General features: G+C 44.9%; 1 protein-coding gene across 1 annotated transcript; it reads left to right on the forward strand.

Moving 5' to 3' along the window:
- The first annotated feature begins 3,883 nt into the window (after positions 1-3,883).
- Positions 3,884-58,617, forward strand: ABHD17C (abhydrolase domain containing 17C, depalmitoylase). Its single transcript, XM_005889745.3, has 3 exons — positions 3,884-4,598; positions 52,420-52,599; positions 57,157-58,617. Exons 1-3 carry the CDS (start codon positions 4,009-4,011, stop codon positions 57,374-57,376), a joined length of 990 nt encoding a protein of 329 aa, XP_005889807.2. The 5' UTR covers positions 3,884-4,008; the 3' UTR covers positions 57,377-58,617.
- The last annotated feature ends 2,331 nt before the right edge of the window (positions 58,618-60,948 follow it).

A 60,948-nucleotide genomic window follows, 5' to 3' on the forward strand; every position in this document is an offset into this window, starting at 1 on the left:
CAGAGCATTCAGTCCTAAATTTAAAGAAAGAAAAAATAAAACAGGGCACTCTATTTTTTCTTTCCCCCTCTAATTTGGTTATGTTGTTCAGCTTGTGGGATCTTAGTTCCTTGATCAGGGATTGAACCTGGGCCCTGCAGTGAAAGCGCCAAGTCCTAACTACTGGACCACCAGGGAATTCCCAGGGGTTGATGTATCTTCGATCTCTCTTTAACTTCCAATGAAACAACCATATCCAGTTTTGAAGCATAAATATCCTCTGATGGTCAGTGAAAAATGCTGTCACAAGTGGGGTGATCTTGAGCAACTCAGAATCAGGCAGACTGATTTGGAAGAAAACGTCAATGTGCAAAAAGCCAATATTAATAATAGAGACCAGTGCATTTAACTACTTGGAATACTGTTCCGTTTACTGACCCAGAATGGCTTAGCAGGATGCAGAGTTATTCTGTGTAGCAAATCGTTCAGTGAGCTTGTTGAGGGCAGGAGGAGCTGTCTTAGCCACCTCTGCATTCCGCAGATTGACTCAGTGACCAACTCATGGTAAGTACTTAGTAACTATGTCTGCTGACCCAGACTCGAAGTTTTACCGTTCTCTCTTCCTCTAAAATGCAGGAAGAGCCACATGGATATTCTTTAAGATCAAAGTGATCAGTCAGTAATCCCTGACCTTTGAAAATATATTTGCAAATATATAGGGCAAATTTATTCTTCCTGGGCTGCATGTTGAAGTTCTGCAACCAGTATGCCAAGACAGGCTGCCACCTTTGTAGTGGGTGTGAGAGGTGTGGCAGAAATATTAAACTCTCCCTCCTGGGGAGGGGCATTGTGTTGAGGGGCTACATAAATTTGACTATGACTAGAAGAGGCATGAGGTGAGAAAGTTTGGGGAGCTCTATTCTACAGCATACACAAACACTGGTTTGGGGTAAAACTTCACCAAGTGTGAATAACTTAAAAATAAACTTCAGATACATAGTCTGAACAGTCTTCGTCAACCAGATTTTCTTTAGCTAACTTTTTGGATAGCTCAAAAACATCTAAAAATCACTTTTGTGAAGACAGTCTTTTGAAGCCAGGTCCGAAAGGTTACTGGAATCAGTATGGGCAAATTCATTTAAAAGAGGGTCTCAATTTAATATTCCCACAAACTTGAACCAACATACTGTCCAGGGAAATAAACACTATTTGAATCCACCTCTGTGTAATCTTCTAAGAGGATGAAAATAAAAACCAGGCTTTTATTATTTATTGGTATTACACTGCATGACGCTCCACAAATCCTTTAGGAATATAAATAAACAAATATTTTTCCTTTTGGCTGGGCAGCAAGTAGGATCTTAGTTCCCCAACCAGGGATTGACCCTGCACCCCTTGCATTGGAAGCACAGAGTCTTAACCACTGGACCACTAGGAAAGTCCTCCAAATTCTATTCTAATCTTGGAAAGATTAGGGAGTGACACACTTGGCTAATCATCTTAACTTCCCACAGAAATATCACCACTGAATCAGGTGATGGTTCAAATCAGCAAATGGTTCAAAACCATTTCCTTGGCTTTTGGAGTTTTGGTTTGTTCTCTCTCTCTCTTTTAAAAAATTCACAGGGAAAGTGTTCTGAATCTTCTGCCAATACTCTAATTAAATTGTAAGGTGTTTGAAAGCAGGGACTGTCTTCTCTTTATAGCTTCAGCCCAAAAGTTCTAACATCTTAGGTACTGTGAGCATAAGAAACATTACATCAATAGATGCTGAATACAAACAGTATTTCTGTATCGAGTAGCAAGTTATACACCTTTTTAAAAAGGGAAACCTAACCTCCAGAAGATAAAAATTTGGTTTTGGGGCCTTCCCTGGGGTCGCAGAGTCCGACACAACTGAGTGACAACAACTGGTGGTCCAGTGGTTAAGATTCCACGATTACAATGCAGGAGGCGTGGGTCCCATCCCTGATTGAGGAAGTAAATACCACATGCTTCAGCTAGCCAAATAAATTAAAAGAAAGAAAGAAAGAAAAAGGTTTTGGGTGAAAGGTCACCAAGTGTGAATAACTTTAAAATAGACTTCAAATATTTAATCTGAACAAGCTTTGCTAACCAAGTTTTCTTTAGCCAATTTCTTGGATAGTTTCAACAACATTTAAAATTTATTTTAGTGAACAAATAATCTTTTCAAACCTGGTCCTGAAGGTTACTGAAATCAAGATGGGCAAATTCATTTAGATGAGGGTGCTCAAAAATAACACCTTCCACAAAAGCCAGGAGGAAAGTTTAAATTCTCCTGGACATCTGTGAGTTAACACAAGAGACCCAGAGTGGTGATGCTGCCAATTTCCGTGTCTCTAGCTGCCCTGCTGGCAATCAGTAAGGGTATCTCCTGTCAATTCCTCAAAGGGAATTCAGCTGCCAAATCAGGAGGAAAAAGGAAGTTGTGGAAGGCTCTGTGAAATTGGCACCAGAGCCTACTCAGTTTCAAGGCACCGAGAGTAATATTTGAAAAAAAAAAAATCACTTAAAGGTGAGTGCCAAGATTACAAGGGATTTAAATCATTGTAAAATCTTTCCTGATTAAGACCATTAAAAGTACTGGATTCCAGAAACAAGTCTAGAGGAACTAGGGCTGTAAAGGACACCTAGTTAACACCAGAAAATCTACTGCCCTTGAGATGAGAAATGACAGTGGCAATGTAGTATAATACTAAATATACAGAGTGGCCCTGTTATAATAGCTGACTTCTATGGACACAGGATTTACTGAAGGCCCAGTCATGCCCCTAGGAAAGTAATACTGTGGCTGTAGTTTAGTTGGTAAGTTGTGTCTGACTCTTTGTGACCCTATGGACTGGGGCCCGCCAGGCTCCTCTGTCCATGAGATTCTCCAGGCACGAATACTGGGGTGGGGTGCCATTTCCTACTCCAGGGTATCTTCCCCACCCAAGGATCAAACCTGGGTCTCTGCACTAGCAGGCGAATCCTTTACCACTGAACCACCAGGGAAGGTCAGTGCTGTAGCTACATAGGCAGAAACAACTCCTGTAACAGGGAGATGCAGCGATCCATCGGCGCTCTGTCCTACACCACCAGTTCGCCTGATGGTCCTGAGACTTCGGGAAGAGCCAGCTCAGAAAGCACCAATGGACACAAAGAGCCAAGAATTTCAGGTTCAAGTCTCTTTCATTCGTTAATTCTTCAACAAATCCCCAAGAATCTCCACGCATGACAAAACTTGGATTTAGGGAAGAGAATTCCTGGGAGAGGTGAGAGAGAGGAAGAGTCGGATTCGGGAGTGTACCTGCTCCCCTTCAATTGTCCCCACCCTCCACCGTCCCCCGATCGGCCCACGTGCCCCCATGCCTAACCCGGAGCGCTCGGGTCTTGCTTCCCAGGGTGGCAAAGGTGCCAGCGTCCCCTCCCGGAACCCCTCTGGGGATCTGCCCACCTGCCCCTGCATACAGACCCTAAGCGGGGGCGCCCCCCTGCTCCGGGCGCCTGGGCGTCCCGGGGAGGAGGACGCGCTTCCCAGGCCAGAGCAGGTGCCCGCGCCCCCGCGCGCGGAGTCGAGGTAGGCGGCCGGGCAGCCCAGCCCAGACGCCGGCCCGGCCCGGGTCCCGGCGGGGGCGCGGGCCCGCGGTAACCCGGAAGAGGCGGCGGCGGCGGCGGCGGGCGTGCGGGAGCCGGGGGGCGGGGGCAGGGGTGGGGGCGGCGCGCTCCAGCCGGCATGGCCGCCGCCGCCGGCTTTGTGTGCCGCGCGCGGGCCCCGGATGCCCGAGCCTCTCCCGGCCCGCCGGGCCGTTGCTGACCCGCCCCGGCTCCCAGCGCCGCGCCCGCCGGGCCGGCCCCGCCTACCCCCTTGCGCCTCCCCGCCCCCTCCTCCAGCCGCCGGGCGGGCGGGCCGCAGCCGCCCTCCGCTCGCCCGCTCCTCGCCGCGCGCCCGCCCGCCCTCGCTCCCTAGCCGGCCTGCCTGCCTGCCTGCCGTGCCGGCGGCGGCGGCGGCGCGCTCCAGCCGCCCCGATGCCCGAGCCAGGCCCCAGGATGAACGGCTTCTCGCTGGGCGAACTGTGCTGGCTCTTCTGCTGCCCGCCCTGCCCGAGCCGCATCGCCGCCAAGCTGGCCTTCCTGCCGCCCGAGCCCACCTACACGGTGCTGGCGCCGGAGCAGCGCGGCCCCGGCGCGCCCGCTCCGGCCTCGGCCGCTTCCACCTCCTCCGCCTCCGCCGCGGCCCAGCCGGCGCCGCAGCAGCCCGAGGAGGGGGGCGCGGGGCCCGGCGCGTGCAGCCTGCACCTGAGCGAGCGCGCCGACTGGCAGTACTCGCAGCGCGAGCTGGACGCCGTCGAGGTCTTCTTCTCGCGCACCGCCCGGGACAACCGGCTAGGCTGCATGTTCGTGCGCTGCGCGCCCTCCAGCCGCTACACGCTGCTCTTCTCGCACGGCAACGCGGTGGACCTGGGCCAGATGTGCAGCTTCTACATCGGCCTGGGCTCGCGCATCAACTGCAACATCTTCTCCTACGACTACTCCGGCTACGGCGTCAGCTCCGGCAAGCCCTCCGAGAAGAACCTCTACGCCGACATCGACGCCGCGTGGCAGGCGCTGCGCACCCGGTGAGCCCGGCGAGGATCGCCAGGCCTGGCCGGCCGCTGCGAGGGGGCCGGGCTGGCATCCCCTGGGGGCCTCTGGGGCAGCCTGAGGGGAGAGGGACCCTCTTTCGGGGGGCTGTGGGCGAACAGAGATTTCCTTCCCCCCACGCACACACACACCCCTCCGCGGCCGTGGTGGCTTCTCTTTTCTTTTCCATCCCTGGCTTTCTTTCACTCCCTTCAAGAACCCCGCCAGCCCTCTGGTTCCTGGAGAGTTCAGATTCGCAGGGTTTTGCCTGCTTTGGCATGCCTGGGTGCCCCCGATCTCCCCGGCTGGGTCTTTTGTGGTTCTGGGCACCACAAGTGGCAGTGTGGGCATGCTTAAATACGGGGCAGAGACAACTTGGTTCGCGTTGAGTTTGTGTGAGCCGGCGGCCAGAGGCTGGAGGGCCTCAGGGTGAAGTGACCTTGGGCAAGGCGCATGAGCTCGAACCTCTTGTTTCCTTCCTTGTAAAGTCAGGGGGCGCGGCGGGAGGGCTTCCAAAATACGTTCCGGTTGTAAAGTGCTCAGCGGGGCCACGTCTGGGCGGCCTTGGAGGGAGCTGGAAGGTCGGGTGGTGTGAAGTTGGACTTCCGGGGCTGAGTAGCTGGCAAGGCGGTCAGGAAGTTTAGCTGGTGGTGGTGAGCCTGGCATCTTTATCAGAAACTTAGTTAAAAAAACAAAAACAAAAAACCCCAGGAGGAGTTCGAATCTTGTGCTTAAAGGGCTTGGGGAATCTCTTGACCTTGAATTAGCATTCACGGGAGGACTAGAAAGTGTTTACTGAGGGAGTCTTTTATGTGGGAGGCACAAATTGGGGGCTTGGTTTTGGGGCTAGACACGGTAAGACCAGCAAACCAAACTTGAGTTTTAGTCTCTAGTTACCCGAAAGTCGGGTAAGTGGGCAAGTCACGTCCACCTGTTTGTGCTCCAGTCTGGGTATCTGTGACTTCACCCCAGCCACCTAGTAGCAGGATGGTGAAAACACCTGAGGTCATGTTTTCTCTGACATCGGATTGCTTCAGATGAAAGAGCCCCCAGAATAGGTATAATTGGCACTGTTAAGCTACTGACAGGTGTCGTCTTTATCTAAAATGTGTTTGCCTGCCACTTGCAGACAGCCAACATTAGTGATTTTTGTCCTCATTCCTGTTCATGCATATGTTCATAAATTATTCTGTGCCTTTCTGGGAAAATGGCCTATCCAACAGGGAAATACTTAGGATTTCATACGTTGCTTATTCACATTCTTCTCCGCAAGTCTTGAAGGACTTTGTTTGGATGAAGCTTTTTGAAAGTGATTTAGGCTGAGGCTGTACAATTCTTGAGACCCCCATGGACTGTAGCCCACCAGGCACCTCTGTCCATGGGAGTCTCCAGGCAAGAATACTGGAGTGAGTGGGTAGCCATTTTCTTCTCCAGAGGATCTGCCTAATCCAGGGATTAAATCTTTGTCTCCTGCATTGGCAGGTGGATTCTTTACTGCTGAGCCACCAGGGAAGCCCCCGAGTCAGAATCTACAAGTAGTTAAAAAGTCACCTGTTTCAATAAAGAGTTTCACATACATATTTGTCACACACGATCGATCACTAGTAGCTGCTGTTGGTCAAGGTATTAAAATAAAGGGTTGGCATTAGATCTTCTTAAAGTGAAACATAATCCCACCTTGAGTAGGTTATTTGGTGAAATTTCTGTAGAATACTGTTCCTATATGTAAGTGTCTAGATTAGAATGAAATCTTTTTCAGACATGAGGCAAATCCTTTGCCCTGAATATGCAGGTGTGTCTGTGTTACAACATACAGGAGACATAATTATTTCCCGGAGACATGTGTCATATGTAATTTAATTATGGGCATGGCTTTGGGTAAGGTTAAATTTTGAATTGTGTGATGGGGTGGCGTTAGTGGTAAAGAACCTGCCTGCCAGTGCAGGAGACATAAGAGATGTAGGTTTAATCCCTGTGTCGCTGGAGGAGGGCATGGTAACCCACTCCAGTGTTCTTTGCTGGAGAATCCCATGGACAGAGGAGCCTGGTGGGCTATGGTCCATAGGGTCCCAAAGAATCGAACACAACTGAAGTAATTTAGTACACACAGCACAAAGCTGAGCACATAGCTCACCTTTGCTCGGAATTTATTTAGTTTTATGCCAGAACTCTCATCAAGGTTGATTTACTCACCTGTTAAATAGGTTAGAACTTAAAGGCTAAATGACAATCTTAGGATTTGAAGAAACCTTACACACCTTGTGCTTTTCAAACTTTTTTGATTGTGACCCCACAAGAAGGAACACGTTTTATGTTTTGCATCTAGATCAAGCACACATACACAGTCCAGTTCAGTCGCTCAGTCGTGTCTGACTCCTTGCGACCCCATGAATTGCAGCACGCCAGGTCTCCCTGTCCATCACCAACTCCCGGAGTTCACCCAAACTCTTGTCCATCAAGTCCGTGATGCCATCCAGCCATCTCATCCTCCGTCGTCCCCTTCTCCTCCTGCCCCCAATCCCTCCCAGCATCAGAGTCTTTTCCAATGAATCAACTCTTCGCATGAGGTGGCCAAAATATTGGAGTTTCAGCTTTAGCATCAGTCCTTCCAAAGAACACCCAGGACTGATCTCCTTCAGAATGGACTGGTTGGATTTCCTTGCAGTCCAAGGGACTCTCAAGAGTCTTCTCCAACACCACAGTTCAAAAGCATCAATTCTTCAGTGCTCTATATATTTGAAGCAAATGTCTCACAAAGCAGTAGTTTTGCCTGTGAGCACTACACATGTAGACTATGTTTTGTTTTCTTTTTTTTTAAGAAGCGGAAAAAGAATGCAGGCTGGGAAGGACTAAGTTAATTTACCTTCTCATTTATGGACACTGTCCTTATGCACCCTCATTTGACAGAGGCTCAAGGAAGATCGGGAAGGTCTCCTGATTGCTAGTTTAGGACTGTTTCCACATTACCATGCAGTCTGATTTATCACATTTTTCTGGAGGTGCATATACATGTCTCAGTTATTTTAATAGGCTAGGAGTTACTTGACTGTGAAGCTAAGCAATCCCTGAACAGCCTTTCCCCTTGGTCTGCTGTCTGTAGATTTCTGTTCTACTTTGCCTGGAAGATGCCCTCTTCTCCACCCGTTTATGACTCCGTTCGGGTCATGGCCCCGGCAGCAGTACCTCCCACCACATATACCCATTGTTCTATGGCTGATTAGCTCAGATCCCCTTTTCTTTCTTAAAATGTTATTTATTTAATTTTTGGCTGTGCTGGGTCTTCATTGCTATGTGGACTTTTCTCTAGTTGTGGTGAACAGGGCTACTCTAGTTGTGGTGCATGGGCTTCTCATTGTGACGGCTTCTCGTTGCAGCTCCTAGGCTCTAGAGTTGTGGCATGTGGGCTTAGTTGCTCCACGTCATGTGGGATCTTCCTGGATCAGAGATTGAACCAGTGTCTCCTGCATTGGCAGGCAGATTCTTCGTCAATGAGCCAGCAGGGAAGCCCCTCACGTCCCCTTTTCTACTCCCAGTCTTCATGCCTTCCTTGGGGAACTTTCTGTTTTCTGATCTGAGGAACCAGGCTGCTCAGAACTCTGATTGGAAAGCCAACCCCATCCTAAATCATTTCCATCTCTGCACTTAGGTTGTTCCCCTAGGAGGACTGTAAGGCCTTCTGGTGCTTGCCTGGCCTTTTGTGTGGGCCCTTTTCCTGTGCCCCTCGTTCTCCATCCCGACTGGATCCTGATTGGGTTCATGAGCGCCTGGTGTTCCTGTTCGTTCATCTGCACTAATCACATTGTGTTGCTGTTTCTTGTTGTTTAACTGCATCTCACTAAATTGGAAGTTCCCTGAGGGCAAGCACTTCCTGTCTTCTGTATTCCCAACAACAGGCAAAGTGCCTTAAGATAATAGGAACTCATTAAATATTTGTTTAGTGGTTTGCACATACGGGCACCCCATAAATAAATAGATTCAAATTTTCCTAATTTTTAAGTTGCATCTATTTTACCTCTAGGATCTCGTATCCATGGGCATAATCATAGGCAAAGAAAGAGGTTACAATGTATTGGCTCAAAACAAAAATTGTATTGGCTCAAGGTCTGATCCACTTTGCATCTACTATCTCTCATGCTTGCAGCCTTGAAGCGTCTCTGTTGGACAACAGAGTAACAGTAACCCTTTTGTATTTCTTTGCATCCTTTCTCCATGTTGATTGGCCAAAATGTTTGCTTGGGTTTTTCAAGATGTGGAAAAATCTGAACAAACTTTTTGGCCCACCCTCTCTGCATGCTCTAGCGATGGGTCCAGTCCTCGGTGGAGGACTTCAAACACAATCACTGCCTGGTGTTTCCATAGGTAAAGGTAGCACATCCCCTAAGTAAGTCGGCAAGTCATCTAAAGTAAGGGTTTGGGGAGGAAGTAAACTTGAAGGCAGGAAAGGTGGGTCATTGCTAGTTGGGCAAGAGGTGATTATTTTAAGCATTTGAAAAATGACTGAAACGTATGCAATTGAGAGGTTGGATTTGAAAGGAGGGTATAGACTGAGCTTAGAAGAAAGAAGCTGATGTCTTATAAGGTTCGACTGCTATAGCAAAGTACCGTGGAGTGAGTGGCTTAAAAGCAACACAAATTTGTCAGGGCTGGAGGCTGAAAGTCTTGAGATCAGGGTGTCAGCATGGTCAGGCTCTGGCAAGAACCCTGTTTTTTGGTTGCCAGCTTCTCGTTATGTCCTCACAAGGTGGAAGAGCCAAGGGAGTTTTCTTGGGCTGGTTTATAAGGACTTCCCTGGGGGCTCAGTGATGAAGAATCTGCCTGCAATGCAGGAGACCTGGGTTCGATCCCTGCCTGGGTCGAGAAGATCCCTGGAGAAGGGAATGGCAACCAACTCTAGTATTCTTGCTTGGAGAATTCCATGGACAGAGGAACCTGGCAGGCTACAGTCCATGGGTTCACAAAGAGTCAGACGCAACTGAGGGACTAACACTTTTACTTTTTGTAAGGGCACTGATCCCATTCATATGGGTTTCACCCTCAAGACCTAGTCACCCTTCAAAAGCCCCATGTCCCAAAACATCACCCTGTGGGTTAGATTTCAAGAGATAAATTTTGGGAGTGGGACACGTGTTTACATTCACACACACATAGATACTGTTCAGCCTATGGGCAGTTGGTATTGGAACAGTGAGAGAGACAGTGGAGAATCTAAGCATGGTAGAGGCCTTGAAGGTTGGGACATGTTTTACATTTGAGTTACTGATGCCCTTTACAAGCATGCTGTGTAGCCAAGCAATTGAGGGAGTGAATTGGAGTCACTTAGAAATATCTGTAGAAAGGACACTATGAAAATCATTGCAACCTTATTGGAGGGCAGTGTTGTAATTTGGGTTGGGGGGAAGGGGAGTGATTAATCTGTGCAGGAAAAGCTGCCTGTTGGTTAAGGTGGGATTAAGTAGGCGGATTAAGCCTCCTCAGCACACATCCTTTTTGGATGTGAGCAGCTTTAGGCTGCAGAATTGGGGCTTGTGATTCAAGAGGGAGTGAATCAAAATCAAGCTGATTTGAAGGTGTAAACCCAAACAAGCAAATAACTCAAGGAATGAGGTGTAAGTAAAGTGGGGAGAATTTTAGCTGAAACATTTTCATCTAGAGAAACAGGAAAGTAGGGGCATTTATGAGTCAATTTGTTGTTAGTGTTTACCATCACCATCTATAGAAGTTGCTTCATGCAAAAACTGTGGAGGAGAGAGGCATTTGGTAACATTGTCAGAGAAAGCAATGCTGAGAGAGGAAGGTAAATAAGAATTTTCAGGGAATTGCCTGTGGTTCAGTGGTTAGGACTCTGTGCTTTCACTGCAGGGGCCCAGGTTTCACCACTGGTCACGGAACTAAGATGTCACAAGCAGAGATGCTGGGGGAAAAAAGGACTTACAGTGTCTAGGTACAAAAGTATTAGTTGCTCAGTTGTGTCCTACTGTTTGCAACCCCATGGACCAGGCTCCACTGTCCATGGAATTCTCCAGGCAAGAATACTGGAGTGGGTTGCCATTCCCTTCTCCAGGGGATCTTCCTGACCCAGGGATCGAACTTGGGGCTCCTGCGTTACAGGTGGATTCTTTACGGTCTAAACTGTGACAAGTTACAAAAGACTATTTCCCTTCACTCATTCCTTCTCTCAACTAATGAGCCATTAACCATCAAACACACGTGTATTGATACTGTACTTGTACTGGCCACTAAGATAGTTTCCCTTGCCTATTGTTAATGTGAAACTTTCTTTTTTCTGTGAGACAGATTAGGTTTTAGAGAAACTTTAAATGTGTAGCCATGTGTTGCTCTTTTATAACTTTTCCCTTTGTGATTTAAAGGATCCATGTAATTGGAAAATCCCTGTCTTGGGAAGACTGTAATGGATACCATCAGGTAGTGGGCTCTTGAAACGCACCTGCTATTGGTTGTGGGTGTTGTTTACATTTATGAGTCAGGATGGATTTCTCCTGGGAAGAGCCAAACGGTGACTAGTTTCCCAAGCAGGTTAAAGTTAACGACCTAACTTCTTTGTTGTCAGTTTTCTCAGAGGGAGTTCTATGGTATGATGGAAGGAAGAATGCTCGTGTTTCTACCTTAGTTTCACTGATTAGGGACAGAGTAAAGAGAATGTTCTGTGAATGGTGTGATACGTGAATGCACAGTGATCTTCCTAGAATGGAAATAGAATAGCAGCTTGACATTCAAGGTAGTCAGTGTGCAAATATCCCACTAATAAGAATGTAATCTTAAGAGCAGACCTGTTGAAACTGACACAGGTGCAGTGTGTTTCTGTGGTTTGCTGTGGCTCCACTCCCCTCCTCCAGTGCTCTTGGACTGTACCTGCTTCTTCAATCCGCCCTCCCCGATCCGTCATTGCTGGGTTTCTCTCTAGCACAACCAGATTCTGAGCTGTCACCCTTTTCCCACTAAACCTCACTTTCCCATGGTTCTTTTTTTTTTCTAAAATATTTACTTATTTCTTTGGCTGTGCTGGGTTTTGGCTGTAGCATGCAGGATCTTTGTTGTAACCTGTGGGATCTTAGTTCCCTGACTAGGGATCAAACCCAGGCCTCCTGTATTGGGAACTCAGAGTCTTAGCCAGTGACCACCAGGGAATTCCCTCCGATGGTTCTATTTTTCGAGGGGTCTTACTTTCCTTTTGTGAGCCAAGTACCAAAGATCTGACAGGCGTTTTCAGTTTCTGTGTCAATGGTCAATTACTCCTTAATGGGCTTCCTCTTCTAAGCATACTTGTTTTTATTTAGGGCAATATTGGAGGCTCAATCTTATCTAAAATTCAGTCTGAAAACTCTACTGGTACAATGGAATATTGATGGAAAGCCTTCCCCACAACCCCCTTTTTTTCCCTTGAAGTCATTAGAGTGATACTATCCTGAGGTCACTTAGAGCAAATCCTTGACATCACTCCCAACCTTCTGCTACTGCCTGCCTTTCTGTCCCTCTCTCCAAATTAATAACTACTCAACTCATGAGGGCTTCCCAGGTAGCTCAGTGGTAAAGAACCTGCCTGCAGTGCAGGAGACCCAAGTTCAGTCCCTGGGCCAGGAAGATCCCCTGGAGAAGGAAATGTCAACCCACTCCAGTATTCTTGCCTGGGAAATCCTATGGACAGAGGAGCCTGGCAGGCTACACTCCATGGGGCCTCGAAGGAGTCAGACATGACTTAGCAACTAAACAACAACAACTACATATATTAATAACCCCGTATAAGACTCCAGAATCTGCCTTCAGGGATTGTACTGTTCATGGTGGTGGCAGACTTACTCTATCTATTAGATTTTGCTTAAACCAGTGTTGAGGCCATAATTCTGCTTCACTTTAAGAAGCCCTGGGTACAAGAATCTGAAGTCTCAACACAGCTGTACTTAGGATATCATTATTTGTGTATTAGAATGATTCCCCACCCCCCACTGCAGGATTGCTTTAAATAATAGGCTTGCTGATTCATAAAAGTTTTAATTTGCGAAAGTGAGATGAGCACAAAACCTTTTGAACTAGGGAAATTAGTTCTAATTCCAACAGTCCCTCTAACCCGTGTTGTCGCCTTGCACAGGGAGGCACCCCACACCCCTGTGTTTTACATTGCACTGTTTTCAAAACAAGGGAGGCGACTGTAGTAAGTTCCCTGCATATGAACCTTTAAGCTGGGAACTTTCAAAGATGCGAACATGCGTTCCATCACCCTCAGGCATGAATGACCTCTCAGCTTGTCCTCCGGCTCCTGTTGCTGATGACCCTTCAGCTCTACCATCTCCCACCTCCTCTCTGTCTCTCGATGCCAGCCCTTGTGTGCAGCTGTTGTACTCTACTCCTGTACCTCTCAAGGTACTGTACTACTGTAAGATTTAAATGTTTTATTTTGTGTGTTTTTGTGTGTATCATTGGTGTGAAGAGTATCATAAACCTATGACAGTACAGTACTATATAACCGATTGTGTTAGTTGGGTACCTAGGCTAACTTTGTTGGACTTATGAATGCTTTCCGGAAATGGAACTTGTTCATATGTAGGGGACATACTGTACATGTCTTCTGAGGTGCCTTCTTTAAGTAAGGCTGTGTTTCGTGATTTTTAAGGGAGCGTACCTAATGTTTCTGAATTTGCTTCTCTTGACTACACTGAGAAACATGATGGACTCTGTCTCTGCAGTGAATCTCAAGCCTGGCTGCATCTCAGCAGCCCTAGGTAGATATTTTTCGTGTGTGTATGTGTGTCTGTGTGTGTACATGTATAAAGGAACATGAATTCACATGTGTGTGCATATGTGTATGCTTGCATGCAGCCTCAGTTGAGTTGCACTCGCCTAGAGACTGTAGTTAAGGATTGGACTCTTTTCAACCCCATGGACTGTAGCCCACCAGGATCCTCTGTCCATGGGATTTCCCAAGCAAGAATACTGGAGGGATTGCAATTTCCTTCTTGAGATCTTATTGACCCAGGGATTGAACCTGGGTCTCCTGCATTGCAGGCAGATTCTTTGCTGTCCCAGCCACCACGGAAGCCCTCATTGGTTAAGACTTGGAGAAAAATGAATGCTAAGGAAGATTTTTTCATATACTTATATAGTTGGTTTTAGTCAAAGGTCTTTGGTGGCCAGGAATCCACTCATGTGGACCATGTGAGGACACACAGCCCCGCTTATACTTGCAGGATTCCTGAGCCTCTTGGGGACTGAAGCTGGGGGCTCGGAAGCCATCAAGACCCTGGATTCTCACCCTCTCAGCTTCCTCTTTCTGAGCTGGTGTCTCCCATCTCCTCTCTGCGTACCTGCTCCTTTCTACAACAAACCTCTTTATGCTCCTGATCGCTGCGTATCACCTCACCTGCCCCCCAACCCAGCTGTGCTTATTACCTTCCCTCTCCCCACTCATCTGCCCAGGAGCTGGCCTCCCTCTGGCTTCTAGACCCCTCCTTCCCATGCTTGACTCTCCTGTTGTACCCCAGGATGGTAAGGCTGGGGCTGAGGCTGTGTAAGTGGACAGGGCTCCTCCCTTGGGGATGAGGTGAGGCCATGGCCAGGAGCATCAGCTGGCACTTCTGGGCCTCAGTGAGTCCTGCCCCAGCTGGAGAGTGTTGTGCGGGGCAGTCTCCACTCTCCACTCAGCCCATGTGCCCCATCGTGTGTCTGACCAGAGAGCACGGGCCTTGAAGAACAGATCATAATTAATAGACCTTAAACCAGGTCAGTGGAGCAGTGATGTGGTTGCCTTGTGACCAGCCTCTGGCTCCCTCTCTGAGCCTGGGAATGGAAAATTGTGGACCGATAGGACTCTCCTCTCTAGTCACCTCTCTTCTCTCTGCCCTGCAACTGGGGCTGCTCTGCCAAGTTGATCTGTGGTGTGGGGACAGAATTCTGCACTGCCCATGGAGCACCCAGAGACAGTGGGTGAAGAAGGGAGAAGAGGGGAGCTCCCAAACTCTGCAGGGTTCCACGGACTCCTGTGTTTTAGGATTAGAAGAGATGCCCAGCTTGGAATGATGGAATGACTTAGTCCTTCATTTAGATGATTTATAGCCAGAGCTAATTTCTGGCTCTTCTGTCAAAGTAGCTCAGGCAATGTCTCAAGGGGAACCTGAAGAGGGATGTGACTGCACGCCTTCACTTTCTCTGACATCATTAATAGTTCTGGGCAGAGATTTTTAAATCAAACAGGTATAAGTTCAGGTCCTGCCTAGGCCACTTATTAACTGCTTGACCTCGGGCAAGTTTCCTAACCTTTTTGAACCTCAGTTAAATTTTACCAGGGTGCAGAGTTGACCACTTCACTTCCTGTCTCCTCAGCATCAGGATTATTTGAGGCTGATTATTTTAAGAAACTTGCAGACTCAGGAGAAGCTTTGGAAAACCCAAGTAGATGCTGTTGTTGTTCAGTTGCTCAGTCCTGTCCGACTCTTTGCGACCCCATGGACTGCAGCATGCCAGGCTTCCCTGTTCTTCACCAACTCCAGAGTTTGCTCAAACCGTGCGTTTGAGTCGGTGATGCCATCCAACCATCTCACCCTCTGTGCCCCACTTCTCCTCCTTCCCTCAGTCTTTCCCAGCATCAGGGACATTTCCATGTATAAAGGAAATCTCCATTTCTAAGGGTGTCTTCCAGGCTGCTCCTGGAAGTTGGGGGGAGGTGACCTTCATCATGAATGCAGAGCTCTCATTGGTGCAGAAGGTGATAATTTAATTTGCATTACAACCTCACCTTTGTTTTCTCTGCTTTGCCTCATGACCTCCCAGAGAGTATCCCACCACCCTCTTCTTTTGCTTTAGCTGAAGAAGGCATTTAAGGTGAGGGCTTCCACCGTTTCAGAGTTACTCTGTTTTCCTGGGTCTTTCCCATATACACGTGTTATTAAACTTGTTTGCTTTTGTCTTGTTAATCTTTTATCAAGGTTTAATTATTAGACCAGCTAAAGAACCTAGAAAGGAAGAAGAGAAAACTTTCCTGTGCCTACAATGGTAACAGTAATAATAATAATAACAATGACCTTATGTCACATGCTCTAGCAGTGTTTTCCACACAGTCAGAGCACAGCAGATGGGGTGTTTTTGTTGTTTAAGACTCAATGAGCATGAGTTTGAGCAAATTCCTAGAGATAGTGAAGGACAGGGAAGCCTGGTCCTTGGAGTCACAAAGAGTCAGACTCGACTGAGCGACTGAACAGCAACAACAAGATCACTGAGAGCATTAATCACCAGATGCTCAGATCGTGCTGTAGACCACATGCTTTTTTGTAGTTGTAGTTTAGTCGCTGAGTCATGTCTGACTCTTTAGGACCCCATGGAGTATAGTACGTGGATCGCCATTTCCTTCTCCAGGGATCTTCCCCACCCAGGGATCGAACTTGCGTCTCTTGTGTCTCCTGCATTGCAGGCCTGTTCTTCACCACTGAGACACCAGGGGAGCCCAGACTGGGCACTTAGATCAGGTGTTAAGGAAATTGCTCCCTCCCTTCTCTCCAGAGATGTAAATAATACCCCGGTCAAGGGAGCTTGGTGGGTGTGGCTATAAAAGAACTGTAAAGGAGTGTTAGTTTTATTTGTGACAAAGGGGAAAGAGCCTCTGAATTTCTTCCTCTGGGCTCGTGGGCTCTAAGTATCATGCTCTGGCTTTGGAGAGTGGTGTGCGTTAGTATTTTAAATCAGATAGCACTTCATCTACTGAGGTGTTTATATCCCTAAAGGAGATCTTAAAAAGAGAGGAAACCATACCTGTAATCCAATACCTCACAATTACTTTGCCAACCCTTCCTCTGCTCTCTTCCCTCACCCTGCTGTTTCCAGGCTTAGCTCTCAGTATTGGAACTTGCATTCTGGGTGAAACAGGATATTTCCTCTCTCTCCAGCACTCATGACATTCTGGTTGCTCTTTATTACTGGGATGACCTTTGACAGATTGTTGCTGTTGTTCAGTCACTAAGTCGTGTCCTACTCTGTGACCGCATGAACTGTAGCACACCAGGCTTCCCTCCCTGTCCTTTACCATCTCCTGGAGTTTGCTCAAACTCTTGTCCATTGAGTCAATGATGCCATCCTACCATCTCATCCTCTGTGTCCCCTTCTCCTCCTGCCCTCAGTCTTTCCCAGCATCAGGGTCTTTTCCAATGGGTTGGCTCTTCACATCAGGTGGCCAGAGTATTGGAGCTTCAACATCAGCCCTTCCAATGAATATTCAGGGTTGATTTCCTTTAGGATTGACTGGTTTGATCTCCTTGCTGTCCAAGGGACTCTCAAGAGTCTTCTCCAGCACCATAATTCAAATGCATCAATTTTTTGGTGCTCAGTCTTTTTTATGGTCCAAGTCTCACATCCATACATGACTACTGGAAAAACCATAGCTTTGACTATACAGACCTTTGTTGGCAAAGTGATGTCTCTGCTTTTTAATATGTTGTCTAATATCAATATATAGAGGTATCTTTATTTCCAAAAGTTGGTCTAGGGACCTGAATGCACAGATTTCCTTCTGAAATATGAATACTCCCATGATGCCTTGTACCAGAGATCTCATATTGAGTTTTCAAGGCTCTGTAAAATGGAGCTCATTGATAACTTCCACAATATTGATTTACTTCAGAGTGTTAAAACCATGGCACCATGGTGAAACTGGAAACCTGTTTCCAGAAAGCCTCAGCCATTCGCATTCAGTGCTCAGACCAACAGTTAACTGTGGTGTGTCATTGATTTGTTGGGTCACTGAGAACAGTCAGTCACCTCAAGATTACTTATTAACCGAGCACTGCTTAAATCCTCGGATGGAAAAGGAACACAAAGAACCTCCGATGCTGATTATTAGTTTGTTCCTTTAGTTTATGTTTTTATATCTAAAAAAAAATTTTTTTTTCTTTTTTGGCCATGATGCTTGGCGTCTGGGATCTTAGTTCCCTGACTTGGGATCCAGCCATAGTCTCTTGCATTTGAAGTACAGAGTCTTAACCACTGGACCACCAGAGAAATCCTCAGTTTACATTTTGAAATGGGCAGTTACATTGGAGGAAAAATGCAGAGCAAGCCTTTATTCAGAGTATATTCGCAAAGAGGGAGTTTGCAGACGGTAATTATAACTGCTGGCTAACACCTCCATTATTTTTATTATGGTTGGTAATCACATGAGAATTCTAACTTACCCAAAACTGTTGTTAGTGATTGTCATTGGAGAGAACCAGACCATATGCAGTGATAATTATATTGACTATGAAGGTCTGTGATACCAGAACAAGATTCTTATACATGAGTTTAACTAGAGCAACTTGATTTATCCCTGTTGTCGTAAATAATGCAAGGATATTTCAGGATCTCTGAATTCTGGAATTCAGAATTTGAATTTGAATTTGAATTCCCCTGCAGTGCTTTAGATATGTGATGATGGGGGCTTGGACCAGAGTGGTAACAGCAGAGGTGGAGGGACGAGCTCAGATATGGATGTTTCTTTAAAGGCAGAAGCAGCAGTATATGCTGGTGGCACCCCACTCCAGTGTTCTTGCCTGGAGAATCCTAGGGACAGCGGAGCCTGGTGGGCTGCCGTCTATGGGGTCGCACAGAGTTGGACAGGACTGAAGCGACTTAGCAGCAGCAGCAGTGAGCAAGGGAGTGCGTGGCTGATGCCACTAGAACAACAGGAAACTTAAGAGTTGCAGTTGATTAAGGTTGTGGGTGGGGGTGTAAGTAAGTGGTTCAGGATAGGGGGGCAGGGGAGGTCAGGAGTCTAGCATCGGATCCAGTGAGTCTGAGGTACCTATCAGACTTCTTTTTTAAAAAACAATTTTATTTATATATTTATTTTCATTTTTGGCTGTGCTGGGTCTTTGTTGCTGCGTGGGCTTTTTTCTAGTCGTGGTGAGCAGGGGCTGCTCTCTAGTTGCTGTGCACAGACTTCTCTTGTTATGGAGCAGAGGCTCTAGGACCCGTGAGCTCAGTAGTTGTGGCTCCCAGGCTCTAGAGCACAGGCTCAGTAGTTGTGGCACTCAGGCTTAGTTCCTCATGGCATGTGGGATCTTCCCTGATCTGGGATGGAACACCTGTCTCCTGCATTGGCAGACAGATTCTTTGCCACTGAGCCACCGGGGAAGCCCCACACATCAGACTTCTCAGTGGAGATGAAGAGCAGACAGTAGGGTGTAAGTCCAGTTCAGGAACGAAGTCTGGACTGCAGATAAATTTGGGCATCGTCCCTTCCAAGAGGGAAAGCAGTTAAACCAAAAACAAACTTGGGAGAACTGGCATTGTCCCTGGGGTAGCCCTGCCTCTGCCACCTCCTTGCCAAGGTCACCCCATGCTGCTGCTGCTGCTGCTGCTAAGTCGCTTCAGTCGTGTCCGACTCTTAGCAACCCCATGGGCTGCAGCCCACCAGGCTCCTCCATCCATGGGATTTTCCAGGCAAGAGTACTGGAGTGGGGTGCCATTGCCTTCTCCAAGTCACCCCATAACAGCCTATTTAGTCCTTTCATCTGGTTTTGCCAGGCCCCTGAACAAACCCAGCATGGGAGGGTCAGATGTTCCGGTGGGTGACTAGTCTCCCCAGGAGACTTGGGCTTCCCTGGTGGCTCAGATGGTAAAGAATCTTCCCACAATACAGGGGACATGGGTTTGATCCCATGGTCATGGGGTCGCAGAAGAGTCAGACATGACTGAGCAGCTAACAGTCTCCCCAGGAGACATCCCCGTGGCGTCAAGCTGTATATGTTCTGCTTACTTGAGTTGTGGCTCTTTGGTCACTCTCTGTCCCTGGGGAGTGATCACTGATCTTGCCTGCCATCTCTTCTGAGGAACTGGGAGAGCAGCTTGATGGCTCCAAGCTTGCCGAGCACCCCTAGCAGCCTGCAGAAGGCTCTGCTTGCTCCTGTGTTCTGTGGTCCTCCCAGGGGGCCCATCATTACCGTCTGCTTCCTGGCTTCTCCTGGACCATCTTCTGAAAACCCTGATGCTGACTCAGATGGACCCGAGTTTACACGTCTTGTGTAAAATGTGAGAGTATCATAGTCACTTTAGCAGGATTAAGTATGGTGAAGATGACAGTTTTAATTTGCATAATCCCTCCGCCAACCTATTTCCATTTATTTTCTCTCTGAACTGAAAATGGAACAAGAGTTTCTTTTCTTTTTTAAATAAATATTTGTTTGTTTATTTGGTTGCGTCGGTTCTTAGTTGTGGAGCTCAGGTTTCAGGGCGTGTGGTCTCAGTAGTTGCAGTACTAAGGCTTAGTTGCCCCATGGCATGTGGGATCTTAGTTCCCCGACCAGGGATCAAACCCGCGTACCCTGCGTTGGGAGGCAGATTCTCAATCACTGGTCCACTAGGGAAGTCCTCGAGACAAAAGTTTCTTGGGGACATTTATAGACATCTTTAACTTCTAAATTCCATCCTTGTATTATTTTTGAGTCATTCTCCCATCCTCCCTTTGACTCAAGGATTGCAAAGCTAATTAATTCACACCCCAGACAACTGGAATCTAAATCTTTCAGGACTTGTCTCTTCCATGAGCACCTCTTTTCTGAAAAGTGCTGCTTGGAATAAAAGACTGTATGTTTATGGGAGAAAAACATGTCTTGACTTTTCTGTGTCTTTATCTGGTATGCCCTTGTCAGGCCAGCACAGGCTGTTCAGAATCCACCCCACCCCACTCCCACTGACTGGTCTCCTCTGCACAACCTTGCCAACCAGGCAGCCAGCCCTCTCTGTCCTCCCAGAACTCTGATTATACGTCTGTTCTAGCTCTCATCACCTGGTCGTTGGTTTGTTCTGTCTGACTCCTGCAAGAACGTAAGAATGTAATCTCCTTGGGGCTTCCCTGGCAGTCCAGTGGCTAGGACTCCACACTAACAATGCAGGGAGCGTGGGTTCCATCCCTGGTCTGGGAAATAAGATCCTGTAAGATGTGGCAAAAAAAAAGAAAGAAAGGAGGGAAGGAATGGAGGGAGGGAGGGAGGGAGGGAGAAAGGAAGAAAAGAATGCGATCTTTTTGAGGACACGGCCAGACTGACTTTTGCTTGCACAGAAACCCCAGTACAACACTCCTTGTGTTGTACCAAAGACCACTGAGTGTCATCAAAGCAGTGAGGAGAATGATTGGGTGCAGGAGGGGGTGATGGGTGGGCGGTGTTTTTACTGAGGCCTCTTTCTTTGCAGGTTTAAGATTCAGAGTCTTAATCTCCTTTGCTTGCACCACTGGTTATCTGTGGCCGCCCCAGCTTTCCCTGCAGAAGGGCATGGCAACCCACTCCAGTATTCTTGCCTGGAGAATCCCATGGACAGAGGAGCTTGGTGGGCTACAGTCCTTAGGGTTGCAGAGAGTCAGACACAACTGAATGACTAACACACACAGCTTCCTGTTGAGGTCTTTCTCCTGAATGGGGTGTGAGTGTCTACCCTAGCCCAGGGGAGGGAGAGGGGCAACTCGGACCCTGGGGACTGAGGTCCTCTCCATAGCCCACCGTCCCCTCCTTCACATGACTGGAAGACAAAGCTGCCTGCAGGGGCCACCCCAAGAAGGGTAGCAGGAGTACTTTGAGGTGATAGGGGGATGTTTGTCTTTCTTGTTGTTGATGGGCCAGGAGTGGATGCAAGTCTACCTGCTGTCAAAGTGCACGCCCCCAGTCCTCCACACATGTACTGATGACCAGCTCATGTTTTTAAAAGACTTGGAGAAGGTGGTTGTGGCTGCTATTGTTGAGGAATATATATCTTTTTCATCTCAGCTGACAATTGAGAGAAAGCAGAACGGGAGAAAAGTGTCCGTCCAATTCCACTGACTGCCTCCCTGTTGTCTTCATTTCCAGAGGTCCTTGAGACTTCTACACCAGCTATTTTTCCCCCTTGCCATTTTTTAAAAAAACTTTTATGATTGTTGTTGTTCGGTCACCAAGTCGTGTCTAACTCTTTGCCACCCCATGGACTGCAGCATTCCAGGCTTCCCTGTCCTTCACTATCTCATAGAATTTGCTCAGATTCATGTCCATTGAGTCAGTAATGCCATCCAACCATCTCATCTTCTGCTGCCCTCTTCTCCTATTGCCTTCCAGTCTTTCTCAGCATCAGAGTCTTTTCCAGTGAGTGGGCTCTTGCGATCAGGTGGCCAAAGTATTGAAGCTTCAGCATCAGTCCTTCCAATGAATAGTCAGGGTTGATTTCCTTTAGGATTGACTAAATCAATTTGATCTCCTTGCAGTCCAAGGGACTCTCAGGAGTCTTCTCTTTATTATGATATACAAGGCAAATAAAATATTAAACACCATGTCTTTCTCACCCACCTTCAACCGCTATCAACATTCTGCCATTCTTATAGCATCTGTATACTTCAACCCACGCTCCATCCTTACTCTTTTGTCATTATTTTATAATAGGTCTCTCTTTTTTTTTTAAAGGAAAAATCTACATCTTTGAAATGCACAAATCTTAGCTGTCTGCCTCCCAGTAACATCTTCTTGCTGTCTGCATCAGCCTGTGATGAGCTAGCTGCAGACACGAGCTTTTCCTGGTGTGCTCTGGTATTGTACCATCTTTGGAGCATGGATTGCCTTGTAAGAATAAATTTAAGGAAGATATTAAGTAGATTTAATACCAAATATTTATCAAAGAAAAGGTTTTGGAGTCTTGACCCTTGGTTTCAACACCAGTGTTGTAAAGATAGAAAAGTTGGGGACCCCAGAGTGTGTTCCATTTATCTAGAAATAGTAGGTTACAGTTAATATATATATCTTTTTCCTTTTTTGGCCACACCATGTATCTTGTGGGATCTCAGTTTCCAAACAAGGGACTGAACCCAGGCCGTGGCAGGGAAAGCCAGGAATCCTAACCACTAGGCCACCAGAGAACCCCCTAAGGTACAGTTAAAAGATCACTGATCTGGAGCTAAGAGATGGTGGCTTCTAGGCCACCATTGGGATATCCAGTTCCATGGCCTGGAAAGTCAGGTAATGTCTTTGGGCCTCACTTTTTCTCCATTTATAAGAAGGTGGTTTGCATTAAATGTCAGTTCTGGTTTAACCATCATTCCTGGGTTGTCTGTGTTGTGCTAAACACATTACACTCAGTACATTATTTTAATCCTCAACATATCTGTAAGGTGGAAACTGTTATCTCCACTTGCAGGAGATCCAGATTCAATCCCTGGGTCAGGAAGATCCCTTGGAGAAGAAAATGGCAACCCACTCCAGTATTCTTGCCTAGAGAATCCCATGGACAGAGGAGCTTCGCAGCCTACAGTCCATGGGATGGCAAAGAGTCGGACATGACTGAGCGACCAACACATACCAAGATTTGAAAACTGAGGACCAGCAGGGAGGAATGACTTGTCCCAGGGGCAAACGGAGACACAGGTCACACAGAGCCACAGGGTCACACAGGGTCACACAGAGATGATATTGTGGACCCTGTCATCTTGACCCTGGACCCTGGGGCTCTGGTTCTGAAATCACAGTATTCTCTGTTACTCCTCTACCAAGGTGATGGGGTGGGGTAAGCATCATCCAGGATGCTCAAGACTTGTATGTTGGGATGTGCAAAGAAAATACCAGAACTTATATTTCTGCTTGCTATTTATTTATTCTTAATTTTTATTGGGGTATAGTTGCTTTACAATGTTGTATTAGTTTCTGCTGTACAGCAAGTATGCACATATCTCTTTTTTTGGATTTCCTTCCCGTCTAGGTCACCACAGGGTACTGAGTAGAGTTCCCTGTGCTATAGAGTAGATTTTCATCGGTTATCTGTTTTATACACAGTAGTATATATATGTTGGGCTTCCTTATGTTAATACCAATCTCCCAATTCATCCCACCTCTCTTTTCCCCCCTTGGTGTCCATACGATTGTTCTCTGTCTGTGTTTCTGTTTCTGCTTTGCAAATAAGATCATCTGTACCATTTTATTAGATTCCTGCTATTTTTCAATTTATGTTTTTGTTTTAAATGTTCATAAGATTTTATAGTGTTTTAAAGCACGTATATATAAGTTTTTATACATCTTACACATGTACACTAGGAGTACATGTTCTCATTTTTATGAAAAAGGATGCATGATGAAAAGTGGACAACAGTGCTCTAGATTAATATGGTTACTTAATAGATTTTGATCTCTTTTCTCAGAATTGTAGGATCTGAGCATGATGAGAAATTAGCATTTTTAGAAGTGGCAGTCCTTGGGCAAACTGAGTGTCTGATGTGTCAGGTGTTTGGCCAGACACTTGGTACAGTCTTGCATTGTTACCAGATCTTCTACAGAACCAGAAAATCTTTAGTTGGCATTTAAAAGATAACTGAATATCCCCAGAGAACTGCCTTGCTCCTCCCTCCTCCACCCCACCCCCAACATAGAATTCAGTGCTTTTGTCTAATGGTATTCTGAAGACAAAAAAAAAAAAAAGCCTCCTGAACCTTTGGAAATCAAATGAAAGAAAGAATAGAAATGATTCTTTCCTATTGAGATGTCCACTCAGGTTCTTTTCAGCACTTGGATTGGATAATCCTCACTAATTCGCTTTTGTTGTATGGATCCTGCTAAAGTGAAGGTGGCTGAGGATGAGGACACAGAACCCTTGATAACTCTCGGGAAGCTCCATGGTGCAGAGCAAGGACAGAGCAGCCCAACAGCCTGGGTTTGAAACCTACCTGTGCGTTTCTTCTGTGACTTGGTCTCCTTTTCTGTAAAATGGAGAAATGATAGTTGTATATGCAGTCGTGTTTGTTATGAGTAGTAAATCAGTAAATGTAAAGTGCTTGTATGTAAGTTTGTTCATATGGATTTTTAAAAATCTGAAAAGAAAGAGGGAAAGAAAAGGAAAATAGTAGATATCCTTTATTTTAAAGATTTGAAAAATAGCTTACTGTATTTCTAAAGGGTTTTGTAATCTCCAAAGTACTATCCCAGACAGTCTTTGTTCCTGAGAATAGCTCTATGAGAAAGACAGGAGAGACAGTTATCACTACTTGATACAAAGATAGAAGGAAGTGGAGGAGGAGAAAACGACTTACATCACCCGGTGTGGCTGTTAAGTAGCAAGTGCTCGGTTTCAGTATATTTCTTTTGACTTTAAAAATGTTCTAAGGCTTCCTCTTCAATTTGTTGCCATTAGGAATTACTTCCACAGTTGTTTTCTAATGATTTTGTCAGCTGTGTGCAAATATTCCAGCAACATAGTCTTGCCATGTTTGATGCCACCCTCCTTTTAAAGATATATATTTTTTAATATGACCATTTTTTTTAAAGTCATTATTGAATTTGTTGCAATAGTGCTTCTGTTTTATGTTTTGTTTTTCTGTCTGCAAGGTATGTGGGATCTTCGGTCCCTGACCAGGTATCAAACAGCACCCCTTGCGATGGAAAGAGAAATCTTAACCACTGGGCTGCCTGGGAAGTTCCACCCCCGCCTCCCTCCCTTTTTAAAGCACTATTGAGCTTTCTTTCTCATTCTTCTCTTTAATTTCATTCCCCAAATTGGTTCTAAGGAGCCATTATGACCTATTTTAAATAATAGAACAGTGTTTTATTCCTGAGCGTTTTAAAGTTGAACCAGTTTTTCCAATGGAATGGCAGAAATTCTCTTTGTAGATGGAAAGTGAAAATCCTTAAAAACTCATCTTAGATTTATTGACCTGGCCTGGAGGGATAACTACAGAGTGGGGTTCTTATCCTCAGGAGCTTGAATTATCATTGCACATGGTTTCCTGGAGTCATGTCCCCTGCTCTCCCCCAAGGATATAGGGTGTTTATCACAACCAGCTGCTTAAGAGCCTACTGCTTGGCAGTTTTTAATAAGGGTTTACTGACTTAAGCCCAGACTGGATCTGGACAAGTTTCTGTCTCAACAATCACAGGACAACAAGTATTAGTAAGATAAGTCCTCTGACCCTATTGGAAATCTCTCTGCTTTATGAGTTCTTATCAGGCTCTAGGTCCCTTATAATTTCTTGGAAATGAGAGGGTCTCTGACCCACTCCAGTGTTCTTGCCTGGAGAATCCCAGGGACTGGGGAGCCTGGTAGGCTGCCATCTCTAGAGTCGCACAGAGTTGGACACGACTGAAGTGACTTAGCACCAGTAGCAGCAGCAGCTGACCCTAGGAGAGGCTCTTGCAGTAGAAGAGTTATATCCACAGCATTATAGATTTCTTGGCAGAATGGATCCCTGGTGTAAGACAGCATTCATAAGGAAAATCATTTTTAATCCTTTCCTTCTCCTCCCATGCCACTAAAGTTTAGTCTTCTTGAATTATGGCCAGAGATATGAAACAGCATGATCATTTCTCTGGTTAACTGTGCTGTGTTCTATAAGTCCATTACATTTCTGTGTGTGTGTGTGTGTGTGTGTGTGTGTGTGTTTCTCAGTTGTGTCCAACTCTCTGTGACCCCATGGACTGTAGCCTGCCAAGCTACTCTGTCCATGGGATTCTCCAGGCAAGAATGCTGGAGTGAGTTGCTGTTGTCTTCTCAGGGAAGGGAATCTTCCCGACCCAGGGATCGAACCCGGGTCTCCTACATGGCAGGCAGATTCTTCATAATCTGAGCCACCAGGTAGACCCTTAGGGTATACAGTCAGATAGATGATCCTTGGAAGGGACATGAGAACTGGAATGATCTGGTGTATCCCTAATGCCAGTTCATGATGTAAGAAGACACTCTGACTTGTTCAAAGCAAAATAAGGAAAAGGCAATGCAGGTTTCCAGTAGCTGGATGTATTTAAAGGTCCAATATTCTGAGATTTTTGCCACTCTTGCTTTTGTTGTTAAAATCTTCTTTAAAATTACAGTTAAGCCCCCTGCATATATGAATGAGTTCTGTTTCAAGAGTGCATTTCTAAGTCCAATTTGCTTGTAAGTCCTACAAAGTGAGTGAGCTTAGGTACCCAAGTAACACAATCGGCTATGTAGTATTGTACTGTAATAGGTTTATAATACATTCGCATCTTTGAAAGTTTGCAACTTGAAGGTTCGTATGTAGGGGACTTACTGTATTTTATTTGGCAACCTAAACCATTTCCCTATTTTATGGGCATAGGAAAGGAAGGGGCAGCTGGGCTTATGTCTAAAATCTAGAAATCCGGGAGCTACTCAGTTGTCTAACTCATAATTCCTTTAGGAAGTTATTTTAATTTCTATCATCAAGTGCAAAATTTGATTCATCATAAAGTTCTTAGTATACTTTTATGATCTGCTATCAATTAATTCATCTGTTTAATGTTTGTTTTAGTAATAAGTATCCCAAAGCTTTACCTTAAAGGGTAAAAGCCAGGGAAATGACAGCAATTTCCCTCTAACCATCTGGTCCCTGTCTCGCTGCCCCGCCCCCGCCCTGGCCCCCCCACCCCCCCAACTCCTGCCAGCAACCTCCAATTCCCAGGTAGCCAACAATCTGAATCCTGAATTTATCTTTGCCAGTAATCCGTATTTTTATGTTTAAATGAATACCTTAATCAATATTTGCATATCAACAGTGGAATCCTTCCAAGAAGAAAAGCTTTTCTTCTGTTAAGCGCCACTCTTTTACTTTTCTCCCCTTGGTCCCAATTCATTCATTCTTTCTTTCTTTCTTTAATGAATTTTTATTGTGGTACAAGTCGCATAATATAAAACATGCTGTTGTAACTGTATTTGCCTAGACAGTGGCACTAAATACATTCACGTTGTTGTGTAACTCCCGCCATCATCCATCTCCCAAGTTTTTCACTTGTGTAAACTGAAACTCTGACCCCATTAAACACTAACTCCCCATCTTCCCTCCCATCTCACTCCCATCCCCAGCCCTGGCATTCCACCAATGTACTTTTCTGACTATGAATCTGACTGTTCTTGGTACCTCATGTAAGTGAAATCAAACAGTATTTGTTTGCACCTACTGTATACCAGAATGCATTTTTAAGATTACCTTAATATTTGTCCTACAGATTATCCCTTCTCCCCCCGGCCCCGTGCTATACAGTGTATTCTCATTAATTATCTATTTTATACATCAGCAGTGTGTACATGTCAATCCCAATCTCTCCATTCATCCTACCCCCTCCTTTCCTCTCTCAGTGTCCATACGTTTGTTCTCTATGTCTGTGTCTCTATTTCTTCTTCGCAAATAGGTTCATCTCTACTGTTCTTCTAAATTCCACATATAAGCACTAATATGCAATATTTGTTTTTCTCTTTCTGACTTGCTTTACTCCGTATGACAGACTCTAGGACCATTCATACCTCCTCCTTCTTCCCTCCCTCACTCCTTTCCTTCTTTTTCTTTATATTTTAATTTTTTTGGCTGCGTGGCATGCAGGATACTAGTTCCCTGACCAGGGCTTGAACCTGTGTCCCCTGCATTGGAAACGTGGAGTCTTAACTACTGGACTACCAGAGACGTCCTTTGGTCCCAGTTCTTGCTTGTCATTCCACCCAACATCTGTCAGGTACTTGGGCACCACTGTCAGGTAAGCTGCAGGAGGGCACTGATGGCATCTCCTTCAGATCTGAATCGCCCGCAGCACCTAACGCCTCTGTCAGTGTCAGCTGAGTGAAATTCTTCTTGTACTTGCTCTGCTCTTTAGCAGGCTAAGTATCCCCAGTTCCTTGGAGCATGCTTTTTGTGAGCTGGTTCCAGATTTCTCACCATCTGGGTCATCCTCTCTGAATGCATTCCTGTTTAGTGACTTTTGAGACAGACCTTGAGTTACAAGAACAGTCCAGTAGATGTGGTTTGACGGGAGGGAAGTACACTGGTACCGTCCCTCCTAGGACCAGACTCATTGGGTGATACAATCTTAACTCTGAACAGGCAACCCACTGTTCATACATGTGCTCCTTTGAAAATATTGGATTAAGTTCAGTGATGGTCTGTGTTATATGGAAGTTTTCATTCTTTGAAAGTTCATTTTTAAATTGAGATATAATTGAGATATAATTCCCCAATTATATCTCAATTTCCAGATAGTCTTTAAAATGACATTTATTTCTAGCTTTTCATGTATGCTCTTTAAGTATTCTTTTTTCCTTTACAATTGAACATACACTCTCAGTCAGAGGCCAGTGGGCATTTGATGGATGGAAAAAAAAAAAAAATCCAAGCTTTTGTCCATCAGATACTTTTCATCCTTACCTCAACCATATTAAGTTTATGATACTTCATGCTTATTAATGTTAGCTCTTTTCATTTTTTCCATTTTCCACTCATTTGATGAAATATAAGCAAAACACACTTAAGCAGAGGTTTGAAAATCCTTATTTGCTAGCTGACCCCTTTTTCCTCAGAGCAATTAAGTTGAATCCAAGTAAGAAGCCCCACCTTCTTCCCTTGTCTGGGTTCCTGAAAAGCTTAAGATGCCCTCGAACAGAGTCCCTAAATGGTTGCAATGATATATGCAGCTGATTTCAACAATGGTGCTGAGTATGGTTGCTGCTGTCCTTAATGGACCGCCAGCTGGTAGCATCACCATCTAGGATACAGATGTCTACATGGGTGGTCTGGCAGGAAGGTGGCTTAGATTAGGAAAGTGACTTTGTTCCTGAACTGATTAGAAGCATTCTCCACAGGGACTTCCCTGGCTCTACTGGTTAAGGTTCCACTTTCCAATGCAGGGGGCACAGGTTCAACCCCTGGTTGGGGAACTAAGATCCCAGTTGCATAGTGTGTGTGTGTGTTTGTGTGTGTGTGTGTGTTTGTGTTAGTTGCTCAGTCCTGTCCAACTCTTTGTAACCCTATGGACTGTGGCCCAGTAGGCTCCTCTGTCCATGGAATTGTCCAGGCAAGAATACTGGAGTGGGTTGCCATTTCCTCATCCAATGCTTTATGGTATGGCCAAAATTTTAAAAATAAGTTGTCTCCACCGCCCCCTCAGAATTTTTGCCTCATTTCAATCTTTTGATCAAATTTAAGACCCTCCCCTAAATTTTTTTTTTTCCACCTCATGTGCAAACCAGATCAGGTGTCTAGTTTGTAGTTTCTTTTCCTTAAACCACCTTTGAAGATTTAAAAAATACTTACATTCCTTTCCTTCCTGTAAGTGTAAGTAAGTGCTTTACCCCTCAGTATCTCCTTGCCGTTGACCTTGTTAATATTCAGTCTTGATTTTTAGATCCAATTCTTAAATGTGATGGCTGCAAATTAGCATCCAGTGGCTTGGAGGATGGCGGCACAGGGCCAAGGCAGTGTCGTCATTGTGCTTCAACCAGAAATGTAGCTGATTTGGAAAGGGCAGAGTGAGGTACAGGAGGGATGGAATAACTTTGAGAACCAGTATGAATAATGTTTGTGTTTCATCTCTTCAAACCACACTCCTCATTTATTTTAAAGAAAATGCCAGTGGGGTGCTCATGGAGAGGATACCACAGTAAATAACGCAGGATATCTCATCAGGCACCAAGCTATGCCAACACGCTGGGGAGAAAACTTAGTAATGCCTGACCCTAGTGGCGAATGACATTTTAATGACAGAATTTAATGTTTTTATTCAATAAAATGCATACAATAATAAATCAAGAGATTATGACAGAAAGTGATAGTAACCCCTCTTCTTCCTTAGCCCCAGCACCCTAGAGTAACTCTAGATAGTATTTATTGACTTTCTGTGGATAAACATGGGTTTTTTTTTTTTTAATTATCCAGTCCTGATGACTTTTTATTTTTACGTTTTTATCTATTTATTTATTTTTGGTTGTGCTGTCTTAGTGCTGCTCAGGCTTTTGTCTAGCTGTGGCACATGGAAGCTGCTGTGTAGTTTCAGTGCACAGGCTTCTCATTGCCGTGACTTCTTTTGTTGCAGAGCGTGGGCCCCAGGCGTGTGGGCTTCAGTTGTTGCGGCTCCCAGGCTCTAGAGCACAGGCTTGATCGTTGTAGCTCATGGGCTCAGTTGCTCCGAGGCATGTGGGGTCTTCCCAGATCAGGAATCAAACTCCTGTCTCCTGCATTGGCAGGCGAATTCTTTACCAGTGAGCCACCGGAGAAGCCCCTAATGACTTCTTGCTATTTTTAGTGTCTGATAGTTTTGTTTCTTCATGGGCCATGTTCATGATTTTAAATTCATAAATTTAAAGTTTATGTCCAGCTCCATCCACTTTAGTCAGTGTCTGAACTCCATTCACCTTCCTCTACCTCAATTCCCACTTGCTGTCAGTTCGACAGGAAGTCCTGTCAGTTCCTGCAGTCTCAAAGTTGTCCATTGTCATAGTTCTCTCTGAGTATGGCTTCTGTTACGCCAGTCTCTTGGATTTTATTTTTTACTTTTGTTGCTCATGGTCTCCCTCTCTTTGTCTAGTTTGGTGTCCTGGGAAGTCTCTTCAATTTTATTTTCTAACCTTTGAGTTAAACTTTCTAGTTTAGCTATCACTTTTTTTTTCTCTTTGATTTTCCCTTTTTCATAGCATACTGTTTTTGTTTTATGAATGTATTTTCTCAGATTTGTATCTCTTTTTTTTTCTTTTAGTATGTTTTTGAAGCCTTAAATGCTGGTCCCTTACTTACCTGTTCCTCTGAGGACACATTTGGGTGTCTTTTCTTTTTGCTGTGCTGTGTGACACGTGGGGTCTTAGTTCCCTGACCCGGATTCAAACTTGTGTCCCTTGCAGTGGAAGCATGGAGCCCTAACCATTGGACCACCAGACAAGTCCCAGCAGTTGGGCCTTTTGTGCTGCTTGCGTTCCTTGTATTGTATTTTGGTAGTTTAGTGGTTAAGAGCTTGGTCTCTGGCTCAAATTCAGGTTGAATCCTGGCTTTAGCCTACCAATACCGGAGACATGGGTTCAATTCCTGGGTCAAGGAGATCCCCTGGAGGAGGGAATGGCAACCCACTCCAGTATTCTTGCCTGGGCAATCCCATGGACAGAGGAGCCTGGCAGGCTACAGTCTATGGTGCAGCAAGAGTCAAATGAAGCTGAGCGTCCACTAACCCCCTACCCCACCCACACACACAGTCAAGGGGAGAGAATGGAGAAACACACTTTTACTTTGCCAATTTTTATGGCAGTTCTCATGATTAGTCCTTGTAGTGTTTCCTTGTTAGCTTTGTTACATAACCACTGTTATTATGTTTTTATACTCTAATTTCTTGGAGAATTTGTTGTTCAGTCACTAAGTTGTGTCCCGGTCTTTTCAACCCCATGGACTGCAAACCGCCTGGCTTCCGTGCTCTTCACTATCCTGGAGTTTGCTCAGACTCATGTCCATTGAGTTAATTCTTGGAGAATAACCAGAGTCAAACAGACAAAGACCTGCAAGGAAGAGGCAAAGAGGTGGAAAGGGAAGTGTCTCACGAGCACCTTAGTCTGTGGGTGAGTTTCATGAAGAGGTGCAGGTATATACAAAGAATGTTCTCTACAGTTTCTACAAATTAATAGACTGTTGGAATAGAGATCATTTACAGTCTCTTCCCTTTTAATTTTTTTAAAATTTGTTTTTTAAGCCATACCATGCAGCATGCGGGATCTAGTTACCCAAGCAGGAATCAAACCCATGCCCTTTGCACTGGGAGCCTTAACCACTGGACTGCCAGGGAAGTCCCTATCTACAGTCTCTTCTTCCTTAGACATTCTGGGAATGATGGGCTCTTGCAGACATGGGAAGGTTACTAGTTCCTGCTCCCTGCTGTTAGCGAGTATGGATACCTGCATGTTCCTGAAGCTTTGAATTCTGTATGCTAGTTTAGCATTATTATAGGTTTTGAATATTTTGATGGGCAATGCAGTGATGAAGATTTTATTGTTATTTTGCCTTTCAATAACCTTGTCTATCATTGTGGTTTTGATTGCTCCTTTGATTCAATTATTGTATAGAAAAGTTTATATGTATATATGAGAATGAATTTTATGTATATAAAATGAATATCATGGACTGTTCCTCCTCTTGGTTAATTGCTTTATGAAATGGAATATTTCCTGCCATATCAGTTAAGAGGGATTGTTGAGCTGATGAACCCTAAGGGAATTCAGGAAGGAGGAGAATATCTTTATCTAACAGCCCTGAGGTTGCAGCCACTCTCTGTGGAAGAGGGGATCTGAAAACACCGAAGCTTGCCCCAGATAGCTGAGATACAGATAAAAGGAAGGATTTCTCCAAGCCCAGATACTTAACATCTTCCCAAACATAGAAAAGCACTAAATTCCTCTTCTTGAGATATCTGGTTTTCCTTGAATAGCAATAATCTTTGATGTTCAGATTACCTGCCCTTTGTTATAAGACTTTTATATAACCTGGCTACCCCAGCCCCCACTCCCACCCCCACCCCTACACCAGCAATTCTTTCAGGGCTACTTGAGATGCTCCCTCCCATGCTTGAAGTCCTAAGAATTTCCCACCATATAAAACCCAAGTCTTAACTTCTAGGTTATGACTGTTTTTTAAGTCGGCAGTTTCTATTTCTGTTGTTAAAGTGTAAAATCAAAATATTGTTGACTCATTTGAAAATGTTTTAGTGGATATGATGAATTCTTAAGAAGACTTGCCTTGGCGTCTTCCAGTCCTTGAGGAGCTCAACTTTCTTCACCCTTGAGGCAAGAGATTAGAATTGCTTAACGTGGCTTGGTGGTCCATCACTTAAGCAGGCAGTTGGCCAGCGGAGGGTGTGTTGTAGTATCTGGTTCTTTGAGAAATTCAAACTGTATTTGGCAGCTGACTCTTCTCATTTTCATTGTACCTTTGCTGAAGAATGTCTTCTGTGTTCAGTCAGCCTCTGCCTGGAAGGGTTGAATAGTTTGCATACTTCTGAGTCACTCCCGGTCCTTTAACAGTCCTAGTCCTAATGGAGTATTCTTCTAAAACTTAGAATAGAATCTGTCTCCATAAGTAGAGATAGCTTTCCTGACCAAACTGGGAAGATACTGGGTGAGAAAGGAGGGGGGAAATGAAAGAGCACAGGTAAGAATGGTGGTCCGCAGCATCTGAGTCTCAGGTCTGCGCTCTGTGTGGTCTGAGCCTTCCTGTGGTCGTGGAACCAGTGACTGCTCTGGCTCTGCTGATCTCTGCTGTGTCAGGAATTCCCGGGCCTCCAGTAAGGTTTTGGAGCTCATGATTTAAAGATGAGTGTGGAGTTAGGGGAAGGGCCAGGTGACATGCTTAAATACTTCGGTGAAGGGGTCATTAGGCCTCTTGCACTCCTGACTTCATCTGGCTATCAGGGTACTATGAGGCTGCAACCACCCCTCCCTAGCTGTTGTGAGCCTCAGGGCAGAGGGGCTGAGCTCTGGAGGCAAACATCTGATGTGAGGTCAGAGCCAGGCTCTACCACGTATCAGCTTCAGGCATTTCATGCGTAGCTTCATACGTGTGTGCTCAGTCTCTCAGTCATGTCTGATTCTTTGTGACCCCATGGATTGTAGCCCATCAGGCTCTTCTGTCCATGGGATTTCCCAGGCAAGGATACTGGATTGGGTTGCCATTTCCTCCTTCAGGGTATCTTCCCGACCCAGGGATCAAACTCCTGCATTGGCAGGCAGATTCTTTACCAGTGAATCATCTGGGAAGCCCATCAGCTTTATGGCCTTTGGTAAAAACCACCAGACTCCCAGAACTGCAGGTTAAAAGAACTGACAATAGCAACTTAATGGCACCTTGCAGGTTGTTGTTAGAATTAGAGATAAGGTATTCCACAGATCATCATTGCCTCTGAAGCTGAAATGCTAATACTTTGACCACCTGATGGGAAGACTCTTTGGAAAAGACCCTGATGCTGGGAAAGATTGAAGGCAAAAGGAGAAGAGGGTGACAGAGAATGAGATGATTGGATGACATCACCAACTCAATGGACATGAATTTGAGCAAACTCCGGGAGATAGTGAAGGACAGGGAAGCCTGGTGTGCTGCAGTCCATGGGGTCTCAAAAGAGTCGGACACGATTTAGCGACTGAACAACAATAATAAAACTCATCCTCAATCTCCTCTTCCTCGTAGTTCTCCTTGTCATGGTTCATCCCGGGTCACCCTTCTGTGTGCCAAGTACCTTCACATGATAAACAGCAGTGGTTCCTGGCTGTTGTTCACAGGTCAAAGGGACACCCACCTCCCATGGGTTAAGCACCTCTAGGCTGGCCTGATCAAGTGTGGTTTGTGACCTGAGCCTGCAGGGCAGAGTGGCAGTGACTGGGGGCTGGTAGTGGGGACAGGAGGCTAATAGGGGCCCAATCCCCTTGGAAAATGACGTCAAAGGGCCTGAAATGCCTCAGGAAAATGCCTGGAGGTGTTGAACACAAGGGCCCATGAGCAATGCAGTGATTTACTTTGGATTTCTGATCTGTCAAGTGAGGGGAATGAATCAGGCCTGGATCTGCCTCCCCAAATCTTTCGAATCAGGAACTCTTATTCTGATGTTTATTTATTTTTATTTATTTAATTGTCTGTGCCCAATCTTAGTTGCAACACTCAGGATCTTTAATTATCATTGAGGTACATGGGATCTTTAGCTGTGGCATACGGGTTCACTGACCAGGGGTTGAACCCTGGCCCCCTGCATTGAGAGCGCAAGGGTCTTAGCCCCTGGACCACCAGGGAGGTCTCGCAGGCACTCTAAATTTGGAATAAAGAGAGTGTACACAATCAGACTGTTAGACTATAAGCCCTAGGAGGGCATAACCCAGATCTTTCTTTGTTCTTTTACCCTTAGCCTGTATCACCATAGATATGTAGAAGTCCCACAGGGATTATTTGAGAAATAAATTATCCCCTGCTTTATCTCTGTCCTGGGATGGAACCCAGTCATCATGGATGTATATAACCAATGGTGGGTGGGAGAGGTGGGGGCCAGCTCAACTGACGTATTTCTTATACAATATTCAATTCAAATATTCAATTTATGAGAACTTATAACCTTGCCCATAAATTTTGCTTTGTGCCAGAGAAGTAGCGAGTCTGAAATTATAATAAAACCGTAATATTTTCATGAACATTTTGGCTATACTGTTTCACTTTTTTTTTTTGGCTGGGCCATGTGGCATGTGAGCTCTCAATTCCCCAACCAGGGATTGAGCCTGCACCCCCTACATTCAAAGCTCAGAATCCTAACCACTAGACTGCTAGGGAAGTCCTTGTTTCACTTTTGTTTTTTTAATATGAGGAATTCTGATATGTTGTGAAAGATGGTGAAAATAAGCTTCTTTTTGAAGGTAAAAATGCATACAAACAGAGCTATAGTATTGAAAGCATTTGTTAATACTTCATAAAAGATTTGTATATTTTGATTTCTTTCCAATTTTGAATGAAAAAAAAATGTCTTTTGATGAACTTTGCAATTCTGGAGTAAATACTCTTCTTTATCCAAATTGACTTGACTTAATGGGAACTCACAAACCATGGGAAATTGTCAACAGGGAGTCAGATGTATTAGAAATAATAACGTAGGAACATTCCAGGACTGAAGAGAGAGATTTGAAAGTTTAATATGTTAAAGTACCCGTTGGCGTCTTGGATGGAATTTTGGAGAGATTGGGACTGTTTGAGGTCCAATGGGCTTAGAGAGAGGACAGGACCCAGCTAGGGCCAGTTTGGAACAGGGGGCCGCTAGAGTGAGGGGTGAGCACCGAGAAGCAGACATCTGGAGGTTGTTGATCAGCCTTGCTCAGAGGGTGGAGTGCATTTATGATGCTCAGAACAAAGGAAGAGAAGATGGATCCAGCAGCAGATTCCCAGAGCATTGCCTGAGTTCGAAGACTCCTGACTGTGTCTGACAGTCCACTCTTGTTTCATTTCCCATCCTTTCGGGTGTATGTGTGGGTGAGTATGTGTGTGCGCGTCCGCACACTCAGTTGTGTCCGACTCTGGGATCCCATGGACTGCAGCCTGACAGGCTCCTCTATCCATGGGATTTCCCAGACAAGAATACTGGAGTGGATTGCCATTTCCTTCCCCAGGAGATCTTCCTTACCCAGGGATTGAACCAGCATCTCCAGCATTGCAGGCAGATTCTTTGCTGCTGAGCCACCAGGGAAGCCCATCTTTTGTTTTAGCATATTTAAAAAAATATTTATCTATTTGGCTGTGTCAGATCTTTGTGGCGGCACATAAGATGGCTCGAACTCTTAATGTTTTAGTATCTTAATCCCAGTGTCTGCCAGTGGGTCCTAAAGTCCTGTGTTCCACGTAGCACATGGAATCGGCTTCTTCAGGATGGAATCGGCTTCTTCAGGTGATCTGGCCTTCTCTGCCCTCCCTGAATTCCCATTAGATGCGGGGGATGGGGGTCACCCTCACTGGGCTACTTACTCCACTGCCTTACATTGGACTTCTCTGGTAGCTCAGACGGTAAAGAATCTGCCTGCAATGTGGGAGACCTGGGTTGGATCTCTGAGTCAGGAAGATCACCTGGAGAAGGAAATGGCAACCCACTCCAGAATTCTTGCCTGAAGAATCCCATGGACAGAGGAGCCAGGCGGGCTACAGACCATGGGGTCACAATGAGTAGGACACGACTGAGCGACTTTCACATTCTTTCATTCATTACCTTAGATGCCAAAGACTGGTTTATGAGGATATCAGAACAGGTTGGATGGAGTATATGGAATGGAATGTGGTGAGCTGAGTATTTTGAGTTATTAATGATATGGTACATGATGTTCTTAGTGGGCCGAATAAAGGCTTCCTGTTTAATGATAAATAGGGGCATGGCATTTGCCTCTGTGTTTATAGGTTGTGTAGTATTTTAATTAAAATGTAATGTTGAAGTTACCTCAAGGCCGTATTTTAGACGGACTGGAAAAGGAAATGAAGGCTCCCTTGTGGGTAAGACCTATGAGTCACATAGATGCTGTCTGGTGTTTGGAGGCCGCAAGGCTGGCTCCGCCACCCAGAATCCCAAGCCCTCTGTCCTTGATAGCCTCGGGGGTGATATTTCAGAATGCAGCCAACCTCTCTAACAGCTGCCCTTGAATATTTAGATATAGAATTGGAATTCTGTGCCGGTGTTACTCAGACGAAAGGTGCCACTGAGAAGAGAGGCGTCTGTCTCCATCCCCACGTCCCGCACTGGCCTCATCTTGTGATGTCCCTGAGTGAGTCCTTTCATGTCCCCAAGAAAAGGGATGGCAGAACTGGTGGGCTATGCTAAGGAGTGGTTTTCCTTTGTTTTGCTTTAAAAAAAAAAAAAAAGAAAACAAATTCAGGCAAGGTGGAGAGATAGTAGAAAGGATAAGAAGGTCTTTGTGATTAAGTAAAACAGAGCTGGCACCCCCATCCCACCTTCGTAAGTGCCACTGAGCCTCCCTGAAGCTGCCCTTGGAGATGGCTCATGAGTAGAATGTCCTACCAGATTTGTAAAAGAACACAGGATTAGTGACATGCATATCTTTAGAATCTTCTTCCTTTAAAAAAAAAGTGAACGATATTTACTATTTTATTTTTGTAGTAAAATCTCTCTCTCTCTTTTTTTGGCTGTACCTCTTGGCTTTCAGGATCTTAGGTCCCCAATCAGGGATGGAACAGGGGCCCTGGCAGTAAAAGCACCTAGTCCTAGCCACCAGACCACCAGAGAATTCCCTAAAATCTCATTTGGACTTCAGGAGAGCTAGCCTTTCTCCCTGGTATGCTCTAATAAGAAAATAATTAGTAGAAGTCAGATTTAAGAGGATTGTTCACTTGTCCCCCTTCTTTTTGTGACCAGATGTGCATAACATGAAATGGAATCTTTGGACCAGTTTTAAGTGGACAGTTCTGGGGCATCGAGTCTGTTCACATTGTTTGGAAACCATTACCACCATCTGTGTCCAGAACTTTCCATTTTCCCAGATGAAAACTCTGTGCCCTAAAGCAGAATGTGCACATTTTAAAGCATGATTTATTTCAGAAATGCTTAGGTTGGGCGTCTGGACATACTGATTCCAAATCATTTTACATTTGTGTTGCAAGGGGATGATAAAAGACATGACTGAGCAGTTACACACCACCCTAGCCTGGATAGGTAGGAGCCCATTGAACGCGCCAGACAACTAAAGCCTAAAGCAGGACTGATAATTCTGCCTGATGCTGAACCTATGCTGCACCCCCTCCAATATGCTTGTGCTGGTTTGGCTGTAATTTGTGCGACTGACAGTTCTTCCCCAGTTTGTCCATATTCTGGAGCTATAATATACTTACAGCAGTTATCTTGGTACTTACAATTCAGAGTGAAGTTTTAACCTTTCTCAAAGCTTTTGTTTCCTTGTCTTAGAGTGACCCATCTGTGTGGTCTCTGAGGAAGGGTCTTTCCATTCACCTGTCCTGTGAGGAAAGAGAAGTCGCTCAGTCGCGTTCGACTCTTTGCAGCCCCTTGGACTGTAGCCCGCCAGGCTCCTCTGTCCATGGGATTTTCCAGGCAAGAGTACTGGAGTGGGTTGCGATTTCCTTCTCCAGAGTATCTTCCTGACCCAAGGATCGAACCTATGTCTCCTGCATTGTAGGCAGACGTTTTACCATCTGAGCCACCAGGGAAGTCTCAACCTGTCCTGTAGTTCTAGTTATTTTCATAATTGATGTTGTGAACTTACTATGCTTTTAAGAAGGAAGAAGGGGGCAGGGAATGGAATGTTCTGGAAGTCAAATGAAGAGTAGAGAATACAAGGGAAAAAAGACAGGCACAAAGAAGGAATGAGACCGAAGAGAAAGGAACTGCGATGTCATCAAGGAGGGACTCGGGACATCACCAGGTTTGTCCCAAGGAGGATGTTTATTTAACAGACTTCCACTGTGAGTGTACACAGAACATTAAGGGAGCAAACAGTACCAAGCCCAAGCTGATGGGAGGGAGAGAACCACCACTCTGGTTTCAGATCATGTGTCATCTTGTGTCCTGGGGTCACATTCAACGTCCACTCGTGCCACGTCTGGCTGTGGACACATGAAAGCAGCCTAGACGGGGGACAAAAAGGGAGTCCATGGGGTTTCACTCATCACCTCATTTAATTCTCCCTGTAGATCCAAGGCAAGGTTACACCCCTTTAGAGCCCAGGAAACAGGACTGCTGGTCACTGGGACTTCCCTGGTGTCCAGTGGTGGGACTCTGCTTCCACTGCAGGGCAGAGGGTTCGATTCCTGGTCAGGGAACTAAAATCCTTCATGCTGCCCTGTAGCCCCCCAAAAAAATAAATACAAATTTTTTAAATTAAACAAAGATCAGATCACTGATCATGGCAGAGCTGGGTTCCAGTCCTTGAGTTGTCTGATTCAAAGCCTACTCTTTTCTCTAACCCACTGTGCAAATCTCCACCCTCTGTCCACACCCCAGACCATCACACAGTTGTGACTACATACTCTGAGCTGCTCACAAAAGGCTAATGTTAGCTCATATTCACGAGAGAATAGTGTAAGCTCCACCCAGGTCAACACTCCAGGAGCCCTATGATCGGGTGCTTGACCAGGTTTGGGACCTCAAACGGTAGCTTCAAGACTCAGCTCACTTCTCTCAACTTTGCTTTCTTATTGGTAACAATTTTTTTTTTTTTGCTCTACTGCAGGGCATGTGGAATCTTAGTTCCCCAACCAGGAATCGAACCTTCACCCCTTGCAGAGTCTTAACTACTGGACCTCCAGGGAAGTCTTGTAGTAATTTTGAGGAGGTTCTTTCTGAGCAGTGACAAAGGCGATGTTCGGCAGAAGAGGGCACAAGCATCCTGGAAGAACTCCTGTTGACTGGTCTTGGTTCCAACTCTGCTTCTACCAGAAGCAGTCACTCTGGCCAAGGAGGTCCACCTTGGGCTTGTGTTCATACCCGCAGCTCCAGGGTCAGGAGAGAGATGCTCGGAAGATACAGCAGATCAGAAAAGCTCTCTGTCGGCTGTGGGTGACCATCCATGAATGTCTACTGGACATCTCAGCAGTTGTCATGTAGGAGTTAAAGGGCTTTTGTTGAACTCCATTTGTGAGTCCCTGTGAGGCAGGGCAGACCCTGACCATGTCTTGTGTGCTATGGCTGTTGGGAGAACTCACCTTACAGTGAGATAAAATAATGAGAAATTGATTCTTGGGTTTCTAGTTCTAAGAAGTGACTTCGGCCCTCAAAGGGATAATTAAATAAGATTTTTTAAAAAATGTATTACCCTGTCCCGGAGATTTCATGAGCTCTGTCTTTTAATTTTAGCTGTGTTTCTTCGGTATGAAATACCTTTAAGCCAGAGGTCCCCTACCTTTTTGGCACCAGGAACTGGTTTTTTAGAAGACACTTTTTCCATGGACCAGGGATGGGGATGGTTTCAGGATGATTTAAGGGCTTTACATTTACATTTATTCCTATTATAATTACATCAGCTCCACCTCAGATCATCAGGCATGAGATCCCAGAGTTTGGGGACCTCTGCTTTAAGGCTTTTCTTTGGTCACGTGTCTGTTTTCAATCTGTATTTGGTGTGAATGGGAGCGACATACATTAAATGCCTTTTTTATCAGATGCTTGTGACTTACATAAGCCAGCTCAGGTAATCCTCTCAAAAACTGTACTGTAGGGTAGGTGGCATTCTAACCATTTCACAGGTATTTATGCAGCTGTTGGTGGTGGGGAGGCCAGTGGGGAGGGAAGACAGCATTTCTTCTGGCTTTTCCAACGTGTTAGATAATTACAGAATGCCAAAAGAGCCCCAATTATCATTAGAACAATTTCATGCACAATTATACTCAAACAAGTTCAAGCAAATTACTCTGTTTTAATTGTAACAGAGCTAAAGTGAGGTGATTTTCGTATTCTTTGGGACTGTTAACTTTTCCTCTGAAAAGTAATTTTTGTAAAAAAATTAAGTCATGCCAAGTCTTGTTTATTTTTGCTTTGACACAGAGAAAGAGTATTGTAGGGGAGAGAACAGTCTCTAATGTCACAAAGAATCATGTTGTTTTGGGACTTCCATGGTGGTCCAGTGGTTAAGACTCTGCACTTCCAAAATTTATCTTCTGGCTTGGCCAAAAGATAGAAAAAGAATTGTTTGGAAGGTGGTTTTAGACCTGGCACAGATAGCCAATCCCTGTGCTGTGATTTGGAAGGAAATTTCTAACACCTAGGATAGAATGAAATCCCATCCTTGAGGGTAGATACTAGTTTACAAAAATTGGATAATGCTTGTCTTTTTTTTTGGCTGTGCTGGGTCTTCGTTGTCACTCAGGCTTTTCTCTAGTTGCAGTGAGTGGGCTTCTCGTTGCAGTGGCTTCTCTTGTTGCAGAGCACGGGCTCTAGGGTGCCTGGGCTCAGTAGTTGTGGTGCACAGGCTCAGTTGCCCCACCGCGTGTGGGGTCTTCCCAGACCAGGGATTGAACCCATGTCTTCTGCATTGGCAGGCGGATTCTTTACCACTAAGCCACCAGGGAAGCTCCCTTGTTATGTTCTGAAATACCTGAGTACCTGTAAGAAAGGCTCTATTGACCAGGCGTGCATCGCCACACCACTGCCTCCTGGTGAGTTAGGATCTGCTGGAATGCCCTCATTCTGTGTGTTGTGTCATTGTCATCACGGTCCATTGAAGGAAAGGACACATTCCCTTTTCATTTACAGATATAAGCTGTGATGCGTCTGGTCCATCTGTCTCCATGGGACCTGGGCCATGTTGTCTCTTCCAGAACCTCTGCTTGTGGCTGTCTGTGCTCCTGCAGCTGCTGGCCTGGATGGACACCCCAGCCCTCGTCCTTCCAGCTGCTGGGCTTCCCACACCCTGGCAGGAGGCAGCGTGAGGAGCACCTAGAGGCTCGCCTATCTGACACTGACCTCAGTATGATTCATAAGGATTTTCCTTACAAGGAGCCCTGAGAGTGTGACTCACATGTGCCTTCCTGGGATGCCCCACAGTTACCTGGAACCCACTGTCTTCCCAAGCTGCACATATTATTTTTTTTAATAATTTACTTATTTATTTGGCTGTACCAGGTCTTAGTTGAGGCATGCAGGATCTTTTAGTTGCAGGGATCTAGTTCCCCAACCAGGGATCAAACCTGGTCCCCTGCGTTGGGAGTCTTGGCCACTGGCCCACCAGGGAAGTCCTCAACGTATTTTCTAAAAACTGAAATTCCAACCCCCCATGATCTCCTTCTCAACATCTCTGTGTGTGCTCATTTTCTGTCCCTTAACTACAGAATTATCTTCATGTCTGTCCCTTCCCCACCACTGCTTGCTGCACAGACGCGTGATGTGAGCCACTCAAAACATGTCTCGCCCAGCCATTCTTTTCCTTCCGGTGGCACAGCTTGTCACGTCTCCATCCTCTGGGGACTGTGTGCACATTCCCCAGATGCTTTCAGAGTGGGTGACACCTCCTTTGGATGGCCCTGTGCTTTCCGAGGTGAAACCCTCACCCTCACCAGGACAGGCTGCCCTCTGTGTTCTTAGGATGCTCATCTTCCCCTCCAGCTCTTGCCTTTCTTCCCTTTTGTTTTCAGATTTCCCCTCCTGAGTGACTGGCTTCAAGCTTCTGCTTCTGTGCTTCCCGAGTTCCTGGCCCCAACTGAACCATTCCATTCGTTGTGCTCTGATGAACGTACTGACCGTGATAGTCATGTTGCCTAAACTTAGCTTGGTTTTAGTGTTATTTCTTGGTTTGAACCTCATTTCCTTCTGCAGTTCCCCAGAGACTAATAACCCAGGAGCTCATATTTATCCTCATCACCTTCACTGATGCTTCTGGTGAAGGAGGCTAGTTTAAATGTTGCATTTTGGCACACTTTATTTTGTAACCAGTGTTGAGAAGGATACCATGAGCACTGGCTCAGAGTTTTGAAACTTTCACAGTTATCATCATCTTGCTTTTCAATGCCCCTTTTAGCCACATTTCCTTGGTCAGAAAAAAGGAAACAATCCACTGACATCGCTTACCATTAAAATTTTTAATTGTCTCAAACAGCGCCCACGCAGCAGGTACTTACTTTAAACTGTGTTTCCTTTGCTTTTGCCACTGGAGTTAAAGGACCAGTAGAAATCTGTTTGTGAAGCATTAGTGTAACATTTAGAAAGCCTAAACCTACAAAGGTGCATTTTAAAAAAGGAAAAATAATCATGTTTCAGGGGATGAATGCTTTTTTATCTTCCTCATAATTAAAGTATAAATCACACATTTGTGGTTTATTTTTTTAACTTTTTAGTTTGTATTGGAGTATATAGCTGATTCGGAGAAGGTGATGGCACCCCACTCCAGTACTCTTGCCTGGAAAATCCCATGGATGGAGGAGCCTGGTGGGCTGCAGTCCATGGGGTTCGCTAAGAGTCAGACACTACTGAGCGACTTCACTTCCACTTTTCACTTTCATGCATTGGAGAAGGAAATGGCAACCCACTCCAGTGTTCTTGCCTAGAGAATCCCAGGGACAGGGGAGCCTGGTGGGCTGCCGTCTCTGGGGTTGCACAGAGTCGGACACGACTGAAGTGACTTAGCAGCAGTAGCAGCAGCATATAGCTGATTAACAATGTTGTGATAGTTTCAGGTGAACAGCAAAGGGACTCAGCCATACACATACATGTATCCACTCTCCCCCAGGCTCCCCTCCCATCCAGGCTGCCACATAACACTGAGCAGAGTTCCCTGTGCTGTACAGTAGGTCCTTGTTGGTTAGCAATTTAAAATATAGCAGAAGTCACACATTCGTTAAGCTCTGGCTACAGAAAGTAAAAGATGGATTTCCCGTTTCTGTGGCTGAAGGTGAGTGTTCCCAGGTCATCTATGTTTTCTCAAGGCCTGTGTTTACCCACCTACTTCCCTCCCAGCCAGACCTTTTACTCTGAGGCTTTGCTCTGAAGTGTATTAGGGCTTTTCAGTATCCTCAGACCTCATCCTTCAATTAACTTTCACGTTACCTTTTGTATTTATCTTTGTCCTATGTCTAAACGTATTTCCAGTAGGAGTCCTAGCTCTGAAATAGTTAAAATGTTGACTTCAAAGTTGGTGGAACTGTGCCAAACATGCTTCATCTGAAGATAAATGGAAATGCTCTTCATGCAGGGCAAAACCAAGGTCCGTTAACTTAAACAGGATGCAGTGTGTCTTAGGGAGGCTCAGCTTGGCCATGTTTATAGACAGAAAGGCAAGCTTTATGTTAAAATGAAAACAAACATTTTCCCTTATCACTGAAGGGAACATCCCCACTGGACGTGGTTCCCCTGGTACTGTACTCTCAAGCCTCCTCCATGAGCACCTCCTGCCTCAACTCCTGCTCCTGAGTGGGAACCAGAACTTAACATTTGTGTTGTTGATCTGAGCTCAGCATAGCTAGTGACTGCAAGAAGATGCTAGACGTTTGAAAGAAGCAGAGAGCAAAATTTGTAGGTTTCCAAGGAGTTACCATACATATATATGGCGTTCCCTGCTGTGGAAAGTAATCATTCAGGGTCATGACTTTCCCCTAGCAAACGCTGGGAGACCTTATTCCTTGTGTTGTATTTTAAGTAAATCTTAATTCCCTGACCAGAGATCGAACCTGTGGCTCCTGCATTGTTAAGCAGAGTCTTCATTGCTATATCTCCAGGGAAGTCCCTATACTGCATTTTGAGTTTTCTAGTATGTTTTCTCAGAACCCATCCTGACTTTGGCCCCATTCACTCTGTGTCATGCAAGTATTTCTACGAATTTACAGGCGAGCGGCTACTGGAGTTCATCTCTAACTCAAGTCTTTCCCTCTGCGGGCAGTTTCTTCCTCCCTTTTAAACTCAGTGCTCTGTGGTGACCTAAATGAGAGGGAAATCCAAGGAAGAAGGGATATATGTATATGTGTAGCTGACTCACTTTGCTTTACAGCAGAAACTAACACAGCATAGTAAAGCAGCTATAGTCCAATAAAAATTAATTTTTTTAAAAAAGCAGGATGGCCAGGATGTCTAGGATTCTGGGGGTTATAACACTGTCTAGGACTTTGGGGTTGAAGATCTGATGGACTGTGCTTGAGCGTGGGACTTAATGGAATCAGAATTTTGGCCTGGGTGAAATTTGAGGGATCCAGTCAAAGAAGGGTTAAGGGGCAGTGGAGACTGTAACCAAGAGGAGACTCAGGTTCAGAGGCTGGTGTTTATGCGATGCTCATGCTGAGGATGCTATGAAACTAGGGCCTCTGAATGGTCCTCTGGCAGGCCTGGGGCTCTGATCATCAGCATCAGGACTTCCAGGCTCAGTTATAGCTACAGTGTAAATACAGGTCTTGGCTATTCAGTCTCTCAACGTGCCAAGGGTCAGACCTGAGTGTCAGAACCCGCTGCGGGTCCCCAGGACCAGCGGTGGCAGGCCTGGATGCACTTGCAGGAGATGATGACATTCTGACTGTAGACTCTGCTGTAAAATGAATGCATGGACTCTCACCAGCTAAGAGTGGCTTTTCCCTAGAGATCCATGTGCAGACAGTACCTGCTTGCATATTTAAGTCAGGACTGAAGATTTCGTGGGGAGGTCCAGGGAGAGTCTGATAAGAACGTGTGTCTGTGTGACATGCAAATGGAGCTGTAGTTGGCTACAAGCAAATGAAGTGCTTTGTTCACGTGGCTTTGACCCTGCCTGACCTTGAATTTCTTGCCTCATCTGCTGTGACATCCTGTGTCCTAATCACTCATCCTAGATTTAGATCTGGCTTTAGCTTGTCCCCCACCCCAAGCTTTTACATACATTCCTTGCTTCCCCAGCTAGACTATAAGTTGCTTGCACCCACCCAGTGTTTTATGTTCATCTTTCTGTACCCACAGAGGTTCTGTGCTTAGTCCGTAAAGAAGCATTCAGCAACTATTATTTTTAATGTGTTATTTTTAAAACAATAAGTGATATCTTCCAGGTGTAGAAACTAGTCCCCTGTTTGCATAATCACCAAGCTAATCAGTCACTGCCAGAATAAGCTGAGATCTTTAGCTGGATTTCTTATGTGACGGTCCACTCCTTTCCGTAATTTATCTTTGTCTTCATCCTGACTTTGACTGCTGTGTTGGAAGCATTGCCAGCAGAGAGTTAACAGTTGAGGCATGGATTCAGTAAAATCCTTTGGTGTGAAGATGTAAGAGTAGTAGGAAGGCTACGGCAGGAGGAGGGGAGCCAGGAAGGGGCCAAGCCTGTGGGTGGTGGGGCTGGGGGAGGAACCAAGAGTGAATGCAGAAGAAAGGCATCATGGGCTCCCATGGTGGTCCAGCAGTTAAGATTCTGTGCTTCCATTGCAGAGGGCACAGGTTCAATCCCTGGTCAGGGAAGATCCTGCATGCTGCTGCTTGTGGCAAAAAGAAAAAAGGAGGGAGAAGGAAAAGAAGAAGGAGAAATTGGATGAGGACTTGGGGAGAAGGAGTTGCATCAGGAACTTCTGATAGCCGCTCACTGGACGTTGTGGTGGCAGGGGGTGGATTTCAGGGGCTTCATTGGGGATGAGGATGTGGTGGGGAAGGAGAGATGAGAGATGGGGCTGTCACTAGAGAAGCATCCGTGAAGATGGGCCCTTTCTTAGATCCAGAGACTTGGAGATGTGTGTGGTTCTGGGATTAAGATTGGTTCTGCATGGGTGGGGATGAAATTTTCAAATTTAGGGGAGGATGAGGATCCAGTGCTCGGGTGGAAGGTTAGCCCTGGGATGGAAAAGCAACACCTCTTCCAGACACACGAAGGGGTAAGGGGGAAACAGCAGAAGAAGAGAGCCATTGGGCATAAGAAGGGGGAATGGCTTCTGTGTCTCCGGGTCTGGTGTGTTTATAGCTGAGAAACGCGGAAGTTTACTTGTAAAAGCCTGCCTTTGGGGGTTGGACACCTGGAAGAAAAAAACACATTGTTTTTGGACTGTTGTAAGAAATCACTTTTGATGTTTTGCTATCATGATACCCCAGAATAGCAAATTCTAAGTAAAAAAGCAAAAAATCCTGCCTGTCTGTGTCATGCCACAAAACTGTCCTGTCCAGGCTGGAAGAGCTTAACATCTGTTTTACTTTAGGATAAAGGTTTTGGACTTGGGAATTGTTGATGTTTTGGGGGAAAAAATTTTATATATATATATATATTTTTTTTTTTTAACTTAATCCTAAGAGCTATGATCTTCAAATGCCCTGAATTTCACCCAGAGTTAGTAACAGAGTCCATTTACCATCTCTCTTTTTATCCCTCATCTTTTAATTGAATTTGAGAGCTAAAAGCACTTTAGGATCTGGTTTGACAGTTTTTACTCAGTACCAAACAATGGTTAGTTTGTGGAACCAGCAAACCCACTGGAGTTTTTAAGTATGGAAAATTTCTAAAGGAATTTATATTCTTTAAGATTCCCAAAACATTCAGATACTTCTTATTTTGGAACCATTGGTATAGAGGTACAGAGGTCATCAATCGTCTACCTTTTTTTTTTTTCCATCAAAAACAACATCTTAGTGGGGCCATAAAAGGGACCCACTTCAGCCTCCTCGTCTGTAAGAGGTGGATGTTTGACCAGAAACCTAAGAGTTTTCCTGAAAACCTTCCATACCTTCAAAGAATTAGCCGCCCCCGAGCCCCATCTGTACCTCCGAGGCTTCTCATGTGTTGTCAGACAGTATAATAAACAGGGGAAAGTCCGTAATGTAATACTAACAAATCTGAACATTTCACTAGCACTTTAGTTTTCAAGGCTTTTCAAATACAGACGCTGTAAAGAACGCTTGCTGACTCCATGCAAAACGGTCCAGCAATTGTGCTTCCTTAATTTATTCATTTTAACAAATCACTACCTAATAATTATAGGAAATTAGAAATGAATATTTGAAAGAAGAAACATTACCTGGTTCTCACTACCCGAAAATAACCATTATTATCATTTTAATAGATTACTTTCACGTCCCTTTTCCGTATAGATTTTGTTTGAAGGAATGGAACTGTGACCCTGTTTTTTGTTGGCTGCTTTTTGTGGAACATTTGAACATGAGTTTTCCCCACATTAGCTCTTGATGAGATGTAATTTCTAATGGGCTCATGTTTCCTTAGAAGGTTTGTGTTTAGCACAAAATCTATCATGATTCATAACAGTTTCCAGGAGGGCTGTCTCCATAACTGAAATATCTGGTGAGCTTTTAAAAAATACTGTTGTGAAATATAATAGATAGAATGGTAGCCAGTAATGTTCATAAGATTGTAAATGTTCTGCTTAATGAACTGTAAAAGGAACAGTTGTGACAAGACATGGACTCTTAGGCAGTCTATGACTGCTATTAGACACAGACTATTCTTTGGCAGTCCAGTGGTTAAGACTTCATGCTCCCAATGCAGGGGGCCCCAGTTAGATCCTTGGTCGAGAAACTAGGATTCCACATGATGTGCAGCTCAGCCAAAAAAAAAAAAAAAAAAAAAAAGATACAGACTATATCCAGCGATCCATAAGCCTCCCCAAAACAACATGCTTCTTCCCAGCCATAACCTATTACCCCTCCTCCTGTCCTTAACCACTACCCTGGTTTTTTAGGGCTTCACTTCTTTGCCTTTCTTTCCCTGATGACTCAGGTGGTCAAGAATCTGCCTGCAGTGCAGGTCAGGAAGATGCCCTGGAGGAGGACATGGCAGCCCACTCCGGTATTCTTGCCTGGAGAATCCCATGGACAGAGGAACCTGGTGGGCTACAGTCTATGGGGCAGCAAAGAGTCAGACACAACCGAGCAACTTTCACTCAAGCTCCCCTTCATGGATCACAGCCTTGCTGTGGCAAAGGGGCTTTTGTAACTCAATGAAATTGTGAGCCAGGCCACTCAGGGCCACCCAGGATGGACTAGTCACAGTGGAGGGTTCTGACAAAATGTGGTCCACTCGAGGAGGGAATAGCAGTCCACTCCAGTATTCTTGCCATGGGAACACCGTGACAGTATGAAAAGGCAAAAAGATATGACACTGGAAAATGAGCCCCTCAGGTCCGAAGGTGTCCAACATGCTACTGGGGAAAAACAGAGGACAACTACTAATAGCTCCAGAAAGAATTAAGCAGCTGGGCCAAAGTGGAACCGATGCTCAGTTGTGGATGTGTCTGGTGGTGAAAGTAAAGCCCAATGCTGTCAGTATTGCATAGGAACCATGAATCAAGGAAATTGGACATAGTCAAACAGGAGATGGCAAGAGTGTATATCGACAGTGTAGGAATCAGTGAACTAAAATGGACAGGGATGGGAGAATGTAATTCAGATGACCATTATATCTACTACTGTGGGCAAGAATCCCTTAGAAGAAATGGAGTAGCCCTCACAGTCAACAAAAGAGTCCAAGCAGTGAAGTTTAATTTGAGTCGGTTTAAGTTTTTTGCACATGGAGTGTTCTGTGTATCTGCTCATTCTGATTGTATCTCATCCATTCTGAACAGGATGTCTTTACCATTCATCACCATTCATTGTCCTGTGATGCTCTGTGACACCCCTTGGGGCTGTCTCCAACCACCCATGAATAGTCCAGAAGATATTTCTAATCCATGGTGAATATATCTGGGGGAGGAATTGCTAGGTCCATTAGAATGTGTCATCATTATATCTTCACTTTTACTTTTTTGCAAAGTGCTTCTATCTGTCCTCTTATGTCCCCGTCAGGAAAGAATGAAAGTTCCTGTGGTCCCATTTTTGTCAACACTTAGTATTGTCAGCATTTAAATTTTTGTTAGTATCACGCTGTGGTTTTCATTTGTGAAATCTCATTTCATTTTTACTAATGAAGTTGAGTTACCCTCCCTGCCTTCCTTCTCCCCTCTCTGCCATTTAGATGTCTTCTGTTATGAAATAATAATTTTGTAGAGTGCTGTTTTTCTGTACTTGATCATTTTTCCCCCCACTGATGTGTTCTTTGCTTTAGTTGTGAACCCTTTGCTGGTTCTGTGTGTGCAAATAATTTTTACCACTTGCCTTTTACTTTCTTAATGATGCCTTCTGAGGACCAGAAGTTCTCTCTTTCTTTGGCTGCACAGGTCTTAGTTGCGGCACAGGGGATCTTAAGTTGTGGCATATGAACTCTTAGTTGCAGCATGTGAGATCTAGTTCCCTGACCAGGGATCAAACCCAGGCCCCCTGCATAGACAGCACAGAGTCTTAGCCACTGGACCACCAGGGAAATCCCAAAGTTCTTTATTTAATGTAATAACAGTTGTCATATTTTCCACTCTTAATAGCTAGTGTTTCGCATAGTGAAGTTTTCCAGTGAAAACGCTGAGTTGTAAAGTGTTTGTTGTTAAGGCTATGAGTGTCTGTTTGTCAGAAGTAGGATTTGTTGAGATTGGTGCCAGGTGTGTCCTGATGCCCATGAGTAGAAATCCTGAAAGCTGAGCATCCTTCAGTGAAAAGTTCAGGCTGCTCTATAAAGACATTTCAAGGAGGTCATGATCTTGGAGAATGGACAGAGTCAGGACACTCAAGAAAAGGCTTTTTGAATAACTACACACCCACCTCTGCCCTTTGAGTCTGTGCCCAGTGCTCCTTTAGTCATTCAGTGTAGCCCCCAAGGTCTGTGAAACAGGATGTAAAACAGTGTCAAGTTACTGAGAAAATAAGTTTGACTCTAATAGTAACACTCACTGCTATTGATAGGTTATCCCGTATAGTTCTCATCATTCCGCAGATCCGATCAAAGAACGTAAGGTAATGGCATCATTTGGCTGATGCCATTTTAATCTGGAAGTCTTTTACTTTATTTTTTTTACTTTTAGCCACACCACGTGGCATATGGGATCTAGTTCCCTGACCAGGGACTGAACTCATGCCCTCTACAGTGAAAGCTCAGAGTCTGGACTGCCAGGGAATTCCTCTTTTTCTTTTAACTTTTAATATTAACCATCTCTTACTCCTCTCCCCTTCAATAACTACCTTCATTTTTTATTTTTTTCTTCCTCTTATTGTTGTTTATTATTTAGTTGTTTATAATCAATAGTGAAATATCCTGCCACAGAGCTGGCCATTGTGGAAAGAGCCTACACTTCAGATGTGGGGGTTGCAGCTAGTCTTCTCTCCCAGTGCCTTGTGACACCCTGCAATCTACTCATGCAGCATCCAGTGGCCCTCATGCTTTGGGGTGTCAGAGCTACTTTAATGAAAATTGTGGAGGGAGAAGAAGACCCCTAATCTTAAGTATACTTCCCCCTCCAAGGGACTTTGAACTCTCAGTTAAATCCTACTGAAATGGACCTCCCTGTCCATCAGAGAAGGAACTCAGCGGTGGTTCCGGTGGCCGGAGGTCCTCCCCAGAATAACTTCCCTTCAGTCCATAGCATCTCTCTGGGGGATGGTCTGCTGATGAATGATAACAGAGTCCCTTCCTGATACCTCTCAAGATTTCATCCTCATTGAAAGGATTTCTGTTTTAAATTTGTGGGTTTAAGGCAAGAAATACTGGAGCCATGAGTTCCTTCCTCAAAACCATCCATCAAAACTCTTTTTGCTGACCTGTCTTATAAAAAGACATATTTATTTGGCTGCATCAGGTCCTGGATGCAGCATGTGGGCTCTTCCTTGCAGCGCCCAGCTTAGTCTTTGTGGCACGGAGCTTACTTGCTCCTTGGCATGTGGGATCTTAGCTCCCTGACTAGGAATTGAACCTGCATCCCCTGCATTAGAAGGCAGGTTCTTAACCACTGGACGACTAGGGAAGTCCCACTGACCCTTTTTTTAATCTCTCATTCTTCCAACTGAAATGAATCCCAGGCAGGAACACCAGACAAGACTTGAATCCTGGGACCCTCTTCTTCTGCAAGCACAGTTGTGTTAGATGGTGTCAAGTTCGAAGGCCTGGGGCCACACAGAAACTGTTTTCTGGTTTGGTTTTTTTTTGCTGCACCAGGTCTTAGTTGCAGCATGTGGGATCTAGTTTGAACCCAGACCCCCTGCAGTGGGAGTGTGAAGTCTTAGCCACTGGACCACCAGGAAAGTCCTAGTTGTAGGAGTTTTGTGAGTTTGTGACACTGTGGTGTTTGGCTTCCTCGCGCTCTCTGCCGCATGTAAGCTAATGGCCTGTGCCCTCTGACTTCTCCAGGTATGGCGTAAGTCCCGAGAACATCATCCTGTATGGTCAGAGCATTGGGACGGTCCCCACGGTAGACCTGGCCTCCAGGTATGAATGTGCTGCGGTGATTCTCCATTCGCCTCTGATGTCTGGATTGCGTGTGGCTTTTCCCGACACCAGGAAAACGTACTGCTTTGACGCCTTCCCCAGGTAAGCTCACTGCTGTACAGTAAGTACTAAGACATCCAGTGACTCAACTTCAGATCAGAAGCCGCGGTTAATTGTGGGTAAACCTCTCCTGAACGCAGCCGGCCATCACCCGTGTGCTGGGCTCCTCACGGGACAGGAGGCGGATGTGGCACATGCACCGACCATGGACTTAGTCCTCTGGGCCAGACTCATTTGTAAAAAACAACCTGCCGGATGATGGCTAAGGACCTTGCTTGTCCCGACATCCAGGATTAATTGGTTCAGCTGGATGTACAGGATAAAAAAAAACAAGTGCACAGATGTCTTAAAGGAACTAGTACAGTGTTCATTTGTTCACTCAGATGCACATGTATTGTTGAGTCACAATAACTAAATCAGAGGTCTAGATACTCAAATAGGTCTTCCCTGATAGCTCAGGCTTCCAGCCCTGGGTTGAGAAGATCCCCTGGAGAAGGAAATAGCAATCCTTTCCAGTATCCTTGCCTGGGAAATTCCATGGACTGTAACCTGGTGGGGCTACAGTCCGTGGGGTCACAAAAGAGTCAGACATGACTTAGCAACCAAATAACAACAGATACTCATATAAAAACTGTAAGCATCCCCAAGTTTGAAATTTCTCTTATGTTTTTGGTCAGACTGCTAGGTAAGAGAAAAAGTAACATAAGCTATGCCGATGATGGGCGTCAGGGACAGTGTAAGTCCTCCATACAGCTCTAGACACCTCCTGCTGCCCACCTGTGCCTAAAGCCCGCCTTCCCTGCACGAGAGCCCATGGCCAGGCCCCCTCCTGCCAGCACCCCAGGGGCGGCAGAGCTCCTGCCAGCCTAGCCCCTGCTGTTTTCCAGTCCCCGAACAGAAGGAGGAAGACAGGCAGGTGTTTTATACAAGCAAAAGCAGTGGGCACATTGCCTTCTTGAACACCTCTCTTTGAAAACCTCTGCTTTTTTTTTTTTTTTTTTTTTAATCTAAGCTGAGGAGGGGCTTCACTGGTGACTCAGATGGTTAAGAATCCAGCTGCAATGCAGGAGACCTGGGTTCTATCCCTGGGTTGGGAAGATTCCCTGGAGGAGGGCATGGCATCCCACTCCAGTATAATTGCCTGGAGAATCCTCATGGACAGAGGAGCCTGGTGGGCTACAGTTCACGGGGTCGCAAAGAGTCAGACACGACTGAGCGACTAAGCACAAGCTAAGGAAAGTATTTAATAAAGATTATTTGCCCAGGGCACATCCGAAATTCTGACAGCAGGACACCCATGGCCATGTTATAGAAAACCTCAACAGAAGTATGTACAGTTTGTGGATTTTGATCAACACCTTCATTGCTGTCATTCTGTTATTATTGGGAATGAGGGTGGGGGGAGCATTATTCGGTTGGATAACCATCTGTTCCACAGATGGCCTTGTTTCCCAAGAAGAAATTTTCTCCTAACACCTTGGGTGAACTCTGTGCAGCCTGTATGAGATTCAGCTTCATGGGAAAGTTAAGCAAGCTGCAGATTTCCAGTGGCATGGCTGAGAATGCTAAGCAGGGACCCTGTGCATCTCAAATGTGGCCTTATTTGTGCTGAATGGGCAATGAGAGGCCCATTTGTTGAAAGGGAGATATTTAGCATGTTTGTGGAAAGCCACGAAGGGGTTACCCTGGCAACAAAATACATAGGTTTTCCCCTGACTCTTAAATTAGCAGATACCTTAAAATACAGCCACGGCAACTAATTGCAGTGTATTAATTAATAGGAAACCAGCATACTACTCTTAATCGGTTTGAGTGATCTGCCAGGCATGGGCTAATCATTTCATGCTCCTTATCTTGAAAGACTCATTTTACAGTGAGGAAACTGAGGCTGAGAGTTAAGTGGTTTAAGCAGCTTCATTAAGGTGGGTGAGTGGAAATAGGCAGAAAAGGCCATTCTTCCTGTTCAGTACCATGAAGTATCAAAATGAGAGACTTCAAACCATCAATAGTCACATGAACTGTCATGACTATTTGAACTTGAGGAATGTTTTCTTAGGGTGTCTGTTGCTACCAAATGCACACTTGTTTCTGTGTCCCTCTCTTTAAGGAAGGCACTTTCCCGTTTCTTTTTTAATACTGAAGAATAGAGATAAGGGACTTCCCTGGTGGTCCAGTGGTTAGAGGCTCCGAGCTTCAATCCTTGGTCACACATACCATGCAGCATGGCCAAAGATACATTTATTTATAACATATATTATATATATAGAGAGAGAAGTAATCCTAATAATTACTTGGTTGGTGGTTTATTCTCTCTTGCAAAAAAGTGGAAGTGTTAGTCGCTCAGTTGTGCCTGACTCTTTGCAACCCCATAGACTATTTGTAGCCCACCAGGCTCCTCTGTCCATGGGATTTTCTAGACAAGAATACTAGAGTGGGTTGCCAGTCCCTTCTCCAGGGGATCTTCCCGATTCATGGATCAGACCTGAGTCTCCTGCATTACAGGCAGATTCTTTACTGTCTGAGCCACCAGGGAAGCCCTTATTCTCCCTTACCTCCTTTATATTTAGAATCAAGATGGTGGCATTTAACTTAAATACACCTTCCAGGCTATAGAGAGTCCCCTAAATCATGCAGCATGGAACTGTCAGCAAATAGATTTTTAATGGAATATAATTGGACTTTTGCATTCTGAGAAGAAGTCACTTTAAAAATTAAATATAAGAGGATAGTAGATTTCTAAGCAAGATTCCTAATCTGCCAAATTGACTCCTGCCACAGTAGCCCTGACCTTGGCAAATGACACGGCCAGTGAGGTCTTGCATTCTTCCTGGACATTGTGAGGTGGTTGGCAACTTCATGAGCTGTTAACGAGGCTCCGTGACAGCTGTTTGTAGATCTTTGAAATGTGTGATGGATGTTAGAGCTCTGTCCTAGCTCTGCAGCCTCATGCCTGTTCTTTAATAATCTTCTCCAAGCTTCAGTTCCCTCCGTGGTTTAACAGAGACAGTCCCTCCTCTTTAACTGTGTCTCGCTGAAGATGAACAACATTTCATATGTGAAGTGTAAAGCACCTGGTCGTGGTCCATGTTGAATAAATGTTTGTTGATGTTTAGTTGCTCAGGCATCTCTGACTCTTCGTGATCTCATGGACTGTAGCCCACCAGGCTCCTCTGTCCATGGGATTTTCCAGGTAAGAATACTGGAATGGGTTGCCATGCCCTTCTCCAGGGGATCTTCCCAACCTAGGGATCGAACCCGAGTCTCTTGCATTGGCAGGTGGATTCTTTATCACTGAGCCACCAGGTAAGCCCTGAGTAAATGCTAGTCATGACATAACAAAATGACCCCTGTGGGTAGAACCAGTCAATCCTTCTGTAACTTTAGCTAGGATCAGATACAGAAAATCAGCAGTAAGGGGGTCTCTGGCAGGAGGCCAAACTGGACAGAAGGTCACCCCTCTATGTGTTTGTAGGGGAAATGACAGTGACCTCTAGCAGAAAAGTCACCCACGCACCCAGCCTAACAAGCCTTGCTAACTTCTCAGTTCCTCTTTGGGAAATGCTTTCAGAGCCTGTAGAATGTTCTTTTGGAGATCCTCAAATATTCATCCTCTGTGGGTAGATTGGGCTTCCCGGGTGGTGCAGTGGTGAGAATCTCCCTGCCAGTTCAGGAGATGCAAGAGGCATGGGTTCAATAGCTGGGTCAGGAAGATCCCCTGGAATAGAAAATGGCAACTCACTCCAGTATTCTTGCCTGGAAAATTCTATGGACAAGAGGACCCTGCCGGGCTACAGTTCATGGGCTCACAAGCTGAATTTTGGGACTTCCCTGGTGGGTAGATTTGACTTTTGTAAACAGAATTCATTCAGGATCCAATCTAGGCATACATTAAATTTCCAAGCTATATAGTACAGTTTTTATTTAAGGATGAGGTTTTCGTTTTTATGAAACGAGGCTTCCGACGACCTTGCTAATCCGTGCTGAAGATGGCTTACACACAGAGTCCTGAAAACTTGAGTGGCTTTGTTCAGTGCCCAGCTTTCAAGAGACATTCATTCCAGTATGTTAAGTTCTAGCTTGTTTATTTTTTTTTAAGAAATTTCCCCGAAATGTGAATGTATCAGAAATATTATTTACTGGATGGGTAGTCAGATGACTTTTAGAAGTTCTGTTTTTAATAAAATACTTTTACAAAAACACAATGGCTAACGGCATTGAGGTATTTATTCTCAGTTGGATCCTGGAACAGAAATAGGACTTCAGTGGAAAAGTTCATAAAATTCAAATAAAGTCTGGCGTTTAGGAACATACCAATGCTGGTTTTTTGGTTTGGACAAACGGACTACGATCATGTGCCTTATTGGCCTTATGAAAGAGGGTTAGGAGTAGATAGGAGCACTGTGTTATCTTTGTACCTTTCCTGTAAATCAAGAATTATTGTGAAATGCAAAGTTAATTTTTTTTAAAAAAATGAACTACTAGAAGAGTGAGGGGAAATTCCTCCAGGGCACGTGGCTTGTTTGCGTAGGATGCTGACTCGGTTACATTGAGTGTGAAGTCTGTGATCCTTCTTTTTTCTCCCCCTTTCCTGTCTTGAAGCATTGACAAGATCTCCAAAGTCACCTCTCCCGTGTTGGTCATTCACGGCACAGAGGACGAGGTCATCGACTTCTCCCACGGCCTGGCCATGTACGAGCGCTGTCCCCGGGCCGTGGAGCCGCTCTGGGTCGAAGGGGCCGGGCATAATGACATAGAGCTTTACGCACAATACCTAGAGAGACTAAAACAGTTCATTTCTCACGAACTTCCCAATTCCTGAAGACGACAACTTGATCTTACCTCATTGACTGTGAACACGAGTCCTCCGTTTTACACAGGCTTTCACTGGACAGCGGTCCTGGCGTGATCACCACAAGGAAGCGTGCAGCTTTTCTGGCATCCTCATCAGAGAGCTGAGGACTTCTCAGTCTTTCGTATCCACAGGTTCTACCGACTCACACGTCATGTTAAACCGAACAGTTGTGACTTCCAGCTTCATTGCCTTGCAGGGCGGGAATGAGAGCTGAGTTGGGGAGCCACTTTCTTGTGCTGTAAAAAAGGTTGCTCACACCCCTTTCTCCACCTTACCCATCACGCAGGATGCATTAATGCAGGACTCAGCCTCTCTCTACCGGTGTTCTCAGTATTTGACCTGCAGCTCTCTTTCAGCCACTGGATTCATGGGTTCAGTCCATTTGTGAAGCTGTGATAGTTTAACTGGAAACCATTGTGATGAAAATTCCTTCGTTCATTTTTATTAACGTGTCGATCTTTTCCCCCAAACAAATCAATTAAAGGGTAATTTACTGGAACTATGGTGAATGGCTTCATCAACTGAAACCATATAAATATAACTGGAATATTCTTAAACAAAATGAAACTTTTTTTTTAAGTGTAAAGTTATTACTACTAGTCCACAGAGTTTTAATATTTTGATCGTCTGGTTGGTCTAACAAAGAACCTAGCCAACTTTCCTCCTTGTAGGCTTTTTTAAAGTACTGTACATATTTGCAATCACATTGTGCATAGATTCCTATTGAGTAATTTTCTCCTGTCAGGCCACAACAATGAACTGCAGATTCCTTGTTTGTAATGTAAATGATTGAATACATTTTGTTAATATGTTTTTATTCCTATGTTTTGCTATTAAAAATTTTATAACATTTCCAAGACAAAAAAAAGACAAGTTTATGCTTTGAAAAATTTATGTAATTAAAATTTCATGAAACTGATCTTTTTAGTTTAGGAGTTATTTGGATTTTGACACTGGGGTTGTACCAACAGCATCAGAAATGTAAGATGCTTAAAATTGTTACACTACTTCTGTTGATTGGGGGTTTGGGTTTGAGAGTTCTTTGGTTTTATTAAAAAGCTTTTTTTTTTTTCTTTCCAAATTTAAAAGCCTTAAATGTACTGTAAGCCTCCGATTGTTGTATAGCTGGGTTGCGGGTGACTGCCCGTCTGTGTAGTGTTGCCTGGTTGCAACACAGTGGTTGGTCATGGAATAAAGGATGCATGGATCTGAAAGTGTGGGCTCTTGCAATTTATTCCTTCCTCTCTCCATCAAAGGAAGCATTTCATCTGGATTTAAGAAGAAACACTTGCAACTTACACACGTCTCTACCTTTCTCAAGGTGTATGCTTTTGTTCTGTGAAAGACCGTAGATTAATTTCGGAGAAACCAAGATGAGAAGCACATAGTGGTAACATGCAGACTGAGTCCAAATAGAGAATGCAGTGGGTTCTGGCTCTGAAACAAGAGAGATGAAGGCAATCTCACTGGGACCTGGCGTGGACTGAGAGCAGGCCTGTTTCTTGGGAACACCTGAGCTGAGTCTTTTCTGTCCTTTGATCACTGACCAGAAAAACAACTGAGAGGTGTTTGTTTGCAAGTGTGAGAGGATTACACTTCCTGGGGAGAGAAATGATGGAGGAGGGCACAGGGCTGTGCTCCCGTGCTTATATGTCCCAGCACCTTGCAAGCTACTCCTTGGCCTTAGATCAGTACCTTAAAAGGGGGGCCTTAGAAGGGAGGGGCCCCACTCACCTTAGGATGCGTCAGCGAAGTTCCAGAGGTGGTATTGTCCCAGAGGTCTAGGTGACCTTGAATGGAAACACATCCAACAGCGTGCCTTTGGGGTGAGACAGCACATAACCTAGGTTTGTGTTCTGTGTGTGCGTGCTTAGTCGCTCAGTTGTGTCTGACTTTGCAATCCCCTGGACTATAGCCCACTGGGCTACTCTGTCCATGGGATTCTCCAGGCAAGAATACTGGAATGGGTTTGCAGAGACCAGATTTCTGAGTCCATTTGTCTGTTGCTTGCATCTTCTCTAACCGTCCCCTGCCCTTCCCCTCCTGAACTATTTATTTAGTTTTTTTTTTTTTTAAGAAAAAAAATGTAAAATCAGCTTTTATCTAGTATATTCTTAAATTAAAGAAGCAGTTCCAGTAATTAAAATAAAAGCTCAAATAGCTCTAAGGAGATAAAGCCTTCTTTTATGAGGAAGACATTTTTATAATTTGCACAATACAGTATTGTTACCTTTAGGCAGAATGTTGTACGGTAGAGCTCAGGAACTTGTCTTGCTATAACTGACACTAGTAAACTTACTTCTGTCTGTCAACTTTCAGCAGTGTTCATGGGAAACTATCATAAGATACATCTGGTGGCTCAGATGGTAAAGAACCTGCCTGCGAGGTGGCAGAGCTGAGTTCGATCCCTGGGTCAGGGAGATCCCATGAAGGAGGAGATGGCAACCCACTCCAATATTTTGCCTGGAGAATTCAATGGACGGAGCAACCTGGTGGGCTACAGTCCATGGGGTTGCAAAGAGTAGGACACGAATGAGTGACAAACAGTTTCACTTTCAATGGGAAACTATAGTAAAACCCACAGTTGCAGAAGCTAAGGGGGCAAAGCCCCTGAAGTTCACTGTTTTAGTAACTTGATGTAGGTGGTTTGTGGTTTATACCCATTTGAAGTGGCTCATGTCTTCTGACTCCTGACTTTTTCCCAAAAACCGAGGAAGAGGGTTTTGTCTACTCTTTCCTGAAGTTTGTCATGTGGACAGCCTTTCTCTGAGGATGGCATGTGTGATGACAGTGGGAATCCCAAGAGAGACCCCATTCATGACAGTTACAGATTCAAAACACACTTGGTGCTAAACGTAAAAGATCTGTTTTCTGCTCTGAGATGGAGTGAGGACCAACTCTCCCAGTGGAAAAAAGCAAAAACAATCTAGCACTACTAAATACAATGGAAAAGTCTTAGATGCAGGAACTGGTAATAAAATAAAGATTATGCAGGCCAAAGACCAAGTAAAGATGAAGCTAGTTTTGTCTTGGAAGGAATTTGCTGAACTTAGGTTAACCTGAGCATTGCTTTTCCAGTTTGGTGGAGCTCAGGGAACTGTCAACAAACCATGGAGTGCCCTCCACAGTGGGAAGACTAATTGGAAACTGCCCCATTTAAGGGAAAATCATATGATCTTCTCCATAGACACATACAAAACATTGGATGGAATTCTGTGTCCCATTCATAATTAAAAACCAAACAAAGCTTATCAAACTAGGGCTAGAAAGCAACTGTATGGATAGAGATTATCTCAAAACAAACTAAAAAGCCAAGCATTATACTGAGTGGTAAAACAATGGAAAAATTATTCCATTTTATGTATATTTAAATATTTTATTTACTTTTAAATTATTTTTTAAATTTTCTAAATTTTAAAATATTTTATGGCTCCTCTGCAGTGGAAGCATGGAGTCTTAACCACTGGACTGCCAGGGAAGTTCCACATTATTCCATTTTGGATTGTGAATTAGCCATGGTACTTACCATTCTTCAGTTC

The sequence above is a fragment of the Bos mutus genome, chromosome 21 (genome assembly GCF_027580195.1).
Source record: "Bos mutus isolate GX-2022 chromosome 21, NWIPB_WYAK_1.1, whole genome shotgun sequence".
NCBI lineage: Eukaryota > Metazoa > Chordata > Mammalia > Artiodactyla > Bovidae > Bos > Bos mutus.

Coding starts and splice junctions, on each gene's coding strand:
- ABHD17C (XM_005889745.3), top strand. CDS start 4,009: ATGCCCGAGCCAGGCCCCAGGATGAACGGCTTCTCGCTGGGCGAACTG. Junction 4,599..52,419: donor TGGCAGGCGCTGCGCACCCG/GTGAGCCCGGCG, acceptor TGACTTCTCCAG/GTATGGCGTAAGTCCCGAGA. Junction 52,600..57,156: donor TGCTTTGACGCCTTCCCCAG/GTAAGCTCACTG, acceptor CCTGTCTTGAAG/CATTGACAAGATCTCCAAAG.